The 70,960-nt window shown below is 41.4% G+C and overlaps 5 protein-coding genes and 1 non-coding gene across 14 annotated transcripts; 2 read left to right on the top strand and 4 right to left on the bottom strand.

The window, feature by feature from the left end:
- Nucleotides 1-3,595: 3,595 nt before the first annotated feature.
- On the top strand, nt 3,596-5,156 carry tmsb (thymosin, beta). 2 transcript variants are annotated; one of them, XM_027000146.2, is made up of 3 exons: nt 3,596-3,667; nt 4,158-4,268; nt 4,897-5,156. In XM_027000146.2, exons 2-3 carry the CDS (start codon nt 4,169-4,171, stop codon nt 4,929-4,931), a joined length of 135 nt encoding a protein of 44 aa, XP_026855947.1. In that variant the 5' UTR covers nt 3,596-3,667; nt 4,158-4,168; the 3' UTR covers nt 4,932-5,156. The 2 variants fall into 2 exon arrangements, with proteins under 2 accessions (XP_026855947.1, XP_035383314.1); XM_035527421.1 differs by lacking the exon at nt 3,596-3,667 and having other exon boundaries at nt 4,136-4,268.
- A 2,767-nt stretch (nt 5,157-7,923) lies between these two features.
- Nucleotides 7,924-10,605, bottom strand: eif4ebp3 (eukaryotic translation initiation factor 4E binding protein 3). The gene is made up of 3 exons (XM_027000131.2): nt 10,261-10,605; nt 9,013-9,180; nt 7,924-8,422 (listed from the first exon to the last, which is right to left on the bottom strand). Exons 1-3 carry the CDS (start codon nt 10,391-10,393, stop codon nt 8,391-8,393), a joined length of 333 nt encoding a protein of 110 aa, XP_026855932.1. The 5' UTR covers nt 10,394-10,605; the 3' UTR covers nt 7,924-8,390.
- Nucleotides 10,606-12,624: 2,019 nt separating this feature from the next.
- ankhd1 (ankyrin repeat and KH domain containing 1) lies at nt 12,625-38,859 on the bottom strand. Of its 8 annotated transcripts, none has more exons than XM_035526812.1 (34): nt 38,425-38,859; nt 29,447-29,600; nt 27,049-27,172; nt 26,491-26,638; nt 26,047-26,194; nt 25,727-25,960; nt 25,518-25,612; nt 24,819-25,056; nt 24,212-24,403; nt 23,993-24,102; nt 23,813-23,900; nt 23,117-23,244; nt 22,760-22,903; nt 22,454-22,556; nt 21,414-22,307; nt 21,171-21,304; nt 20,809-20,920; nt 20,582-20,727; nt 20,256-20,398; nt 19,926-20,139; nt 19,495-19,670; nt 19,198-19,360; nt 18,924-19,019; nt 18,710-18,826; nt 18,285-18,450; nt 17,626-18,127; nt 17,132-17,287; nt 16,893-17,042; nt 15,095-16,773; nt 14,660-14,845; nt 14,275-14,529; nt 13,936-14,111; nt 13,441-13,605; nt 12,625-13,228 (listed from the first exon to the last, which is right to left on the bottom strand). In XM_035526812.1, the coding sequence occupies exons 1-34, from the start codon at nt 38,698-38,700 to the stop codon at nt 13,169-13,171; spliced, it is 7,872 nt and encodes a 2,623-aa protein (XP_035382705.1). In that variant the 5' UTR covers nt 38,701-38,859; the 3' UTR covers nt 12,625-13,168. The 8 variants fall into 8 exon arrangements, with proteins under 8 accessions (XP_035382705.1, XP_035382704.1, XP_035382707.1 ...); XM_035526811.1 differs by having other exon boundaries at nt 26,491-26,653; XM_035526814.1 differs by having other exon boundaries at nt 14,672-14,845; nt 27,049-27,205.
- A 3,048-nt stretch (nt 38,860-41,907) lies between these two features.
- zgc:110540 (deoxynucleoside kinase) lies at nt 41,908-44,852 on the bottom strand. Its single transcript, XM_027031120.2, has 7 exons — nt 44,632-44,852; nt 43,886-44,001; nt 43,224-43,417; nt 42,912-43,059; nt 42,561-42,676; nt 42,322-42,421; nt 41,908-42,065 (listed from the first exon to the last, which is right to left on the bottom strand). Exons 1-7 carry the CDS (start codon nt 44,723-44,725, stop codon nt 42,039-42,041), a joined length of 795 nt encoding a protein of 264 aa, XP_026886921.2. The 5' UTR covers nt 44,726-44,852; the 3' UTR covers nt 41,908-42,038.
- A 2,009-nt stretch (nt 44,853-46,861) lies between these two features.
- On the top strand, nt 46,862-46,943 carry trnas-gcu. The gene has a single exon. It is a non-coding gene; the product is annotated as a tRNA-Ser (tRNA).
- A 3,439-nt stretch (nt 46,944-50,382) lies between these two features.
- Nucleotides 50,383-53,377, bottom strand: cd248b (CD248 molecule, endosialin b). The gene has a single exon (XM_027031112.2). It carries the CDS (start codon nt 53,253-53,255, stop codon nt 51,153-51,155), a length of 2,103 nt encoding a protein of 700 aa, XP_026886913.2. The 5' UTR covers nt 53,256-53,377; the 3' UTR covers nt 50,383-51,152.
- Between the last annotated feature and the right edge of the window lie 17,583 nt (nt 53,378-70,960).

The following is a 70,960-nucleotide window of genomic DNA, read 5'->3' on the forward strand; positions in this document are numbered from 1 at the left end:
ATTTTGAATTGGCCCTTTACTCAGTTACAAGAGCACGGCACAATTGAACTGTGGCGCAGATGGACACACGTCGCCTTTGTTCCAAATCAGGAAGAGTGGCGGCATCAATCAGTGTCAACTTGCACCTGCTGGTTTGAGCTGGTCCCCCATTAACATAACTGCAGAAGGCCCCCAACAATATCTGGCAGTGAAGTTCTATGGTCCCCACCTTCACGCTAATGCCAAGTGGACAGCATCTAGTCATGTGCCAAAGTTGGAGTTCCACCCTCAAGACAGAACCAGTCCTGTTCCTGGACACCAGCAGCCAGGTGCTGCTTGAAGCTGAGACACATCTGGATCAACACCCTCAAACACCAGGAGAAAGGCACGACATCGCATGTGGTTATGCACATACAGCTGAACAGTAGTCCACAAACCACGTGTGCAGTCGATGACAAGAACCACAGAAATTAAGTAATTAAGATCCATTTACTACGGGTATCAGAATGTAGTTTTACATATAATCACACAGACTCTTTCTCACACAGAATGCAGTTAATAGAGTTGTTGTTTTTTTTTTTTTTTTTAAAGAAACATGTGTAGGAAGCCACCCCTACTGCCATTTCTTCAGGCCATGACTGTGGGCAGTAATGAAATGACCAGAATCAGAGCGCTGACTGCAAGGGGTTTCATAGGAACTTCATACCAGGAACTCCTAGGTGGTGGCGCCACTGAGCGCCTTCTTTAAGTAAATTATGATGGTTTAATACACGGCCCTTCGGGACCATCGACGATGTCCTCCATTCCTCCCACACCAAGGAATGAGTCGCTCTACGTGGACAGTTAACGTGTGCAAAATTGCCCTGAACGCCTGCATACTTTAGACAATGAAGCCAGGAGAGTTTGACAAATAAAGCATTTTTAAAACAATTATATCTTTTGTTAGCTTAGAGAAAACATTAAGTGAGTTTGTAAGTAAACAGAAGAGCCATAAACCTAAAGTTATAAATGTAAGGATTTGTGCAGAAACAATTTATGGATAGTACAGAATAAAATTGACTTGAGTGTTAATTGACACACCAATTTTTTAAACGTTCCTCGTGTATATATAAATCAAAGTAATCACTAGTAATGAAGCTTTCCGTGCAGATATGCACACCTAAAATATAATATCCCTTAAATATGATGGCGTGTGCTTAATAAGGCAAATAAATACCTAATTACACGTCACATGTTTCCTAAGTTGGCTGAGAATTGAGGTGTGACAGGCCTCTTTTCTCGGGAGACAGAGTAAATCAGAGTCTTGTTTGGGGCATTAAACGCTTGGCCGGCTTTGAAGGGATCCCCGGACGACCCTCTTGACGACAGTGATTAATACCGTGTGGATGAAGTGATAAGCGCGATGTCCAGGGACGGAGGCGGGGGAGTGCGTGTGGAGTGGACTTTGACAAGGGGGAACGGCGCTTTGCTCTGCCGCACACAGCTGCGACGCGTCAAGTGGCTTCTGCTTCAAGGAGCGAGAAAAGAGAGGGACGTGATCGGAGGAGGGGAATTTCTCTGCAGAATGTCAAATGTGACCAGGGGTTTCTTTTTTCCCTTCCCCACCGAGGTCTGAAGGCATTTGTCGTTACTCATAGACCGCGATGTATTTACTGCTTTTCTTTTACTGTCGAGGTAAAATGATGGAAGCTGTTAAGAAATTCAACAGTCAAGTTGATTCGTTTGGTGTCATTTCAGTCCAGTGTTGTGGCGCAAGGTTTAAGATAGATTTGGGTTGATGCTCTAATTTAGGCCTGATAGAGACTGGTAAAATGGTCAATGAGAGCAGTCTGAGTGTGGCTGACTAGTGCATAGTGAGTAATATGAATCACTGTACTATAACAATAACTACAAGTACTCAGTGTAAAGTGTGTTCGAACCTAGTGCAACATGAAAGCTCCAGAGCGCCCTCTAACGGTCAAACATGTTCAGCGTTATCTGATGGACAGACATTTTACACGTTCCCTTGTTTTTGATTACTGTTGTATTCTTGGCTTATAATTGAAATAAGTCTAGCTAACTGAGTGTAAAGAAGTATTTATGCTGGCATGTAGAAGTTTTCCAAGCATCACCATCCTTTTTACAAAACGACATGAGCCACTATCTCTATTATACATTTACCGTGCATACATTTACCATACACTCTTATCTAGAGCAGCCTTTTAAAATTTACACTGAACTAAATTAGAATTTGAGTCATCAAACTCACTAACTGTATGTAAATTTCTGTTTCAGCCCAGTGCGTCTATAATTCCCCAGTGATATGACTGATATGAGAGCAAAGGCTTCACACCCCTTCCAGTGCACCCAGAACCTGCAGGGGCAAAGTACCTCATCAACACGGGCTCCCCAGTTAGATACTCCCTGAACATAGGGCAGAGGTTACGCCTACCGCTGTTACATCTGCCTTCAGAGGAACCCTCCAGAACACATGGTCAAAGAACACAGCATAAAGCAGCAGTAGTGTGTTTGTGTGTAGTTATGAGCAAAGCTTCCTGTATTCCTTGTGCACTGAGTCCATCTGGTGGTTGCATATTGGGAAGGGGAATTTTTTTTTTTTGTGTGTGCAAACTGAAATTGCGCATTATAGAACTGCTAAACAGTGGCCAACATTACACAGGCACATAACAGGCGTCACGCTACGTTTTCTTGGATTATCTGACTTACAAAACTGACATTAGTCTAAAATGTTGAATGAAAGGGGGGGGGGGGGGATGTAACACATTCATTCGAAAATAAAGGATTTAGAATATTTTATATAAACCTCAGCATGCCCTGGTGTGCTTTAAAATATAAATCTGCTACCAGCAGTCCAGGCTAAAAAAAAGGCTAATTTTGTCTCATCTCAACTAGCAGCTTTCAACTCAAGACAGTCGGTGTGATGAGCCATTGCCAAGCACGGGTGAGATCAGACCGCACCCTGAGGCCTGACCTCTGCAGGGTCAGCTGGGTGGAACTGATGCTTGCAGCCACCTCCTCCTTGCATGGGAGGGTGTGCGACGCAGCTGTTCTCAACCAGCATGTGTTAGTCTGTGCGTCTCTGTGCATGGTGAATGCAGCTGGCACAAACCACACCCTTATCCTTCATGTCTCAGAGCCATTGTCCAGACCTGAAAGTGCAACTGTGTACTGGTCATCACACATGCTTTCTCACCAACAAAAATACATTCAGTTGGCATTTATGATTCTATTGTTGGAATCTATCATTAGAAGTGTTTGGATCCCAGAGAAATCAAATTTTTATTTAGAATAATTTGATATTAATAAAAATTTGTTGTTTAGTGATGTTTACACTACTATTTTAAATATAATTAGCTCTGTGATAGTCCTTACACAAGACATTTGCCATTTAACCTTTACTGAAGTTTTTAAATCCCAGCCTTGGATGTTTTGTGTCCTTTGTTTCGTTATCAGGTTCCAAATGTAACCCAATATAGCCTTTCTGTCCTACATAGTTATCAAACTTACATTTTAAAACTTCAAAACCATTTTTCAGTTCCATGAATATTTGATGCAATCAGGGAAGGGTGGCGATACGGACAAGCTCAGGGCTGGACTGATGGAAAACCCCCTCCCCGGCCGTCACACTCACACGCGTCTCAGTAACCGACTGTGGCTCGGCTGTCTTCTCTGGCACACCCGGAATCCGGTAAGACACTGGGTTATGCTATTATGTGCATGCATTTGGGATTTTTCAAATATTGCACTGATTTTAGATCAGTAATAATGGGTAAAGCAGAAGTGGGGAGAGATAATACAATGGAAGCCTGAAGACATAGCTGGGAAAAAGATGTAGAAAAGAAGAACAAAAAAAGTAACGAATGAAGGAAAAGAGTGGCCGAGCCAGCTGTACATAGCCCTACCCGTGACCTACTCAACACATACATCTTGTGTCGTACCAGCTAGTTCCACTTACCATTTCTTCATTTGTTCATTTGTTTAATGGGGCTACATTGTCCAGTCACTGCATAATTAGAAATATGGACTAAGCAATAATCACAGCATATCCTATTTAAGACTTTTTTGGACACACAAAAAAAAAACAATGTTCTTTTAATTAGACAAATTAAGTAGAATAACTTAGAGTGTGACTGTGTTATTGTATGGATAATAGATGTAATAAATATGAAAATGTTGAGAGTCAACAGTTATGGCTGACAAACCCAGCATGATGGAAATCACAAGCTTTGACAAGACGAAACTGAAGAAGACAGAAACCCGGGAGAAGAATCCTTTGCCCACTAAGGAAAGTGAGTGTCAAAATTCATTACAGTCTAATCACATTTCCAGGCTTCTCTCTTCCTTTGGGCTATTTGTGTAAGGTAGCCACATGACACAGCTTGTTTAACTTTGACTTGTTTAACTTTGACATTGAACTAAAAGATCAATGTTAGAATAAAGTGATTTGTTAAAGAGTCATAAGAGTTACTAAAACCATTAACAAAAACTCATTTTAGAGTCATTTAGAAATACCTGGAAGGTAACACCAAAAAGATATAAATATACAAAGCAATTAAACAAGACTGCTGTCTCTTCTGCTCCCCAACGGTGTTACTTAAATCTAATCAGCTCTACAATAACACTCTACAGACTGGAAGGGTAGAGCGGACACATCTGTGGCCCACTTCAGATGCAATCACTATGAAATCGGCTTACTCCAGCCAGCTGCCTACCTCCTTATGCTGTCTCCTGATACTAATGTAACTCAATACGGACACCCATTTGGTGATACCACCCCCCCCCACCCCCCCAGCAAAAAAAAAGACCCCATGTCGCCTTGCCTGCACAGAATCAAATTAATCTGGTTCTGTTCCTTCTAGTGCCAGTGTGTGAGAATGCGACATGGCCTTGTTAAACAGTGCATGTGTGATTTTGCAGCCATCGAGCAGGAGAGGAGACAAACCTCAGCATGAGCATCAGATGAACGGATATTAATGTCTCAAAGAAGACAGAAGAGACAAAGGACAGAGACGGGATGTCCATGAAGACAGAGCCTGAAAAAGCTTTATATTAGTTATGACTGACTTGATTACACCAAATTCACTGGGGGGGCGGGGGATGTTTGGATTTTGTTTTATATGTTTTTTGTTGAATTTGTGATTTGGAATGGAATGTATTAAAAGTGTCAGAAATGTGAAGCAGCCTGGATTAATCATTCAGATTTTGACAATGATAAGGGATCTAGCATAAGTGATATAACCTATAATATAAAAAATAAATCCTACTCTATTTGTTTAAATACATATCAAATTGCAGAGCTAAAACACATGCCTACACTTGTAATGTTGCATTCACAACCCCATCATAACAGAGATGGAACTAGCCCCACTAACTTAACAGGGCTAAATGGAGATGGCAGCTAACCCTTTTGGTCAACTAATTTTGAAGATTTCTTGAAAGCTGAGCTTCATGTGTTGTCTGGCAAGTAAACAACACTGTACACTGTGTAAGTGTTATACCTGCACTTCATAAATTAGAACACATTGGTCAAATATGGGCATGAAGAAAACAATATATAGTAATAAGAGTGAGTAGCTACATGATAATTGAGTTCTGGAAAAAAAAAGTACTAGGCCTCTCCATTGGTAATTCACACTATACTGCAATGTTTTCCTAGACACCCTGAATAACTAGGTAAATTCCACCCTTTTATAAATTGCATAACTGTAATAAATGTTTGTTGGAAAATATAGTGAAGTAAAAAGTGAAATACTTGCAGTGGAGTAAAAGTAAACACTTAATTATGTAATTGTGCATTTGTACCCTTACGTTCTTAAAATCATGATCTATTCATATACAAAATACAAATACTTTCAAAATCTAAAAATAGATAAGCCAAAAAAAAAAGAGTGATTATAACATAATTCAATTCTTTGTGGTTAAAGGAGAGATCTCACTCATTTATACAAGCTAATCACATAACCAGTCATTTAAAAACCAGTGTGAATATATAGGTCAGACTTGTTCTGACAAGGGTCATAGTTTGTACCTTTTTGTGTGTGTGGGAGTGAAATGTGACTGAGATTTGTGTGGGGCTGCTAAATTCCTGCAGGTGACACACTCGCATGCTACTAAAGGGGAACCGTCAAAATTTGCATGTTCCCACACACCAGCCAGAGCTTTGAACACACCCATACTGTATAAGCGAGGCACTGGTAAGTCCACCGCATACTAGAAGTGAATTAAATTCCTGACCAGAATTCCTGAATTTGTTGATATAAAATTAACTTGGCTCTAATGCTGTAATCCTGTGGACGTTTACAAAACCTATCCCCTTGGTAATGAACTTATATAGTGGGCGGCTGAATACAATTGACCCTACTAAAAAAAAAGCACATCTTACAGGATCTTATCTTACTGGGTGTTATAGTTTTTTAGTTTTTGTTTTCCCTCTTTGCAGTTCACATTGATGTCACTAAAGCTGACAACAAAACATCACATGAGCGTGATTCATGGCACAGAAACCTGCTGTGGGATGCAGGACTGAAGTCATGAAACATGCGATAAGATTAACCAAAGCAACAGGTGCTTCTGATCCCAGCTCATATTCCCAAGACACTTATCATAGAAGAAAGACTCTGCAGCTGGCATTGTACTACTTTACAGCACCCTGCAGGAAGAAACATGCTTATACAAGCCTATATTCAGGCAGTTCATTCAAATAACAAAACAAGGCATTTTGAATATCACTGCTGTGAAACATGACAGGGTCAAAGGTGAACTCTTTAAATGGGACACGTGGTAAACAGCACAGATAAGGGAATGTTTAGAACAGAGACTGGAGTAAAGATGAAATACATGTGGAAAGTCATAAAACGCAGACAATTTAACATAGCCAGAAATGAAGAAAGCATAAATAATGTACTAGAAAAAAATGGGGCAAGCTAAAGACCATCTTAAAGGAAAACTCTCCAGCCCAAAAGCTTGCTCAGACCACTGAAGGATACTCACTGCCCTTGTGGTGTTCCTATGTTTCTAAGTAGCTGCAGGCTGTTCCCAGAACAGGACAGGGAGTGTTTTGGTGGACACAGTGCCCTTTCTCCCTCTCTCAGCTGCCTGCTTAGGCTAGGAAAGACCAGTCCAGAACCATGAGTTCTGAGGAAGAAATGTACTGGAGAAGGGAACAAGAACTGATGCATATCTGTTGCTGCACATATTGAGAACACACATTTGTTCATCTCAGTTATTTATCTTCCATTTGAGATAAGGCCATGTTGTTTTAAGCCATGTCGGTTCTACCCTGGCATCCAGGTAGAACTAGGTAAAAAGGGAAAAAAACTGGGTGAAGTCAGAAAACAGCTTCCAAAATAAAACACAAACACACACTCACCCCAGGATCCAACTCCAGGCACTCAAGAAACATCATGTTCCGATATCCTCAGCCAAACACTGTAATTGTACACACTGTACACTCTACCTGCAAATGATACACACTCTTCAACATGGCCTCTGCTTCACAGATCAAGCAATGCAGAGTTCTAATGAGAACGCGGCCATATAATGCTGGTGTGAGTCAGTCATTGTATAGTTGCTGCTGCTTCTCACACTTTTCCTTCAGGCGGCAAAAAAAAAAAAAAAAAAAAAAAAAAAAAAAAAAAAAAAAAAAAAAAAAGGGCTGCTTTGGGAATACATATTGTAGGTCATGGCGAAAACAGTATATTTATTACAAAAAAAAAAAAAAAAAGAAAAAAAACACGCATACCTTGTGAAAACAACCAAGCACTGTTCCAGACATGTTACATTACATCCTTAGGGGATCGCGGGAACCACATAAGCAGTCTAGTCTTCGTTGGAGGGAAAGAACACTTTATGCTTTACAAACAGGTTTGTCATTAATGACAGCATTCAAAAGCCACACCCCTCACTCATTTTAAACAATGAAATAAGAGTAAAATGACAAATTCAGACAGTTAAGTTTTGGTTTTATTTGGTTGTCATCCTGTTCCATGTAACTGAACAAAAAATGTTTAAATTAAAGTTCAGTACAAGGAACTGTCTTAACTGACCTTAATAGGTTACTTCTCACCTTCAAACACTGAAGAACATGTACAAAGAAATGTTACATTGGCACAATTGCAGGTCATTATAAAATGTTGATTTCATATAAATTTGGCAACCTTTCAGATGAGTAAAGTGGAGGGTTCAGCAAGATACCTCCCAATAACTGAGGCTACTCAGTTACTTAAAAACAAATGTTCACCAAACTCAAAATACTACTCCTTGACCCCCTTATGCATTTCATTGTTCAGAAATGCTTTTTTTAATGAAACATGGAGTCTTTAGAAAAGGAGGAATCCTTCGTTTCTTGGATCGGGAGCGCTGGCAGAAAAATCCGCAACAGACGATTTCTCCATAGGAGTTGCATCACAGGTTCAGATGTCCATCACGAACTGGCTGTCATCAGCTATGGCAGAAAGAATGGGGGTGAATGAGTTCAAACACAAAGAGACTGACACACACAAAACAAAGCACCATTAGTCACACTCCACACGTGGTGTAAGGTACACAGCAACAAACCTCCCTCTGGTATGGGGGATTGGCATGCCAAGAGCAGATCAGACACATTTTTGTTTGCTTTCCTTGTTAAACAGTTGCACAGTCTCCTTCAAACATGACCTCGTAAAAAAAGGGAACAACAAACAGCAGCTGGTCGCTGTTGCCTCCAGTAGATTATGATTTTCTAATACCTCTACTTCAAAACTTACTTCAGCTGCAAGTATGGAATTTTTATTTCCATAGGAAGAGCAATTGAAAAGTCGACGCCAACATAGATTTAACATTTGCAGAAGCCCCCTACAGGATTTCACAGGCAAATGCTGTGGTTGTTTCCTCAAAAGTGAAAAAAGCCCGACACTCCAGAACGCATTCCTCAGGTTTTCCTAGAACCCCCTGCGTTTGGAAATGGACCGTGGGCTGTAGTTGCCAATCCATGTGTGAGGAGAATCAGGCGTGTGAAGATGTCAGAGAGGGAGAATGATAGGAGAGGAGCCTCACCAGAGAGCTCCTGGCAGTTCTCCTCCTGCCGCTCCTGCAAGCTGCCCAAAGGGTGCGCAGAGGGCATGGTGACCCCTGGAATGTGGGGGAGACAGCACGGTGGGGTCCGTGCAATTGGGGAGTTCCGGCACTCCAGAAGAAACTTCCTATCGTAGATGATTCTGGTTCCTGGAAGAAAGGTGCTTACATGGTTAGAAAGGCCAACCCACAGCAGGCTCTCCAAAACCGAGCCAAAGACTACTGGCAAGAGATCGCAAGATACTTGGCTTTGATTTACACCCTATCTTACACTGTGCTTCCAGTGCCCGGGCAGTGTGCAGTTTAAGAATACAGAAAAACATGTTACACAACATATGTGGCAAGATTGGGGAGTTAATTTAAAGGGGTGGGGGGGGGGAGAGGGGGAACCTGATTGGTGTGTTACACAGGAGAGAGCTTGAGTGCATTAAGTACAGGAAAGCACACGGTGATCCTGTGAATGTGCTCTGTGTTTTGCTCATGAAACACAACATGAGAGTTTACTGGTACCACTAGGGACCAGAGTGAGGACTACTGATCTAAAATCAGTCTCCACAATCAAAATAACTAATCTTTAGGAGGTAAGAAATCTTTAAGACACACATTTGAACCAATTAATCTTTTTTTATGCTACCCCACCTATGCAATCCTAGCTTAACTCCATCTTATCCACCTTTGTAGTGTTTGGAAACCCACAGTAGGCCTGCATTCATACTCTATACACAACGGTAAGGCTTCAAAACAGTAAACATGCGGCCTTGTTATTTGAAGCTGCACCTCTTTATATACACATAGGAAGGAAGTTCCTGTGCACAGTGCCTTGGAAGGGTCTCAGAATATAAGGACAGTTTACATGAGCAAGGTTACCCTCATCTTGATTTAGAAACAGCAGTTACAGCTTATTATCCTTATTACCATGCCAATGTGTTCAGACCCTGGCCTGACACTTGTACTCTGTGTAACAAGAATACTTTTGAGTGGTAGTGGTTTGTTTATTTATTCAACTGCCTCTGGCATCATTACTGCATACCAGCACTGTCTTGTGATTAGATATTAGATTTCTAGAGAATGTTGTGGGTCTGAGCACTTAGTGCACTAGCGTTTGAGGAGGCTCTCGACACTGTTTTTATTAAGAGATCCTATAGCCTATAGATGGTAGGTTGCAATAAAATGAAACGATTAACCTTGATTCTAAATATGAAGATTCATAAGAGCAAAACGCCGACTTACCTCCAGGGGTGGTTGAGAAGACTGTGCCTCCAGGAGTTTGACTGTAACATTCGGGCAGGGGAGACCAGTTTTTTGCGTCTGAGGCACGGCTAGGAATGGGGTAGCTTGATGACGCTTCGCAGGTAGTCGACATGACTAACCGTCAAGTTCGCGTAAGTAGTTACTTGAAGTTACAAAAAAAACAACACAACAGCTTCGAGCTTTTGATTCTTGAGCTATGTAGCCTACAAACTACTTTATACAATAGGACTTAAAGCTTTATCGTATTGTTGTGCCTTGACGGAAGACAAAGATCTACGAGCTCGTCGTCTTGCCAAAGCTCAGCAAAGCGCTCCACATGCGCACGTGTTATTGAAGCACGTTTAGGGGGAGGAGCCAAACATCGCGTCAAAACAGCGGGGGCTGACGCAATACCTGTAGGTGTCACGTGAAAGCTGCGCCTACATAACGGCCATATCTGCCCATTATACCTTCAGCTGGTTGAAAGTTTAATTTCTTTCAGTTCGTTAACATGAGTAACTATAACGAAACTGGCATTTTAAGTAAGACAGACACTGGTCAACAATGTTTTTGATTCCAAAAGAGTATTATGTATTTGTTTTCCACGCTGAATCCAAATGTGTTTTCATCAATTCTCAAATGTTGTTCCAGTATACTCGTATGTCATTGGCTATAGTATGGAAAAGTAAGGAACGTGGATTCCCTGTGTTGGCAGATGGGTGATCTTGAGGCCAAATAGGCTTATAGGCAAAAATCATTTTAGAAGTGCGTTTGCGCATAGTCCAAGTGTAATAACAGCTATATTTATGAACAAGCAATATATAATTAATGTGAAATTAAATTGCCGTCACCATACGAAACAAGCATTCTTAAAACGGATTTGAATTCAGCGAAGTACTGCAATGTCCACCTGTTCAAGTTTGCAAAGCAAAAAAAGGACGAACGTCTTTAAGAATAAATAACACCAACAGACAGAGTCGGTTCTTTCTGGGTCGTTTTACTTAGGAGGGGAGTACTTTGAACAAAACAGCTTACCTCGGTTAAACAAAGGTTCATCTTATCGAGGATGTTAGCAGTAGGATAGAAAAATAAGCAAATAATCGCAGTACCTGTTCATGTTTTTAAACCGCTTGAATTGTGAAACCAACTGATCACCATGTTAAAAGCTATGACTTCACAAATACATCGTTTAAAAACATTGTTTTCCTCGGAGCTGTAGTCAAAACTACATTTATAATAAAATGTCGTAATTTCCCCAAGGAATCCTTCCATGTTACTAATTTACATTGGCCTGTTCAGATCATTACTTGCAGATGTCCAGCCTAGCAACCCAGACTACAAACACAATGGATAAATTCCATAAATCAGTCTGAAGGGACTTAAATATTGTTACAGCAGTTTTCCTTTTCTGAAAATGCAAGTCTAGCTGAATATTAAGTGGCATGTTTGGGTAGAAAAAAACTACCTCCTAAGAGTAACAGCAGTATTCTATCGTTTTCCATCACAAGCACCTGGATTGCTCAAGTTCAAGTACACATCCATGTCAGACACTTTTATATTCAGGCCAAGAATTTAGTTTTATAATTCAACTTCCCAATGGTTGAAATGTAGTTTTTCCTTCATCTGACCCAAGTATATAACTCAAATATATCTGAAAAGCAAACTGAAAGCAAACAATTGAACATTTCTGAGCACATACATTTACTCAAGGGGATTTTGGTGACCAAAAGAACGGCTTAAACTGTCAACAAATGTCACCAATGCAGTGTTGGTGATTTAAGTCTCCACCCCAGCTTCCCCCTTTCCAGAGACAAACACTACACAAGTGAAATAGTTGCTTTAAACTTCTATTCACCATTCAGTGTTTTCCATTCATTAATATCTCAATCTTTTATCTGTAATGAAAAAAGCCATGCACAAATTACAAAGATATTTGTTCTCAATTTCCCTTTCTACTTTTTCATACCATTCTGTTACTAAGGTATTTTTTGATAATAATGGATGTTTTGTTGCTGCATTTTAACAAAGGTGTTCATTTTTTCAATGAAAGGAAAAATCAGACATTACAGAAATAGCCTCTCAAAACAGTGCAAATATCCAAATTGTCCAAATATGGAGTTTCACCCATTTCCCCCAGTCATTCAATTACCATGTGCTGGCGTTTACATTACACACATGTGACATGGCACCATCATCTGCACTTGAAGTTAGTAATGAATCCTGATTTATATGGAAGTGGCCTGTCTGGAACTTTTAAAAATGGTCCATTTTGACAAACATCAAGGTTTCAGTCAATAAAATGACCAAACCCACAACAATAAACAAATCGTAGTTCCACTTATAAAAGGCATGACACTACCCAGATACATTTCCAACTTTTTATTGAATATTAAGGTAAATATTTCACATTAATACAGGCTACATAAAGTAGAGCCACTATACGACATGAAATTTACTCTCATTTTAACCCTTTTTTCAGTATGTAAACAATTATACATGTATTTACCACTCTAAAAGGTCTGATTTCTCTCTTTGTGTAATCATCTAGTTCTTGGCCGAGTATAAATAGCGCACTGTCCTATCAAGCCCTGCAGACCAAGAACGCTTTATGTGGGCCTTAAATGTCAAAATGGCTATACTACTCAGAATGTATCCTGTTGAACAGGCAATCGGTTTGTTCATAGACAGTGGTAAACACGTTAAAGCCCACACTGGATTCTTTCTTTTTAGTTAGGCACATCAAAGGTGTCCATTTTTCAATTTCATAACTTTTTTTTTATTTTTATTTTTTCTTTTTTACTTAAGGGGACACTCCTAGGTTAACATTTTGGTAATTATGTAATTATCTTGTTCTTTAACGTGTATTTCTTGTTACTGCTCCTATGCCCCTCAATCTCTAGGTCTGTGTTTAGTTGACATGATTCAAATGCACATTTCCCACGTGCGGGGCCCAAGTTCCAGGCCAGACCTGAAATGAAAATGGTGTCCAGTGTCAGAAAAAGCAAGGTCTACAGAATGAACATAGTATTTCCACAAGGACCCTTGGTAAAAGAAGTCAAGTTTAGTTCTCATTATGTCTATATTGACCTTGACCACTCAATGGTGAAAAATAAAAACAATGCAACAAGAGCTCTTGCTTTAATCGAACCCAAGAGAGGACATGGCTGTTTAGAAGTTTACCTGCTGTGGGTCTGTATTCTCAGCCGAGTTGGGTACGACTTTCAGGATAGGGTTCCAGGCAGGGTCAGTGGTGTGGAGCCCATTGTACATGGGGCCTCCAGGACCTTCAGCCATCTGTGGGTGGGGTGGGATCATCGTGCCACCATACATCGACATCGGCAACCCCTAAACCCGACAAATACCACAAATGTTTCTGATGAGATCAATAAATAGATATATAAAAATAACATGGAGAAGTGCAGTTCTAAGTAAATAATTTAAAAAAAAAATCACCCCAACATATACATACATACATACATACATACATACATACATACATACATACATATACACACATTTTATATATATATATATATATATATATATATATATATATATATATATATATATATATATATATATATATATATATATATATATATATATTTAAAAAAAAAAAACAGCTAGATATGCAATTTTGAAAGCATTTCTAAATGCTTGTCATAGCACCCAAACCTTAGGGAAATCCATGAAGTTAGTGGGCATAGGCTGGTGAAAGGTGTTGGAGGGAGCCACAATGCCCGTGTCATCTCGCTCCATAGCCTGGTGCTGGGAGAAGGCCGACTGCTCTGGCAGCTGCTGGTGCATGACGGGGCCTCCCATCAGGGGCTGAGACCAGCCTGACATTGCCTCTGTAGAGAGCAGTAAGGTGAGGGAGGGACACACATGCTCTTTTACCTAATATATAAACCACTAGTCATGTTTATATGAATATATAATAAACTAGATCAAAGTCATTCCTAAATACACCATTTTAACAAGGCTGGAGATGGACACATCCCCCGTTAGCCCTACCAGAGGCACTGCCCACTCCAAAAGACCAGATGCCACCCTGTCCGACCGGCGGTGTGTAGCTGGTGGGCAGCATGGTATGGTTGACGGAGCCTGTCTGCCGGATGCGAGCCAGGCGCTCGGTGCCGATGGGTGGGGGCACTTTGCGGTCCTGGTGGCTGGAGCTGCTGGGCTTGGCCTGGATCAGCGTGGGGGTCACAGTGGACGTGCAGAGGGGGGAGGATGCACCAGATGATACAGAGGGCACTGGAGACTCACCTAGAGAGAATACAAATGAACATGAAGTAAAACTGGATGCATTTGTCACAAAATATATCAAAGAAAATGAAAAATAAAACCTCCAGTTGTGACGTGTGGATCTTGGAAACACAGGATGATGGTTATTTACTTATTTTCGTACAGGATGTGGAGGCGCTCCAGGGGTGAGGGGAGAAGTGCTGGCGGCTGAAGGAGGGTGTGCCCACAGGGGCTGGGCCGGGCAGGAACACAGGGCTGGCCGACATGCTTGTGGCAAAGCTGGTAAGCGCGGTAGAAGAGGAGATGGAATTGCCTGTGGGGTCTATTGGATGCATTCCTAAAGGGACAGACACACCCAAGTAACATGCACAGCTGCTTTGTATTGACAGAAAAGATTAGTTTACACGATAAAAACAGTGTTAGCAGGATTGTCTGGGGAACTGTGCAATACAAGTGCAAGCAAAAAAAAAAAACAAAAAAAACAAAAAACAAAGGGGCACAAGCAAGTTATAGAACTAGATTTAGAACCCACAGTTAGTTCACAAGATATTGATACCAGAATGCATGTGACGTCTGGGGCACTCACCAATGGGGCTCGAGACTATTCTCTGGGAGGCGCAGCGATACCCCGGAGCCTTGGAGCCGTCCGGAGGTGCCATGGTGCTCTCCATCTGTCCCATCCCTCCCATGTAGGCAGGCGGGGCACTGTAGGGCTGTTCCGGCGGAGTGCGTGTGGGAAGGTGGCAGGCCCCCCACACCTGGTTGTTGCCCACCTGGTTGCTGTCGAAGATGCTGCTGAAGTGATTAAAAAGGGCTGCGGGGCCAAAGTTGGCCGGCAGTTGGGCCTTCCCACCATGGAGGTGCATCTGGGATCCATTCATCATGCCCATAGTGGAGGACATCTGCAGGGAGGGGGGCGGCATGCTGGCTGCGGCCAGGCTGGGCTGGGCAGCCTGCTGCTGTTGCTGTTGCTTGAGAGACTCCTGCGTTACACCTGGAGGCACAAACACAGGCTGCTGCTCCTGCAGAGGAGCCCCAGGTGCCATGGGGTAGTAGGGAGCTGGGTGCTGCATTCGAGGCGAGACCCCAGTCGCAGCCGGCGTCGCGTAGTGAGGTAAGGTGCTGCTGGTGTTGGTGAGCGTGCTGCTGCTGCAGGTGGGTGGAGGGGGGCGAGAGGCGGACAGGGCGGCAGTGCCAGGCGCAGCAGTGGTGGAGGCAGAGCTGGGCTCCGCGGTTGACGTGAAAGGCATGGGCAGCTGCTGCCTGCCCTCGGGTTGCACAGGCAGTGCTGCCTGCGCTGAGGGAGACGTGGGGAAGTGCAGGGGGGCCGAGGAACTCGGTCCCTCGCATGGGGCACTAGAGACGGGAACAGAAAGCTCGGCTGCGGGCTTCTCCTTAGCGGGTGTTCCGGCAGCAGCGGGTATAGCGACAGGCTCTGGCTTGGGGGCTGGGGGGTGCTGTGAGGGTGGAGCGATGGGGGCTGGCGGAGGAGGTGGGGTCGTAGGAGTGATGGGAGCACAGCTGACGGGAGGGGGAGGGGCCTGAGTAGCAGGGGAGCTGCTGGCAGTTGTGACAACAGTGGGTGCAGCACCAGACTTGGGCTCGGTGGAGAAGAGCTGCTTCCTGACGGAGGTGGGTGTGGGGGTGCTGGAAGGGGCAGTGCTAGGGGGAGAAGCAGTGGAGCCGGGGGCGATGGTGGCAGACGAGGTGGGGGGCAAATGCTCGGCACTGGTGGGGGCAGAGCTGGGTGGGCGCGGGGCAGCACTGCCACTGTGCTTGGGGGAGCTGTTGGCGCTGCCTGGGCTCACAGGACGCACAGGGAAGGGGCCCCACGTATTGGGTGAGGGCGTGAAGGTGCCCCCGAACTGCGCCATGGGCAGGCGGGGGTGGCGTATCTGATGCATGGTCTGGGCTGCCAGCAGGGCCAGCTGGGGGTGCGTGTAGGCAAGTGGCGGAAGAGAGACAAACGGAGGCCTGACACCGGGCGCCATGTTTTTGCCCATTTTGCCTGCCTGCTGAGCTGTGGCGCTGGAGGAGGGCGGGAAGGACACGCTGGACGAGGGCACCACCGATGGTAAGCCTTTCGAACTGGCTGCTGTGGTGCTGGTGGCCCCTGTGGAGGTGGTGTAGGTGGAGCCAATTTTGGTATTGGTGCCGGGCTGACGAATGTGATTGCGAGGGATCAGGTCTTCCAGCTCTTTGGCAGGGTCCTGGATCAGCGCATTGATCAGCTGGACGGCGTGCCGTGTTGACTCTGTGCCACCTCTGAAAAACAATAGACAGTGTGTGAGAGAGTGTGTATAATCCCCATCCAAACAGACCCACTGAAAGCCAAATGTCTATGATTAAACGAGTGAAGTATAGCTGAAGTGAGTGATGTGCACCTGATGGTGATCATTCTCTCGCCGTTCTTGTCCTTCTGTTTGTCAACATCTATGTGTGCTCCCGTCACATCTTGAATAGCTGTGATATTACAGCCCCCTCTGCCCATGATCCGAGACACTACAGAGGCTGGGACTGAGAGCTTCTTTGACCTGAAGAAAACAACTCATCAAATCTTAATCCCCCTGATGTAGAAAGGAGGGGACAACTTGCTTGTACTAGAGCAGTTACCCCAACTCACCTTCGGACCACTTCTTTCCATCCTTCCTCTCTCTTCTGGCCCCTTTTGGGACTGGTGAGGTTCATCTTACTGTTGGGTGAAGTGACTGGCAGTGAAATGGTCTTGAACGAAGAGGGCAGGGGACTGGGGGTCAAGTCACTAATGGTCTCATGAACTCTGTGTAGGGAAGGAATATGGATTACAAACTTAAAAACTAAAATCAGTACATGTGCCTTGTGTAACCACTGCACGTTAGGCAAGGCAGCCAATTATTTATTTTAGTAATGGACATATTTTATACATTAGGGATAAAACCATTACTGACACGGTAATTTAAGAGATCATGTTTAACAATTTTTGCTTTTTGCTGCAGAATAAGTCCTAGTCTGTTGTAGGACCCCAGTGAAATGCTACTGCAGTGATATATGACTCCTACTGTGCCTTTAGCAAAACATTTTGTCCCAAACTGCACAAGCAGCAGAGAATTCTGCCCACACCAGTAAAACTGATCTTACTTCTGCTGCGGCTTGGAGATGGACACGATGACCTTCTCCTCACGAGAGGTGGGCAGTGATAGGCCCTGCCTCTTCTCAGTCATGGGTAGAGGCTGACTGGACCCTGTAGGGGCTGAGGAAGATGAGGAGGAGGAGGATGAGGAGGGAAGGTCTGCCAGCTCCTGGCTCTTGCTTCCGTTGCTGCTCTCACTGTTGCAGTCAGTGCTGTCCAGGTTGTCTGAATCGCTGGTGCCGCCCGGTGCCCCACCGCCTCGCGGTTCGCCATGGATCTTGTTTTTGTCGGCCTTCTGCTGCGCCAGCGCCACCTGTGGGTCCTGCAGGATGATGGGCTCGCTAGGAGACTCCTTGGTCTTGTTCTTTTTGTTCTTGCGGTTGGTGCTCGGCGTGGTAGCCACGTTGGCGCGTTTCTTGCCAAAAGCGTTGGTGAAGGTGGTGGAGGTGGCAGAGATGCCGATGGTGGTGGTGGTGGTGGCACTCGGGGGCTCGATAGGGACCTCCACCTCTGCAGAGGTTAACGGAGGAATAATGAGAACTGGCAGATAAGACACTATGAAAAAATCCACTATGGGGGGAAAAAAACAAAAAACAAAAAAGCAGTCGCTAAAAAGTTATTTATTTATTTATTTACATACACATTTAGAATAAAGCAAATACCAGACCTTCGGCAGAGTCCTCCTTCTGGTCCTGTGCCTCAGAAAACACGTCCTTCACTTTTGCCTCCTCCTCTTCCAGCTTCTTCTTCTGCTCCTCCTTCTTCTTCTTGCGCTTCTCTTTACGCTTCTCTCTCTTCGCTGCCAGGGCTTGTTTTTTACTTTCTTCACGGGACTGTGGTCAAAATACAGAGGTGCAAAGCGTGAAGTCAGTTGCCATTAAACTAAATGCTCCAATTAGTAAGAGATAAAACAGTGCTACTGCCTGACCAGAACTCATTCTGAGCTAATTGAGAGCATGGTAAACATTTGCATTGAGCCCTATTGTAGATGTGCTATTCAAAAACATCTGCTGCACATCCTAACAAAACCCCTTCTGCAAGGAATCCTTAAAGAATTATAGAGTCAATACAGAGTGTGAAGCAGTAACACACCTTCTCAAGATCCAGCTCCTTGAGCAGAATGCTAGCATTCTTATTAGCTTCTGCAGCCTGCTGATCTTTGGCTTTGACGATGGTCTCCATGCACTGATGACACTTCTTCAGCAACTCCTGCAATCAAAAGGCAGAATGATCGGCCAGTTGTTCCAACTCGTGTTACATGCCAAAAACTGAATCCCTGGTGTTCAAAATGATTTTTTTTCCATACCTTATCTGCAATGGTGGCAATGTATCTCATGCATTCAATGTCAGAGGGGAACTGATTCACCTCCTTCACCAAGTACTGGACCACTTTCACATGTCCCTAAAAACAGGTAATGGGCATGAAAATAAGTGTTAGGCCAGTATCCTCTAAGCATATTAAACATTTAAGTGTCCTAATATACACTACCACCCAACAATTACCCTACTTTATATCCAAAATACCTTATGACTTATTTCAAAGTCTTAAAACACCCCAGAAGTGGCTCTGCTCCACCCACCTTACGGAATGCAGCCATGAGAGGGGTGATCTTGCGGTTGTCTGCTGCATCTACATCAGCTCCTGCCTGCACCAGCAGCTGCACTACATCAAAATGGCCCCCATTTGCAGCCAACCACAAAGGAGTGTTCCCCTTCTTATTGCGCACGTCAATGTGAGCCCCCCTACAGGGAAAGAGCAATGTAATCTCTGCAGTGCCAGCTACTCTGTTCTGCCTACTCAAATGTGGAGTGATGAACACAGCCCAAGTTGCTGAGAGGAAGCTGGTACTGTGCATTCTGCTGAGGCTACTACTCACCTGTTAATGAGAAGCTCACAGAACTTGTAATGGCCCTTGTCGGCAGCGATGGTGAGGGCGGTGTCGCGTGATGAGGGGACAGGAGGAGCATTGACGTCTGCACCTTTATCCAGCAGCACACGGCCCACTTCAGCATAGCCACCAGACGCAGCCTCCATTAGAGGGGTGAGCCCCGTCTGAGACAGACATGGTTACGATTACTCCACACAGCAAATAACATGTTTTTCTACAGTATTTTACATAAAGATTAAGTGAACCAGCAGGTTCAGGATCAAAACATCTTAGCACTCCAAATACAAGCTTTTCCAAAATAAACAAGCTTTCTTCCAGTAAGCGAAAAACTTCTAAGCTTATATGATTTCTCTCATATTGGGGAGGAAAAAGTGTTGCGGGACACTCTCAAAAAAAAAAAAAGCCCAGGCTGGTTTGACCTTGGCACGGTGCTCCACGTTAGCTTTGCGGTCGAGCAGCAGGCTGACCACCTCGGCCCGGCCCTGGAAGCAGGCCAGTGTCAGCGCCGTGTTGCGGTTGGTCTCGATCTGCGCGTTTATGTCGGAGCCCATATCCAGCAGCAGCTTCACTGCAGGCACATGGCCGTTCATGGCTGCCAGCATCAGGGGTGAGATGCCCAGCTTGCTGCCTGTCCTGGAACGGTGAACGAGACGGACAGAGGTATTAAGACAAAAGTGCTGCACTTCCACGCTGCCATGAAGGAGACAAGATTTTGGGGCGAGTGGGGATCGGTATGTTCATTGTCTGACCTGGAGTTGATCTCAGCTCCAGCATTGAGGAGGATTTTGATGATGTTTACATAACCCCCTGAGGCGGCCAGACTAAGTGGGGTGTAGTCAGACACGTTACGGTGCTCTTTGTTGGCACCACGAAGAAGCAAAAGTTCCACCACCTGTAGTGAAGAAGCCAGAAGTCATCTTGAGTAATGAACAAATCTGAGCAATGAATGCAGCAGCCAAGCCCAGAGGTAGAGCATTGTAAAAGGAAACTGCTCCAGCATAGTTTGGCTCAACGTCTCGCCTCTGTAGTTAATGAGTAATCGGGGGAGAAGTGTGACCTGGCTTTGTAAACCAACCTCTTGTCTGCCACCTGAACAAGCCAGGGAGAGAGGGGTGTCTTTGGTCCTCTCAGACTGGGCCTCAATGTCTCCTCCCTTGTCCAGGAGGATCTCTACAACACCAACGTGGCCTGCTGTGGCAGCCAGGATCAGAGGAGTGAACCCTGTGAACAGAGAGACAGGAAGAATCAACGAGATTCTGTATTTTTCCATGTACGGTACAGCTGGAGTGTTCTGAGTGTTACCTTTCTTATCCCGGTGCTCGATGTTGGCCCCGCGTGCAATAAGCACAGACACCAGCTCCTCGTGGCCGCCCGCACAGGCCAAAGTCAGAGCCGTGTCATGATTGCTCTCCGTCTGAGGGGAGAGAGGTAATGCTAAAGTGCTGCAAACACACTGCATTTCCATGCCTGCGTTCATTTTGGCTCTGTGCTTGTCTGTAGTCTACAGACTAACTCTAAATGACTCTAAATAGCATGGAGTCTCGCACCAATTCCCCATTTCAGCTTGGTGAGGACTGTACAACTACTACACTACTCTAATCTTGCATCAGTAAAAAGATTCACACTCCAGCCGAGGTAATGTTTGTTATGAGCTGAGAGCTTACGTGTGCATCGATGTCTACAGATGGGTAGAGCGGGAGCATGGAGGGTGGGGAGACAGTGTTGATGGGCGTCTGTGCTGTGGGCTGAGGTATGGGTGAGGTCGTAGTGTTTAACATAGGCACTCTGCTGCTCACTGCTGCAAATGGAGGAGGAACCCAATCATGAAATGTTACGCTCATTAAAAAAAATGCCACTGGTGATGGTACAAATTTCAAGTTCATGAAAATTGTCCAGTGCCAGCTCACCTGCCATGATGTCATCGAGCGTGTCCGTGAGCGTCTGAGCGGGTGTGGCCACCATGAGGCCGTCGGGCGCCTGCGTGAGGAGCCCGGGACCCAGGCCAGACAGCTGCTGACCCAGCATCACCCTCTGCAGGTCTGGACTGCTGCTGCCTGGGTACTCGGCGCTGCCGAAGTCCGTGGACTGCTGGGCGGTCAGGGGCTGGATAGGGACGAAGCTGGTATGCAGAGGGGGAGGTGGGGCGCCCTGCAGGGGGTGGGGCTGAGGGGGAGGTGGGGGTGGCGGCTGCGATTCGTCTCGGTACAGGATGGTGTCCACTTGCGGCAGCTCGGCGAAGTCCGTGTCTTCCTCATCCTCTTCCTCCTCGTCTTCATCATCCTCCTCCTCCTCATCGTCATCGTCGTCCGCTGGAGCGATCTGGTGGTCGTCCTCGTGGCCGCCCTCGCCATCCGCGCTGGGGCCCAGCTGCGTGGCCTGGAGTGGCAGGGGTGTGCCGGGCGCCTCCACCCCTGCCGCCTGGCCCGGCTCCTCCCTCATGCCCTTGGCCTCCATGTACTCTTTGGTGAACTGCTGCTGCGTCTTAAGCTGCAGCTGCCGCTCCACCTTTTGCAGCTCTTTGAGGATCTTCTTCTTCTTCTGCACCTGCTCCTCACGGCTCTTCTTCAGCTCCTCGATTTTATCTTTGGTGAGCGGCTCGCCCTGGATCAGCTCCAGCGACTGCAGCTGGGCCTTCTCGATAGCACTGATGCGCTGGCCCAGCTCGTTCAGCTTGCCCTCCGTCTCCTCCACGATGCACTCCAGGGGCTGGTACGGGTGAAAGGGCGGCAGCAGGTCGGCGTCCATGCCCGCCGCGCCCACCGCATTACCCTGAAGAGAGCTCATCCTCTGCTTGGACATGCCTGAGGAGCACACCGTACAGCGAGGTCTAAATCTTATTAACCGCTTCTACCCAATATGACCTGAAAGCAACGTGTGATGAGTCAGGTCACACACTCGTGACCCTGTTACTCTGATTCATTTTGGATGGTGTGCAATGAGAAGTGACCTTTGTTTGTGACTGGTGGGGGCGTGGCGATGGTAGAGGGCACTCTGTCTGGCTCCTGAGGGGGTACCACCATGGCCAGGGCTTGGAATGGGACTCGAGGAGCCTGTTGATATGAAACAAAAAGGTGGCATGTGTCAGTACATATGCTCCTCTCCCCCAAACATCATGGTTTCAGTATAGCGGCTTCACACAATTTCTTCACACCACATTTTCACCAATTTGAATGCTTGTGTAACCGAAGCCCTTCGATACACAAGTGGCGATTTGTCAACTCGGCATATCGTATGTCCTACGCCACCTGCTCACCTGAGGTGTGTCGTGGGAGGGCGGCGTGAGCTGGGACAGGTCTGGTGCAGGGACTGACAGAATGTTGTTTGGGTAGTCTAGCAAGTAGGACACCACGTTAGTGTGACCACCCTTAGCAGCTTCAATCAGCATCGTGGAGCCATCCTGAGAGGTACAGAGATCAGAAACCAATTAGGCCCCTTCACCTCTGGGTGACAGCCTGACAAATGAACTTGCCAAAATGGGGAATAAAGGGCATAGTCACAGAACATTAACCAACTATAGCCTGAATATGCAATTATTGCTTTGAAATGATCTTTACTGTCCAGTTTCTCAGACTCCATAAAAATTGGAGGGAGTGGGGGGGATTGAGCTCACCTTCAGTCTGTGTGTGGGATCTGCACCATGGGCCAGTAACAGCTCCACCACAGCCAGGTGGCCCCCAGCACATGCCAAAGACACCACTGTGTGGTCATTATTGGCCGTGGCTCTGTTCACATTAGCACCTACAAACATGGCAGAATTAGTTAGAATCCAATAAGTGTATATATGGTTGTAGTACATATACTCTACAGCAGTTTAATAAATCAATGACTTTGTTCTTTTTTTTGGTTCCTTATGCATAGGAATAAGGATATTCGCTTACCATTACACGGTTTTATTTTTTTGCATTAAAACCACCTTTCAATGCCAACAGTGTACACTGCCAAAGGGGTTTATGATACCTCATTAATTAGATGAATCTCCAACCTCATTATAAAGATAAAACAATTACTACATGTTGCTTTAGATACCCTTGACACTTCAAGGTATTACATTATTTAACCTTGTAGTTTCACAAATATTACAAAACGTCATGCTTAGAGTGCATGTATATACATATTACCAGCACAAATTCCCCCAGGCTTATTCTGTATTTTAGCTTTTAAATAAAAAATACGTAATGTACATCAATTTAAACCTAATCAGTTTGTCTTTTTTAGCTATAAAAACAGAAAAAAATAAAGAAAACTCGATGAGAATTGAACTGCGAGTGATGTGGTAGATTGACAGTGGTTTAGAGCAGACACTAACCTTTACTGATTAAGAACTGTACAGTGCAGAGGTGTCCTGCTCTGGCTGCTTTCATCAGTGGAGTCCTTCCACCTTCCGACTCATGTTCCTAAAAAGCAGGAATGTTAGACAAATCAACATTGCTAAGTCAAGACAATGCAAGAACCGCAATCAAGCAAACATGGTGAAGGGCAAGCACACCAGGTCGGCTCCGGTTTGAAGTAGCACGTCGGCCACGTCCGTGTGTCCGTTCTCGCAGGCGTACGTCAGCGCAGTATCTCCCGTGGCCGTGGTGGCATGGACATTGGCTCCTGAGCGAAGAGGTAAAGTGAAATGCGTCACCCCCAAACTCAATTACAAGAACGGCTTTTCAGAGTGTGTTTACGTCCTTGAAATAGAGAGGCAGCCAAGTGGCCTCACCGGCAGCCAGCAGGTACTTGACCAGCTCTAGGTGGCCCTCCTGTGCAGCCTCCATGAGAGGAGTGGAACAGCCGAGCTCGATGTCAGCGCCTGCTTTGATGAGGAAGTCGGCCACCTCCAGGAAGCCCCCGCAACAGGCCAGAGTCAGGGCCGTCTCCTGCGTCTCCTCTGTCTGCGCATTGATGTTAGCACCTATGCACAGCGCAGAAAACGTGGAACCCTTATTTTAACATTACATGCTTGAAACGGAAAAACTTGAACATGACGAATATTTTTATAAAAAACAAAATAAGAACAAATAGACACCAGGATCTCTCCACAACTTTTGATCTAGTTCCATGCTTCCCAAACTCTCTCCTCAAGAACCACCCCACATTTTTCAAATTTTTGTTCCATCTAAGCCTCTAGTTCAGGCAAACAAAGACTTGGTGTTCTAGAATGTTTGATTTACATGACCTGAGAGCTAGAAAAGAGCAAAACTGTGGACCATCTTAGGGTCCTTAGGGAACAGGTTAGAAAAGAGCTGATCTATACAAAAGATATTTCTGTAAAAATCTTACAGCTGTAATGGTAGTAATGTGCAGCAAATGGTGAGAACCTCATGTACCTTGTGCCAGAAGCAAGGCCACCATCTCCTCATGGCCCTCGCGTGCAGCTTCCATGAGGGGCGTGTAGCCCTCATCGTTCACCTCCTCCAGGTTGGCCCCCCTCTCGATCAGCAGAGCCGCCAGCTCCACATGCCCCCCGCACGCTGCCAACGTCAGCGGAGACTCGAACGAATCGGCCGGCATGTTCACCTGCGCTCCACTGTCCAACAGTAGCCGTGCCACCTCTACGTGCCCATCCTGCGCACAGCAGGGAGGAAGGGCCCACGAGTCTCACACTGGACATGGACTGAACATGAAATGGGCATCCCCATAACACCTTTTGGGAATTCTCACTGACGCACATGGCACCTGGGTGTTGGCTTTTAGGGTGTGCATAGCTACACCACGTGTTCCCCATATTTGTGTACAAAGTTCTCCTTTTCACAGGTCCTCATTTAGCCTTTGTGATAATCGTGCCAAAAATCATATTGGTTATTAAAGTGATGAACTGAACAGCGCTTTTGCGATGCTGCCATGAAGAGAATAAGTGAATGACACCACTCCATACTTAGACCTGAATGCATGCAGCGCAGAGACGATCGTGTGCATATTTTATTCCACTACAGTGTGTCCAACTAATACAGCAGGCAAAAACTAAAGCAAGGAAGCAAGCAGGGCATAACACACGCTTTCCAAGTGTGAACAAATACAGCACTCACCATGCAGGCCTCCATGAGTGCTGTGTGCATCTCGTCCGTCTTGTGTTCCTGGTCAGCCCCTGCCTCCAAGAGAAACCGCACCATATCCAAGTGCCCTGCATCAAAGCCAGAACACTGACTGTGACTCACTGCACTTTTCCATGGCTGTGCTGTACACATAGCTGCACAGAGCATGGTGTGCGAGCTGCAGCAGTTACTCTGGTAGTCACCTTTGTAGCAAGCCAGCGTGAGCGCGCTTTCCTTGAACTCGTTGGAGTGCGTGTTGATTCCAGCGCCGTATTCCAGCAGCACACGCGCCACCTCCACATGACCCGCGCTGGCCGCTTCCATCAGCGGCGTGTGGCCATTCTCGTTGTGATCCTCAATGTTGGCCCCTTCCTTCAGCAGAACTTTCACCACATCCAGAAAGCCGCCGGCACAGGCATACGTGAGCGCCGTGTTACCTGCACAGTGCAGCGGGGCAGGGATATGTAGGCAGGCCCTGATAAAGCCACAGGTGACTGTCATGGGAGAAAGTGGTTAAGCGAACCTGTTGATGACTGTGCGTTGACGTCCGCGCCATGCACCAGGAGCAGTTTGACAATGTCTACATAACCACCGCTAGCAGCTGCCATGAGGGGCGTGATGTCTCCTTTGATGCCGCGGTCCTCTACGTTAGCATGCATGGCAAGCAAAACCTGCAGGGAAACACACAAAGCACAATTTTCCATCAAATAATAATGAAGGCATTTGGGAAAAATATCATTAACAGTAAAACAGATTAGAATATATACAAATGATTAAGATAATGCAAATGAAAAGAGGGTATGGCCAAGTACTCTTCCAAAAGTAACTTTGCCATCCCGTTCCCCCCCAAAAAAACCTGAGGCTTAGCAATGCTGAGGGGTATGAGTAAAGGCAGGGCAGTAGCAGCACAAAACAGCTGTGTGTAGTGTGCATGTGTGAGTCGGAGGGGTGTGCATGTGCATGCTACCTGTGCGAGCTCATAGTATCCAGCTGAGCAGGCCAGACACAGCAGGCTCTCTCCCTCCTCTGTGTGCTCATTGACACTGCGGCCCTCGTCCAGCAGCTTCCGCACGGCGTTCACGTCCCCGTCAGAGCAGGCCTCAGCCAGGCTACGGCTAAAAATAACCAAACTGCTACAATTACTGCAACTGTGCCGGCGAAGCTAAGCTAGCTACACTCCCTAGACTCTGCAAGAATCATACAAACCACTACAGATTACAAAATAGGCAGGATCTAAATCAAGATTTGATTCAGCACTTCTTAATATAAGGCCAATAGCTGACTATGTATATCTTGATAGAGTACAAGAAAGGGAGACAAAAAAAATGCTAAAGAGCAATTTCAGATAAGTGTGTAAGTACAGGTTTTTGTGAGAGAGAGAGAGAGAGAGAGAGAGAGAGAGAGAGAGAGAGAGAGAGAGAGAGAGAGAGAGAGAGAGAGAGAGAGAGAGAGAGAGAGAGAGAGAGAGAGAGAGAGAGAGAGAGAGAGAGAGAGAGAGAGAGAGAGAGAGAGAGAAGATGCCTACTTGTCTGCCTGGCTGGCGTTGAGTGTGTTTTCAGCCCTCATGCGGGTGAGGGCAGCGGCAGCCTCGTCCAGCGCACAGCTCACTGACGACGTCAGGCGGCGCAGCACCTCAGGATCTGCGAAGGCTTTGCCATCGGCAGTGGAGAGTTTACCAATGCCTGCAGTGTCGGGCCACACACCAGCAGCACACAGCATCCAAGGCCAAAAGGCATCCGCAGTTAGTGCAGGCACAAATCACACACAATCGAGAAGAAGACACAAACCATGGTTAGCTGTGTTTCAAACCATGCAGCAAGATGTATTGCATAATTTCATCCAATCTTAAAGAGTTATACTTGAATGCATAATTTTCTTAATTTGGATTATATTACCCCAGATCTCCCCAGGCCAGCCCAAGGTTATTTTATATAGATGAGAACTGCAGTTTACACATCAAGAACATTAAGAACTGCATCTTGCATAAAAGGAACCTGATCCACCTGTACGGGACAGCTGTTCTTAAAACCTAAGATGACATGTGTCACTTTTTGATTGCTGATTAAGTAAGCAACATTACATACTGGCAAGAACACAGAGCAGAAGTGTGACATGAAATACTGAAATGGAGAAGTGAGTCTGAACTGTGCGGAGTCAGCAGGAGCATCAAAGCTATGTGGCAAGGTGCTGTTCCACTTTCACATCAGCACATTGAAAATCGTTCACCTGACTTCATTCCAAACAAATATGCACTGATTATACTTTCCCTGACAGTTTTCAACAAACTGGACAGGAAAGAATGACTGATCAACCAGTCTCGTGATTTGCTTCCAAGCTGGACCCGTTAGCCACTCCTTGGATGCTGTCCTTTAAAGCCTCAAATTGGAACAATCAATTTAAATAAATATGATTTTCCAATTTTGATGTTAGTATAAGTGCAGGTCAAGGGCAGGGGAAATGCATCTGTACATTATTACATTCTTGCCATTTTTTGAGAGAGTGATTACAGGCAACAAATACAGCATCTGTGCATGGCACATGTGAATTTTTTTTTTTTTTTAAATGTCCATTTAACTTGCATAAACAGTAACCTATTAACACTCATTACACAATGAGTTGATTTCCCACTAACAGTAAAAGACACAGAATGAAAACAGGAAAAGCAACATTCATACAGACATGAAATAAGAACATCTAACCAAACACACAACACCACAAAAAACACACACACACACACACACACACACACACACACACACACACACACACACACACACACAATGTGCACAAATACTGCACAAACAGGGACATAGCTACACAGACGTCCATATGCACATCTTCACAGGCATATAGAGCAGTTTTACTAAATGCCACTGCTGAGTCATGATGAGAGCTGGTGCAGCAGTATGGAAATCCAGTGTTCTGGGTAATCTCCCCTATGGATCCCCTGCTAGCTAGCTTTCTGCTCCCGGGGCCAGACCAGCCTGTACCACCAGCACAGCAAAGCAGGCCTTGCATACCCAGCCTCACCAATCCCAATACCATTTACATTTCACGAATTTAGAAGACGCTCTTATCCAGAGCAACGTACAATTTCAAATCATGTTACAGAGGTAGGCGAGTGTAGTGTTAGGAGTCTTGCCCAAGGACTCTTATTGGTATAGCACAGAGCACTTGCCCAGATGGGGAATGAACCCCAGTAGCCCAAAGGGGAGGCAACGTTGTTACCCACTACACTATACTAACCACAGTGTCACCTAAAGGTCCTCAGCAGGTAAATGTTGGTTGAGCCTATAGGCAGGCAAGTGCAGTAAATATACTTGGCTGACTAAGGAGTCTAAGTGACTGCTCTACCCACAGTTTTTCTGTGGGAGGCTGAAGATCATGAAGAGTGGAGCCTCTTTGCCACTCTCACACAGCAACTGTAAAAAGACAACAGAGTGAAACGCATGTACAAATAAGTACCGCACTTCAGGGAACTTGTACGGTTATGCTAAACTATACGAAGCAGCCATCTCTACCTACCCTTTCATGCACTCTGTACAGCGACACGTCGACTTCCAACACCCTCAGAGTAGGACTAACTGGAAATGGAAGCTGAGGCTTTACCGTATATGTACAGTTTAAACAAAGCAGATGATTTAATCGCATGAACTCAATACAGTCCTCTGTTTCTAACATTAGGTGAAAGAGCTAATCATTCCAGGTAATTTGAGATTTTTCCAAAGATAAAACAACTGATGGACATTTTTAAGCACAAGCTCAGCCCACGAACAGACATGTGACAGCAGCACTTTTCCACAAACAAGGTGTTTCTGTGCTGAAAATGTGACCAAGCAAGTGCAGAGGTATTAAGAGTCAGCATGGCACTCCAGAACAGGCGGCTGCAGGTAGGCAGGGTGCAAGATCCAAACAGGATGTACCTGCCGCTTCCAGCAAGGCCTCCAGCCTCGCCTGTGTCTCCGGATCTACCGTCCGGAGATCAGCACCGTCCGCCGCACTCGACAGGAGCAGCTCAGATGCCGTCTTCAGTACAGGGTTGTCCAAGTCCTCCTGGTCCAGGATGAAGGACTCCACCTGTGGGAGAAGTAAAAGGTCAAGGATTCTCATACATTTCCACACACTTGACTAGCAGGAACAAAAAAAGGTAATAAATTGCAATTGCAAGGAATTTCAAGGATTTTATATATATATATATATATATAAATAAAGCTCTTTGCTTGCACAGCTGATGAAGGACCACTGTCCGAAAAATCACTAATGTACTACACTACAGGTTTTTTGTTGTTTTTTTTTAAAACTCACACACACTTTCCTTCCTCACACTTGAGCCATCTACCAGAGGTATGGGAGTTTGAGGGTGGGGTGTAGTGTTTTTCCCTGTTCTGAGAATTGAACACTTGTTTGTTCTGCGTGCAGGAGCATGAGCAGAAGAAAATCTTTTCATTTCAAACTAAAAACATATTTACTTTATTCTCAGTCATACAAAATTAGGAAACCAAGCAAAACATTCTATTGCATTAATGCTCATCAAAACACTAAATTGCCTTGAATAATTTTCAAGTTTACACCCACTTCACTAAGCAGATTTTACTGAAGCTACCACAAATGATCACAATGATTGAACTATAGTAATTTAACGGAATGTGTACTTCTCTTCTTACCTTATTTGTGTACCACATTCAGTTTTCTCAGTTTTTCTAAAGTGTTCACAATTCTTTGGGCATCATACCCAATCACCTAATCGAGCGCACACAGATTTATTGCTAGATTACAATACAATGGCGGTGGGGGATAAGAGACATTGAGCATCACACTGTCTCTGAACAAAGTTCTCTTTTCTAAACTATATTATAGTTTTAAGGATTATAATAATGAAAACAGCACTCTCAGCATCTCCCCTTACCAGGATTCCTTCTCGCAGTTGGTGTCTCTTCTCCAGCAGGGACAGGTAATTAACACAAGGGCACTACTGACAAAGTGCACACTGCCCACATGGTAGGTGCCTTTCAGGCATGTTGCCTGGAGATGGAACGTGCAGTATTTAGGCCCCGAGCCTCGGTGGAATTACAGTAAGCACCAAGATGAGCTGTTGCGCAGGCACCCGTCCCCTAACCTCCCCTGCCCTTGACCTGCACTACACCTGACGCTCCACCCGCAGCCCAGAACGTCTTGCCCCTACTCACTCAGTCAATGATCGGGCATGTGCGCTGAGAGCAGTGGTGGCAGCACCACCTGCATGTTGACAGTCAGCAGTGTGAGAGTGTACATGCCTGCCACCGTGCCAAGGAGGCCCGCTAAGATCAGGGGAGTCATAGCAGAGCTAATCCAAGTAATTACTGAAGGACTCCATTGACCATCAGGCACTGGGGCTGTGCATGGGAGTTAATGGGAGCCTTTAATGAAATTAAGCGTAACGTGACCCAATTTAAAACTCAAGCATTCCCTTTCTGACAGATGCTTTCATTTGTGACAGTGCTCTGTTGATAGGAGGCAACATGTATTTTCAATATTTTGTAATGGACATCAATGCAACAAAAAGGCAACAATGAGCAATTTGCATGCATCTTTCACGTACTGTCGTGTCACTAATCCTATTAGTTAGAAGAGTACAAAAAAGGTGGTAGTCATTACTATGCAAAAGCCTACCAATATTAAGGGTATTTGGTGTCAGGATGTACTCTTATGCAAATACATAACTTTTTGACCATGTGGCAAACTACAGAATACCACCAAGAATGCTGGCATGATAAACACACTGTGCAAACATATATGGTTTCTTTTTTTTCCATTGCCGCATCAGCAGTGTTATCAGAAAATAATCCAAATGATTCTTGGAGTGAAACATCAAGCAAAGAAAACCACACAAAGCACTACATGCCTTGACAAAAGTCTGTCATGTAGTTGCTTTATTATTTGAAAAGTTAAGCCACACACAATGGGTACAAAGATATTTATAAAACTATTCTGCATGTGAGCAACTGCTGCTACAGTAATCTCATATGTAAAAAGATGAGATGAACTGGTACTTAACCACCACTGTTGGCTAAATGATATTAACTTTTATTCAGCTGTATTCCCTACAATGACACCAACAATGAGTGATGTGCATGCAAGACATCAGTTGCATGAGTTACATTTGATGAGTTGTACTTCACTGGAAGCCTGAGGCACACCATCTAACCTCTTTCCACATAGCTCTAACCTGTTAGCATACAACCACACAGTACACAGATATTTGCTCCGAGTTCTCAGTCAGCTTATGGGTATAATTTAGGAGATCTAACATTTAATATTGCCCAATTCCACAAAGTCATGACAACACCAAAGCAAAATATACCATACTGCCACTCTTATTTATACCCAACCAGCGGTTAAGGTTTGTTTTCCACAAAAACAGAGAAGCACTGCTATAGAACAGTTTCAATGGTATGGCTACACACCAAAAAAACAAACTAAGAAACATTACCAAGAGAAGCTGACCCAAAAAGGGGGAGGAGGGACTAAGGCACTGAAAGGGACAGAGGGTGTGGTCAGCAGAGATCTCATCTGCAGTGAGAATAATTAACATCATATAGGAGCATTTAAATGTGCAGAGAATTTGAATGGTTTGTAACTGTGGTCTTCTGGATTCTTGGAAGTCTCCAGTTTCTCATCTAGGATGGGGGATTATGAGAGAAATAGAGTAAGAGAGCATGAGAGAGCGAGCACAATAGAAAGCAGCAAACAGAGTGTATGTGATGGAATATAGGAGAGGGGCCCATGTCCAAACGAGTGACTCTCATTACCTCATCCATGCACTGAAAGGAGCAAGAGGAAAGGGGGACCAGGAGAGGATTTTCCCGCCTGAACACAGCTACAGATGCAAGAACAGGGCAGGATTATTTCAATTATTCAGATACTTGCCTCGTTGACAACGACAATGAACATGTCAGCAAACAGACATGTTGGCAGCAGCTGGGCCAGAGGTAATTTTATGCCTTCAGAGAAACAATAGGGTTACTTGGAGAACTCAAGGACACACCTTAGGTTCCTTATCCCCCCATACACCTTCCAACCACCAGAACAGCTGGGAGAACCTGTGAAAGGGGAAAGAGAGGGGAAAAACAAAACAAAAAAAAAACAAAAAAAAAAACACTTTCCCAGAGCTTTGTCCTGCCAAGAATTGTAGAATGAACAATAAACCTCATTTGCTGATTTAAAAAAATTCACAGGACACATTTTGTATAGTACAGTGCACCAAGGATCAAACATCACTGTCTAGTCAGAGGCCACAAATATATAACCCACCAAAGTGAGTAATGATAGGAGTAACCAAGAGTCAATATTACTACTGCTCCTGTGGCCCACATGTGATTAAACAGCCTATATAATCGCACCATATATAGGCCAAAGACACAGACAGCACACATACACACCTCTTTGGCATCTTGAATGTCATTGCAATAACTGTAAGCAATAAGTACAGCAAAACCAAGATTAGTGACATTCAGAGAATAAAAAGTCATGTGTGAGGAAGCACATGGGATATTCTGGAGGGGAAAAGGTTTTAACACATGACCAGGAATGTATTTACTGCGACATTATTAGATACGTAACATAAACCAATGCATCATTTCACATCAGTCTGATTATGTGTAATCTGCCCATGAAAACCCTGAGTAGCAAAAATGGCAAATTTTGAAATAATGGCAAGGAAACCAAGATCTGTTTGTACATAACGTGTTATGTTAAAAACACACCAAGTCTCGCTTATTCATTTATCGAATACAACCAAATATGCGAATATTCTCAAGCACTTTTTAATCATCATTTAGTCATTTTTTCCTCTCCACAGGATAATTAGATATAGACAAATAAATAAAGATGAAGATGCAGATATAGACTGCAGGTAAGTACTGTCTGCACTAGTGTTTCAACCATACTGCTGTTCAGCTCATTTCTAGCAGAAAACCTTACCTCAGTGAACTGTTTTACTGAAATTTATGCCATCATGCTTATAGTGGGTCGCACTGACCAGCTCAGTTAGTATGTTTATAAACCACAAGCTCTCACTCAGCATGTCAAATCAAAGTCTACCATGTCATGCATCATAATTAGGGCAAATCACTGTTAAATGCAAATAAATTAAAATCACAATATCAGCTAAAATCAAACTTATTTTGGTTGTAATAGTGCAACCTTATGCCTGTGCATTAAATTCATAACGTGCAAGCTTTATTAGCACTTGAGGAAAATAATGTTACATTTCCAGAATATTAAAAATCATTCTTAACCACGCCCCCTTAATATCATGTATAGAAGTCCTACAATTTAAAATGTGCACATTTCATTTTATTATTAGAAATATATCGCAAGCATTAGGGTGAGTCACTAAACTCACAATATTTATCAGAGTAGTTCCTGTCATTTCTTGAGCAGGTTTTCAAGGTTCATGGTTTAGAGGTAAATGTGTTTTATATTTATCAGACTCAACGACTGCCATCTTGAAGGGATCAAACTATGCAACAAGTCTCAGAAATATTTACAAATGCTAACATGGTATTTTTCATATGTAATTCTTGGTTCACGTAGGAATTATATTTAGGCAAATAAATTGGAAACACAAACGTGCATAAATCAATGTTTAATATACAACTTAAATCCTGTTACTGACTTTCACTTTAAAATGTCCATTTCAGTCCTAATGGTGTGAAGATCCATAGACAGGGAGAACTAGTATGACTCCATATAAGGTGCAAGGATGCACATGTCCATCTTCTATGCTAGTTTCATTGCTAACCCTGAACCACACCAAAGTAAGGGATGCTTCATCACCAAAGACTCTTGACAAACACAAGTGCATACACACAAACACCCCATTTGCATGTCCTCCTACCTCATCATAACTACTACCACCCATCATGACGATTTTCTCAGTAGATATTTCTTCTAAGCTAACTTTAAACACATCTGGAGAGGGGAGGAGCTGAACAATAAATTAACCTTTAGAAATATCCTTGTTTCCTCTCATCCTATTCAGCAAATTCCTTCAATAATCTTTAACTCCAACATGCACCAACTATGACCACTAATGGAAAATTAGGCAAGAGCATTTCTTAAGACATTACAAACCACATTTAAGGCAGAGAGTACAATGGGCCATGTTTTATATTAGCAGAAAATGTGACTTCTGTTTTCTAAGGGCAGTTTTCACACTCTTATAATGGCTGGCTGAACTATGCTACTTCTTACTATAAAACCAGAATTTGCTCACAGTGTCTAGAGTACAACATGACAGTACTAAACACATTTTTTAAAAATAGCAGCTCATCACAAATGCCTACTCACCAGGACTAGGTTTGCATACTCACAGCTGCTGACATTAACAATTACTACCCATTTATATTACCAAAATCAATAGGTAGGATTTAAAACTAGACCAAAAGTTTAACAACAACAATCACTTCAATGAATTAGTTTGGATGCATGTGCTGTGTAAAGAGGCACAAAAAAGTTTTCCTTCTAAAGAGATATGGCATTTAAAAAAGTATTAACCTTTCAAAAGGTCAAATACTCAACAAGTGCATTTATTGATCTGTACAAGGATACTAGGAAAATCTCCTAACAAGAATAAGCAGAAAAAAAAAAACAAAAAAAAAACATCTTGTCTACTTCAGTGATCTCACATCAACCATCAACTCCTTGCAAACTCAATTAAAGGAGTCATTGGTAAACAGCAGGCAAGGACCACCTGCAAAACTCCAGCCATGTGAAACAATGAATTCTACTGTATCAGTTTACTTTTTATCCTCCAAGCCAGGTCATGAGTTCTGTGGAAATGGTTCTGAACAAATGCCAGTAAAACTGTTTCACATATTGCTCTTTCCTACATTGGGTGGTAGTGTCACACACTTATCACATACCTATATCAATGCCACAAGTATTTGTGCTGGAGCTAGCTTGTACTGTATATTTTTGAAAAGGATTACATGAAAAGAACAACATTTACAGACGTCTGTCACCCCACTTAATCATCCACCTAGGGGTCACCCTTAGTTATGACTGATATATAGGTTTTTGACATTGCATTTGATTTGTATTGCATTATTGTTAAGAGCGCCTTAAAAAGTAACCACTATTTAATCATTGACATTTTACCATGAGTGCCTCAAAGGACATTCAACTGATGTCCAACTTACTAAATCCTACACTTCTAATGTGCAGACAGAGTTGCTTAAAAGGTTAGTTTAAGATTAACTTCCATAATACAACAGATTAGATTGACAGAGTCTACATAACAGCTCAAATTATGAATGTGAATAAGATATTTAACTAGGTAAGACATTTGTTAAAATGAACAACGCAAAGATATCTCACAGGTAGTGTCTCAAAATTTCAAAGTCACCTGTGACAAGTAATGTCTACAGAAAGTAAACAAAGAAACTTTGCTTCAAGGGATACATTTTCAGTCAGGAGAAGCTAGAAATTATTTAGGTTGGACAACAACTTGGTACCATCTCAGTTCTTCTTATAAGTTTGGATGTCAATGCCATCACTGTGCATGCATTCACACAGACAAATATACAATTTCACACGCTTAAGTGCCAGTTTTAGAGCTTTGATGTACAAGGTAATCACAAAGACCTCAAATCAAGTTCCGCATGCCTCCTTGTTAGAGGTTGTCACTATGATAACATAACCATACACCTTCAGGCCTGCAGAAAACAATATACCATGAATCAATATGTTTGTCATGTAAGATACAGATAACAGTTTTGGGGGTTTTTTAGATTTGCAGCACTTTAGCATTAACAAATTTAGATTTTATGTTTTCACAGTTCAAAGTTTTACACTGTTGCTAATTAAATATGCAAATGTTTTACTTCCTCCATTTGTTTTTTTTCCCCGTCATCATCATCAGTGTATGTGTTCACCAGGAAATTTAGTAATAAGCATATTATGGTCAAATTAGGCCCTTTTTTAATAAAGATACATATTCAACCATGCCTACATATTTATTTTTCAACGCAGTTTGTGTTTCTTTGAAAAGAAGGCAAATGTTGATTAAAATTCATGGCATATAACCTATAACGAGATGGAATGTGTCAAAAATAAATCTGCCCACAATAGCAAAGCACCACTAAAATGATCAGTTATCTCCTTATGCAACTCTCATATGAACCTGACATCAAGGTCAGATGAGGTAAAGTTTCAGCTGATGAACATATAGAAATACTTTGTCTACTTAAAACTTTCAATATTAACAAAGGTTAAAGGGCTACTATAAAAATAGCTCCACTTGGGAACCTAGGCCCTACCTGAGACCGATGTCAGCAATATGCCTTTCCTTCCTTTTCAATACCCCTACCCAGAGTTCCAAACAAAACACTAGCTACACAAGAGATGGGACACTGGCATCCACTACAAGTTATAAAAAGCAACAGACACCCCCTGTCCTCTAGACAGAATGAGGGAAGAATCATGTGTGACTCTGGGAAACAAAAGATGTATGAATGTAAGCATGGGGTGTGCATATGCATCAATCAAGAATCCTGTCCCTCTCAAAGTAATATTTTCTTCAGGGTTCGGTGTTTTGGTTGAGACTATTTTTTGATTGATTGAAACTACTATATAAATGTGCAGGGGATCTATATACTGCAGTACTTACCAATAAAGTCTAAAGATGTTTTCACTTGAAAGTAAAGTGATAGGGAAAGGAGGGTGCCTAAATGATTTGAAAAGGAATTACTAAAATTCAGAAATCATATAAAGGAAACAGACTCTAAATTAGCTACATATCCTAAGAAGAAGTATTTCACAAATGCTCAATTGACCATCGGGCGTACCATAAAAGGACAAGTATGTATATTCTAGACCATTAATATATGAGTAAAAACCAACATAATGAATCGTGCGGAAACACAGTCACACTTCACAGTTACTTTCTAGACCATCGCCCTGACCTGGAGAAAAACGTTGCCTCAGATAGGACTGATGTGTGTTCGACTCATGTCAAAGTGGAGCCTGCCAAGACGTCCAAACCCTCTTGCTAGCTAGTCATACAGTTGACAAACGTTATAGATACCAAGGTGAATGTTACAACATGGAGTGCTTTTCATCCACAACAGTCTGTGTCATATACAGTTAAACCCTGTGTATTCGCCAGAGTTTAATACAATACAGACACGTTAAGTCTGGTATCATGACACGGCCTTGAGTGGAACCGTCGCAGAACTCTTATATCAGGAAAAGAGACGAATGCAACTTCGCTAGCTAGATGGCTAGCCATGAAGCGATAAGCTGATCTAGTCAACCTTCTTCGCTAGCTGTTAAGCTAATATTTAGAGTTACGTAGCTAGCTAGCGGGAACCAGTTAGCTGTAAGCTAACAACGTTATACCAACAAGATGCATCCCCGTGTAACAGGATAGCATTTCAGAAAGTTCTTCGGTGTTAGGAAAAGCGTGATACATTCCAAATGGCAAAATCAAAACTTACAACTGGCTGACAAACTTCCTGATGTACACTACACTGTACAAAAAAATTGAAAGCTAGCTATCAGACGATGGCGTTGTCTGCTGCTGCGTTAGGCCCAAATCGCAGCCTTCGTCACAGAACCATGCTAGGCTAGCTAGCTAGCTATCTTGCCACAATTCGAGCTATTTGGAAACGTAACTGACAACGTGGGTTACGAGAATCACGTTGATTTATTTGATAATGTCCTAATTAAACAAGGCGTTGGTGTGAAAATGTCACTGATATTACGAGATGACAACGTTAAGTTTGATAAGGTTTAATTAAATCGGACGACAGAGGGTTTGATGGGTTAAGAATCTAGTCTGCCCTCACCCTAGTTAGTAGCTAGCTAGCCAGAATTAGAGCGCTAGCAGCATACCTTGCTAGCTAGCTAACTAGCTTACCTCAGATACCTCATCCTCGTCGCTGCCGGATCCGGGGCCCGAGGAAAGCACTGCGGCTGCAGTGAGTTTGAAATCAAGTCTATCTGCTGCAGGCCCACCAGCCTCGCCAAATAACCGGACTTTTTTGCCACCGACACCTATACCGAGGCCTCCGAGTCCGGCTCCTGGTGTAGCTCCAACCCCCATCCCTAGAGCAGGGGAGCGCGGAGTCACCGAGTCAATCTCGTCCTCGAAGCCGTCCGTCAGCATTGCCGTCCCGGCTACTTCATCCTGCATACTTTCCTAAGTAATATGTATATTTGTAAAGGTAACGTTGTCCTTTCACTTTCTTTGGGGTTATATTGTTATAAAATTATCACGTTTTACTTCAGAAAAATCCTCAAACTCTCCTGAAGCGAGAAGAGATTCTCTTTCCCCCAAGCCATTAACTTTCTAACAACCTACCCTGCTTCGTGCTATTTCTGTATTGGCCCGCCTCTGTTCAAAATACTTGAAGGCAATTGGCCTATAATACATCATTCTCGTGTCTAATTGGCAGAGGTACACGTTACTCGAACGAAAGCACGCGACGTTAAGGTTGGTTTACGGGAGTGCTTTAAGATTTAACGCCAGGAAACATATTCTAAAGACCATTGGACACTGGAACGCCTGTCACAAATTCCCGCCCTGTCGATACGCCTATTTTCGTCTTTATGCGAAAAGTAGTGAATAATTTCCCTCAGAGTAACAAGTCTTAGGATTGTAGAAAGTTATGTTAGATGTGGCATATATAGTTTTGTTAGTCAATACATAGGTGTCTCTCTGTCAGTAAATTAGATGAGTGGGCCTGGTATGCTGGATTTCATTTTACTGCAGCAATTTGCCAAGTGTAGGAATTGCAACAGAAAGACTGCATCAAAAACACAACAGAGACCAGGGCGCAACCGAGTCGTGGAAGTGCACGGGAAGTAGGCGAATTTCAATATAAGATGCCCTGGGAACTGTAGTCTGTCATTCCGTGTATTCTTTGTTACGTTGGAAACGGTCTTTAAAATTAATTTATTTAATCCACCATGTTTGTGGCTATAATGATTAATCATCCCTATGCCACTGATAACGCATAGTAACGCTGTGATCAATCGGCAATAACGGAGATTTGAGAAAGTGATCTTTGAATAGTCCAAACCAACAAAGTAGCTGCTGAGCAGAAAAGTTTTCATGCGTCAGTTTGAAAGCTATTAAGCAGTATATAAACTGCTTATAGTAATTCTTATGACATTTACAAAATACCTATAAAGAATATAGTAGGGTACCTGCAAACATTTGGTACTATATCCCAAGAAAATTACGCTTAAAAGTATTTATAACTTAAGCAATCTTTTATATGACCCCAGTCATTACCTAAGAGACAACCAAAGTCTTAAGAGTTGCTGCTTGTTTGCTTTGAAAATTTGTGCTCCAATAATGTGTAACAGGGTTACTCTTTGAGAGCTGCATTTGAAATTGATTTTGGATATTTTGTTAAATCATGGATATTTATACACCAATAAACTACGTAAACTATGAATTTTTTTTCTTTTTTGTCATAATCACACAACACTATACGGGACCTCCCCTAAAAATATTCAATATGGCTATTCATAGTACACTTATTGCACTTGATAATGTAGCAAATAACCTGTTTCACTGCTGCCTTTACCATGGTTTATATGCTATGACTGAAGATATGTGTTTGAATAATCTGACCAACTACAAGTTACAACCCTCTAGGTTCTGTCAGAGGATTGGGGTAAATATAATAAATTTATTTAGTAATTGTAATCCAGTAGAAAAACTTTAAAAAAAACCTTGGATTTCATGAAATTCTAATGTATTTCCATTTTATATGAAATGTAGACAAATTAAAATTATTTAAACTCCTAAAGAGGGAAGGTAATTACAAAACACAGACTTTTGTAATGGAATCACAGCCAATTAGATTTTACTGGCTGTTTATTTGATTAAATTGCTGTTAGATATTGATTGATTAAATGCAATTATAGTACTTTAATCTTTCTAGTGAATTCCACCATTCTTGTACAAATATATATCCACACTTCCAATGATATAAACTGAATGTCGCAAATCAAAGTGCACCCCAAATCACAAAACATCAATCTGTATTGGCTTGTTATGGAACTGATATTTCACTCATTTCCGGTGGTTCACTTCACTGCCCATTTACTTTTTTTTTTTCCTCAGAGCAGCAGCAGGAACTAAAATCATTATCAGATTTTGTTCTAGTTATGTTGGAACCACTATAACATTTTTCTTGCCAGAAATCCTTTAACTAATCACTCATGATCTGAAGTAAGCCCCTAAAAGTCTTTTAAGTGTTAATGTACAGGTTAATTTCTGACTACGTTTTGGCAAACCGTGTATCAGTTCATCGATTTTCTAGCTGTATAAACCACAGAATATGCTCCAATAGGAAACCCTGGTGTTAAGAAGACGATGGCATTTTTACTAGATTTAAATATAAGTCTCAGATAAAAATGGAAACTGTACAGATTTATCTGATTTCATTTGCATATTGGAACTTAGGGAAATGTACTTTATTTCAATGAGCTTCATCCTTAAAGTTGAGTCCTGCAAGCAAAAAATTAATGACCAGTTTCCCAGACCATGATTAAAAATAGACCTAGGCAAAAATGTACTTTAAGTACAGGCTTAATCCATGCATAGGAAACTAATCTGAAATAATGATTAAGAAGAAATGAAAAATAGTTACAAAGTTAAAAAATAACCATCAAATTGTTACTATAATAAAAACTAATTTCTATTACTAAATCCTTGACACTCATTTCAATAATCAGTATTTGTTCAATGTAATGTAGTTTTTACTGGAAATATGCAAAACATACAATAAAAGCACTAAATGTAACAATATAAGTTTTAGGTCTTTCATTTTGAAAAATTCCAACTAATTTCTTTGAACTGGTACCACCAATTTTCTGAGATGACCTCACACCTGCATTATGGTTTGCTATTGACATAAGTCAAAGGTAAGGAAATCACACCTGATTTTTCTGAGTATGGACTATGGTCACAAATACTAAATACTACAAGTATCTTTACAAATGTTTTATCTTGGTGACCATGCACTACCCAAACCGAGCTTTTGGTTTTTGGCAAGTACAAGTATACAGTGATAACATATACTTCACATTAGCTTGTATTCTAGAACCAAAATTGTCTGGAAATATAAATGAGAAATAAAAATCAGACAACTATAACAGATCAAATTAATTTTATTGCAACAAAAATAAAAACATATTTACATTTTGAAACAACCCAACTAAAAATAATGCATATACTCACTTGCAGTTGTTAAAAAAAATTATATTTATAGAGACACACACACACACACACACTCAGGAGCTTAGCAGTTGGCACTGTGGTTGTATTTTGCAATGGATGCAACAAACTGATTTTATAGTTCATATATATATATATATATATATATATATATATAAATAAAACTTATGCATTTCCTTTGATTGGAGTTTGAGGTACATTTCAGGTAAAATGTTTAAAAAGGTTAACCTAATAGCAAACTTGTGTCCAATGAAGAGTGAGAAGCACGAGGCCTCAGGTCAGCACATACTCAGGAACTCCATCACCTGTAATTAAACAGGCTATTTCAGACTTTTTCAAAGTTTTTAAAGCAATGTTTTCTAATGGAACACAAAAAAAAATTATATTTTTCACACCTACTGGACCTTAGAGAGAAATGTGGGGACACAGATCATAAAATGTATAAATTGCGACTGTAGAACAAATATAATTTTATCACCAAACACTGATTCACAAATATTTATTTTGCTCATATGAAACCTCCTATATAGCCTTTTCCTTCACAGCCAGTTGACCCTTTACCTTGTCAATCAGTTCCTGCTGCTTAATTCTGTCATTTTTGAAGTCTTCGCTAACATCCAGTACAAGAATAGGAAGATCCTTCAGGTACTCAAAATCAAGCCTGTAGATAGCAACAGTGTTACTAAACCAGACACACTGGAAAACACCAAAGTTATCTTAATATGGATCAATGAGGACATAACATAGTCTGCTAAATAAACCATAATTAAAATAAGTATGCCTATTGAAGCAGTACTGACTTTGTAGTTCTGTTATAGAGCCAGCATTCATGCTTATAATGCAGTTTCTCCAAGTATTCCAGAGGGATGTCCTGTTCCTCCTCACGTCCTCTGTGCTTAAGGCGCAGCATACATTTCTGCAACACAACAAATTACTACTGAAGGAAGTGCTGAAGCACACTAACTGTATGTTCAATAAGGTGATCAATGTTCTTCCAAAGAATTACAACCAAAGGGCAGCTGAGAAAGAGCTTTCCCTTGCAGAACATCATCTTTAAACTACCTTCATACAATTGTAGGCAATGAGAATCATTGTTCCAAGGTTTCAATAATTGTTCTAGCTGCTGTGCACATCTCTTCTATACACAATACCTCAGGATCTGTCCGCAGATAGATCATTGCATCAAGCTCAATCTCAGTCTCAAACTGAGAGAGGAGCCAGCCATGCCAGTCCTGGTAGATCGCCCACTCTGTCTCATTCAGATCTCCAGATTCAAAGAGGTTTGAAGCAAAAACATATCTGCAACATAACACAGTGGTTCAGTCACATGGAACATTTTAAAGTTATTACAGTATTAAAAGATACAATCTCCAATCCCATCATAAGTTTCTGAGTTTTTTTTTCTCTAAAATTGCATGCAAGTCTTTTTTTTAATTATTGTTTCTAAACTATACAGCTGCTACCTGTCACTGTAGACAGAGCGTTCATAGAACTGGACTGGATTCTCTGCTTGTTGCAGCTTGGCAGAGGGGGCCTGAAGCTGGGAACGAACTCGACTCAAACAGGTGTAGCTCTGGAAGGTGTAAGACCAGCGGCTGGGTTTGTCATACATCATCTTCAGCAGGTTGCCTCCACTCTTCTGGGATGTACTGAGTTCCTAAAAAGATCAGGCAAGATTTTAGCCAGACGCAAAATGTGCAGGGGACCATATCAAAGCTGGGGATGAATTCTGGTGCCATTTAAATTAGGATTTCCCAGATTATTAGTGTTTGAGAGAAATGCATTTAATAGCACAAGGATCATCTTGTTAAGTAGTCTCCAGGAAAAAAATAATCCTGATAAATGTTGTTCCCATTTACTCCTATTTGAGCCTGTGTTGTGATTTTATTTGTAGCAGAAAGACCTCTGTAAAACACTGGCTACTTTATAGGCTTGGTATTGAGTGCAACCATTTTTAAAAGGTAATGAGTCAAACATTTAGTTATTTATATGATGTAGTTTGGATGGTCCACACAGAGGTCTCATTCTGCATTGTATATTTCATTCCATAAAACCTCAGTACTGAACAACTGAATATGTAGTTGAAGCCCACTCTAAAAACGTGTGGGTAAGTTTAAGTTTATACCTCAAACTCATTTTCTGTCGTCTGAACACTGCACCACTTCCCAATGGGCTCCGGTATGACTTCCCACTCCTCCGATGCTCTTGCCAACAACCGCACAAAGGTCGATTTTCCCGCAGCTATTTAAGAATTAGACATTAGCATATTTAGTACTATTATTATTTAGGCTAGAATCTTTGTAAGCCTGGCGAGAATCGTTACTAACGACATTCATTCCTCGTGACCTTACTAAAGCGGGAGTAGTCGAAGGTTTCGAGCGGGGATCTTCAGCAGTTCCAAATAAGTCTTAACTAGGTAACCTATTTTACCTAAGTTAGCAAACTAGATTACAGGATTCTCAAAATGTTGGTTTCATTGGAAATTCAGTCTTGGACTTAAGTCCTGTTTTTATAAATGCATTTTTACTGCTATGATTTCTTTACAAAATCAGTAGACCGCAACACGTAAATAAATGAATGTTTATGCTAGGCAGATAGGCAACAGTTGAGGAATACGGAGTAGGAAACATTAGCTAGCCAATGTTAGGTAGTTAGTTAACCCTACCTGCGTTTTTGAGATGTAACGTTAGTATTTGGCGCCAAACAAACGGTACTGTAACACAACTGGGTTCCTAGTCGGCCTAAAGCAATATATTAATATTACTCATTATTAATTTTACAGTACTTATATCAACGATGACATCGTCAGAGGCATTTTTAGATGACTAGCTGTTTAGCTAGATAGTTAACGCTAGTATTGGCCAAACTCACCAATGTTTCCTTCAATAGATATCTTCTTGACTGTCTTTTCAAAACTGCTGTTGAAAATGGGACTTGAACATATCCTCTTAGGTGGTGTAGCCATACTAAAAGCACTCACGTACTGTTTCTTGCAAAAATCAACAAGTACTTTGGTACGCTCTACTCATAATCTATTTCGACAGGGAATCCAGTTTGAGACACGCGGCAAGAAGTGCAAAGACAATCTGAGATCACGTGTTGTGATCGCTGACTTCGTCAGTTGCCCACATCACGCAACCCACACCCCTGTGGAACCGGTGAAGTTTCCTGTAATTTGATGTTGGGGTTTGATTTATTTATGTATTTTTTGGTTTGGTTTATTTATTTATTTATTTATTTATTTAGTCTATTAGGCTATATAGTACAATGACCGGAAAACAAAGGGGTATATGTGTAATGAACAGATGTGAACTATGCAAAAAAACAGCTGTAGGTTGTTCATCTCTGACAGAAATCATTTACGAATCTCACACACACACACACACACACACACACACACACACACACACACATTACACATCCAGGTGAGTAACTGCAATGTGTACTGTACTTTAATAAGAGATGTAGAGATTTTCAAAACCGTAGTAAAGTACACAAGATTTCCAGAGAAATAGGATGTTTTGGACACTTCGCTTGCATGGCTGATGAGGGACCTCTGTCCGAAATGTCCTGTTTTTCTGGAAACCTTGTGTATGTCACTCTCTATCTCTAACTATCAGTACATTTTAATACATCTATATATTAATCCCTATAACTAGGAAAACTTAGTTTGCGTTCAATCATTTGCTCTTTTTGTTCTCTGAAACCAGAATCTCTGGCTTCGTGCAATCTGTGTGACTACACTGAGCTAGCCCATTCTCCTAACAACAATAGAAACTACATCCATCCAAAAATGTTCTCTTGTGTTAAATGCAAAATTTTACTCTACCATGTATGTACCAAAATGTAAGCAGAAGCCCAACGCGTTAATGACCAGTTAACAGGGGTTGCCAATAGAAAAAGAAAAGGCACCAACGATTCTTACATGGATTTAGTTAACACGATGGTTTGGTTAAGTGGCAGACTGTAATTCCTCCTAAGGTCCTTATTACCATAGTCTTGTACAGCAATCATAAATGATTGAGGTTATATTATTTTTAATCTGGAAAATCTAACATTATCATCATCCTCTGATGAATAGTAATGTCAGGTTTAGCTGACAGTGTTTCGTACAGTGTATGTACCAAATGTATGTATGTATGTATGTATGTATGTATATGTACCGATTCTAAATACAACTAGCATTCAGTCATCTCCATGAAATTGTCACATGCCAGTATAGATAGATAGATAGATAGATAGATAGATAGATAGATAGATAGATAGATAGATAGATAGATAGATAGATAGATAGATAGATAATGTTGCTGGCATAACAATGCATATATAACAATGCATATTTAAAAATCTTTCTATTGATCCGAATATTGATCGCTTTCTTGGTTGCTAATGTGGCTTCGTTGCTGATGTTATTCATTAACCATAGAATACTCATATCCAATTAAGAAGGCTCCTGCCCAGTTTCATTATAGCGTGGAAAATATCAATTTCCAATTGGGGTCCAGGCTATTGTATTAACGATATGGCTAGTTACTTGAAAATATATTTTAAAATATATTTGGCCCTCCGGAAGTAATTGCTGAAACTGAACACAGAAGGAATATACACAGTTGAGCAGATTTGTTTGTTTCACGTCTTAGCAAAAATATCTTTGGAAGAAGAACACAGAAGTATAAAAACAGCGGTATGGGTAGCTGTGTAGCTAACGCTAACTAACTAGCTATATGACCAGTAGAAGGCAGCGTTCCTCCGGTATAAACATTCAAATATAGAAGTATAAGAGGAGTCACACTTTACTTCAGCTGTTTGCCAATTAGTTAGCGTCAGCTAGCTAAACATTGCCTATACCTTCAAGTACTTTGTGCACTAAAAATGAATCATTAGTAATGAATAATTTCTTAAATGAAAAAAAAAAACTTGTTCTAAATCTACCTTACATAACCTATCGTAACGCTAGCTGTTAACCTAGCTAAGACAAATTCGACTGGCTAGCGAAATAACTCGAAAATGCTTACATGGTCAATAAGTCTTACCTATTGCATTGTTTATTGTAAAAACATACGTCTTCCATAACAACTGTTCATAGACTTTTAGGCGCCGTGACGAGGTGGCCGAGTGGTTAAGGCGATGGACTGCTAATCCATTGTGCTCTGCACGCGTGGGTTCGAATCCCATCCTCGTCGAATTTGTTTTTCAAAATGTCAAAAAATGATCACAAACTCAGATCACAACTTAGTCTCACAGCTTGTTACACACGTTACCCACTCCCTTTAAGGCAGAAAGATCTAATCTGAAGTAAAATCTTTAAACTGTTACAAAGCATATTTGAAAGCAGAGAGAGGGAATAGTTTATTCAGTCAATACAAAATTATGAAAACATATACAAATGAAATATGTGACAATCCACACATCTTAAAATTATTTTTTCTATGACACCAAATACTCCTATCCCACCTTCTGAGCCTCCCCTTCACTGTCTCTTCGGCACTACAGCTCTGCCTGCTTCTGCCTCTTCTTAATTCACAATATTCATTCATTTGCTTTGTCTGGATCACTTTTTTTGGAAAAGGGATTCCACAGAACTGGAGATCTAAATAACAGAAAATAAAAAAAAACCACTCAAAATGAAGCATGCGCAAATTGTTTCAGACAGGCTCTGGACCATGCTATGCCACTTCCAACAATGCAGATGGGCTACATTCAGTAATGATACATACATTGTTCAAACATCCTTAAGAAAAGCAAGGAGTTTCCAGAGAAAAATAACATTTCGGACAGAGGTCCTTCATCAGCTGTGCAAGCAAAGCGCTTCTCTAAAATTACAATAATAAAATAAACAAAATATTTTTAAATGTCCACTGACAATTTTCAGAACTTTTGTCCCTCACCCAACAAATGCTCAGCATATGTAGAATTTCAAGACATTTTCAGTGGTTGCCTCATGAAGCTGGCTAAGAGATAACGAAAAGCATGCAAAGCTGTCCTCAAAGTAAAGGGTGGTTACTTTGAAGAATCTAACATCAAAACCTTTGTTTAAACATAGCATAAATCAAATCAGTGTTATTTCAAATATTAAAAAATTAAGTAAATCGAGTAGGTGTGCCCAAGCCTTTGACCAGTATCCTACACAGTGGAATATAATACATAATAAATACAGAATATGCGCTAAAGGCTACACCTTGCGCATGCTCTGTTGCTTATATTACCTGCTCTTTGTCATTCTGCAGAGCTGGGAGGACCTCACTGACACTCCATTCTCTGTGACACTCCGTGAGGAGTCAACTTCTCTTAGTGTATCAAATCACAATAGAAGATGTAAAAAAGAAGACACCATGTCTAAATTTGGAATACAAGGCATTCTTTTTTTGTTTGGTCTGCCACCACCTCCACACCCCTTCAGTGAACTATTTAGACTTTATAATACATAGTTAACAAACAGGCTATCCATGATAGAGGGAGGACATACAGCATATAACTCAACAGAGGTGACAGAACAAAACACAAAACAAGACAAAAGTAATGTCAACAATGGTAGGTCTATAGTACGTAAAGTCATCAGAATGTGCATGTACATATATATTCATATATAGTAAAACCAAAATAAAAGTATTAATACTACTACTAACAACAACAATAATAATAATAATAATAATAATAATAATAATAATAATAATAATAATAATAATAATAATATGTGATGATTGTTAATCTGATGAAGCTTTTAATTCATAACATTAACCATACCATGGTATGGTTCTTTGGATTGAAACTAATTGTACTTGGTTATTATAAATACTGTTAAGTGTATATGGTTAATGAGTGGTGTCCAGGTTAAGTCAAACTGGGAAGTTTTGTTTTTGAGGGATGTAGGTAGTGTTTCCATCGATATGTGCTGTAGTGTTACATTTTTCCAATGTGTAATTTCCAGTTCATGATGATAGTTTTCTTGGCCATGATTAGAACTACATAGAATGCTCTAATAGTTCCATTAGCTAAATTGATAACTGATGCATCTCCAAACTGACAGAGTGATGGAGGTAGGCGGATATGTATGTTTATCCTGGATGATGGGAGGTTGATAATTTCTTGCCAAATGTAATGCAATGTTTTTATATATATTTATTTATAAAGCATCTTAAGTAAGACCATTAACCTTTCTGTAGTGAATACGTGTGTGTGTGTGTGTGTGTGTGTGTGTGTGTGTGTGTGTGTGTGTGTGTGTGTGTGTGTGTGTGTGTGTGTGTGTGAAACGAGAAATCAGCAATGGGAGTGATTAACAGGTCTTTCTCCCATTGTTTTGTTGGTAGCTAAGATTATAATTTCAATATCACTCTATATATTTCAGATAAAGGTTTCTTTATACAGGAAACATTGATAAAGGCTAGTCTGAGCTAAGTCTATGCCAAATCTAGTCCACATATAGCACAAGCACACCTTAGCTCTGTTTTATATACAAACAAATTACTATGTTGAAATTCTTATGGAAAACCCATGGCAAAACTATATTAGCTTGGTCCCTGATCATCACATGCACTTGAGATAACAGCTGAGATAATCACTTATTTCCAACGCTAACGTCTGTTTTCATAGCCATACAGCCGCAGCCGCTGGAAACCAGCAACCCACCTAGAACAAATAAACAAGTAACAAATAAAAACAACAACATACGATAATAAATAAGAACAAATAAATAAGTAATGTCATGAATGAAATGCGCTGTTTCAGAGTGAACATTGGCTTATATTTCCAAAATGTACACTTTCAATAGGTAACTGACAGAAGCGTTTAGTTCTTTTAGACAAGACCCATTTTACGATCCAGGAACAAACAGTACTAACCTATCTTAGGTTAAACAAATTTACATGGGTTTTTTTTTTCGGGAAATTACTACAGCAAAAGACTGTGTTGAATGCATAGAAATTCTAGACAACCTCTATAGGATACCCGAGTATAAAATATTTTTGATAGGTAGACTTCTAGAATGACTGTGCACCTACGCAAAAGGCTTTCAATGCCTTTTTCATCTAACGTTCTTTAACACGTAAGGGTAAGCTATCTCAAATGTGCAGGGCTAGCTAGCTAGAGAAGCGAGAAAGATCCACAGGCTAACAAAACAGTTCTGTTTAGTTAACTGAAAGGATAATGGTTTAGTATTGTATCAGTAGAGACGGATATAAGTTACACATGGTGTGTTAGCAGGGAGACTTTTACCTGTTCGGCTGGTTTACTACTTGCCTCTTTCTATCACTGGTTGACGTCTGTTATTTGGTCCGGGGATAGTTTCTTACTTGGAAAATGTCCATTTACCAGGTTAAATTCTTAAGTAAAGGTTAATATATACGATAAGGTACTCTTTTACAAAAGTGTCATTGCATTTTGCTAAATGTTCCAGAAACCTGCAGTAGCATCAGTTTATAATATGAAACTATATTTGCTGTTTTGCTGTGCAGTTATTACATTTTGTGTTTAGTGACAGATCACTGCACTAGCTAGTAGTTCCCCATGTCGTGTTGTCCAGATTCACCGTGATATATTTTAAATAGCCCAGCCCACTACTGGGGGGCGCTATAACATAATGTAAACAGACCAGAATACACGATCGCAGTCCACTGCTGCTGGATGTCTCAAAACGACGAACCTCATTCTGTTTTTATTATAAATTTTAAGCTAATATTGTACCGCAATACATTACAAATTGACAGCAATTTCAAGTTCTTTGTGAAATATTCACATTAGTAAATTGTACAGTAGGCCATGTTTTGCATAACATTGCTTTACAAAATTGCTTCAACACGTTTCAAAGGCTTTGTCAGGAATAGACACAAGTTGAGAATTAAGTCAAGATTTTCATACATCTTGTTTAAGATTGCCTTTAGCACATTTTTAGTATCAAACTACATGGGACTGGGCAATATTCAACAAAATACGTTGGAAAATCTAAATCAATGATGGTATGAATAGTAGCCATTCTTACAGCCAGTCTAAACAACAACAAAAACATCAGCTACATATCTGTCCATTTTAGTATGAGAAAGATAAAAACTATTAAACCGCACAATCTCAAAAGAATCAATGCTGATAAAGTTCTGGTTGTAGCTTTATGTGAAATTATGAACACCACAGCACTGTTTAATTAGCAAATATAGACACACAGCAAAAATACTGATATAAAACATGACTGCATTAAAATGTACCACATCCCTCATTACTTCCAACTGGAAACATACTGCTTTGGTTAAATTGCTCAAAAATTATCCAACATCAGAGTGATCAAATTATGGATTTTTCCACCCTTAAGATGATGCATAATACCAGAATAGCATCAGTGTGATTGAGAAACATCCAGAGGTCACCTCTGTTTTGTAATAGTCAGAATGTCCTGTTCAAAGTCCTCAGGCCTGTGGTTTTGCAGTGCTTGATTTTGCAGGTCTGGAGTTGGAAGTCCAACTGTAACAATCTGTCACACTTTTATTACGTGGCTCCACAGCAAAGCTTGTGCAGTACACAATACCTAGAGCTAGCATGACCACAATAAAGACACAGAGAGGCACTAACAGCGCCACAAGCAACCAGCTTCTATCATGCTTCTTCTTGCCATGATGCTCTGGACTGAAGGATGGTGACAATCGTCCCTCAAGCATTTGAGATGTTGATGGAGTTGCCCTGTCGGAATATCCCATTCCCTTTGGTGGAAGGGATGACGCAGTCAATGGTATGCCATAATTTCCACCTTCACCTTGTGCTAGCTCATTAATTGCTGCTGATATCCTGCTATCATCCAGCCACTGGTCTGGTTCAACCTCACTGTGTGTGTCAGCAGGTATATTTGAGGTTGTAGCATCCATTAGCCAATCTTGGATTGGAGAACTAGAGGTCCGCTCTGCCCCATCGGGTTCTTGAGAGGTAAAGTAGTTCTCCTGTGGAATGTCTGGAAACCAGACCAAATCTGTGGGGAGCCATTCCACATGTGGGGGATCGGTAAGCCACTCTAGAAGACTGGCCTCTGTCACCACATCAGTCATATAGCTAGGTGTGTCCCATGGGAGAGTCGTTGGAGCAGCTGGCTCAACAGTTGTGTAATGTTCAGTTTCCTCTTCAGTGGGTAGACATGAATACTGGTCCTGCTGCAACTCATAGCCTGTATGACAGTGACACTCAAATCCACCAATGTAATTTTCACATATCTGCTCACAAGTGCCAGGAATTTGGCATTCATCAGTATCTTCACAACGAGCTAAATCCTCCATTACAGGTGAGAATCCATCATGACACAGGCATGTGTAGGACCCAGGGGAGTTCTCACAAGAGTGCTCACAGCTGTCTTCTTTGCATTCATCCACATCCAAACACTCTCCAAACTCAGACAGCTGATAGCCCTCATTGCAGCGACACTCAAATGTTCCTGGTGCATTGATGCAGATCTGGGGACATGGATTTTGGGAGCACTCGTCAATGTCAAGGCAGTTTTTACCATCTTGTGAGAGGAGAAATCCCTCAGGGCACTTGCAGCGGTATCCGCCAGGACTGGGCTCACAATCAAACTCACAGTCAGCACTGTGGCAAGGATCCAGGGGCTGGCAGCTCTGCCCGTCCTCACCTAGCTTGAAATCCTCTGAGCACTCACAATGGTAGTCAGAGCCTGTGTTCGTACAGTAGTGCTCGCAGCCCCCGTTGTCTTTCTCGCACCAGTCCGTGGAAGCGTACGAGCAGAGAGGCGCCTCCCTGGACCAGCCATGTATCATGCAGAGCACAGACTGGTCCCCCTTAGCACCGTCTGGGCAAGGCAGGGTGGCCACGGAGCCAAAGGGAACATGGGTGAGCAGGGTGCTGAGCAGGTTAAACGGGGTGGTGTAGAGGGCGGGGCCCCTACCTTCACTCTGCAGGGCAAGACACATGCTTTGGTATGTGTAGCGGCACAAGAAGCCATCTACGGCCAGCATGCATGAGCCATCCAGCCACTTGAAGTTGTTCTGGTCACTGCTGCTTTTGTCCATAGTGTTATAGGTGATGACCACACAGCGAGGGGCCAAACAGGCTCCTGGCAAGTCGACTCGCTGCCAGTTTGTGTATTCTGTGTCCTGGTCCCCCGTGATCCAGGTAAAGCCCCTCAGAGGGCGTGTGGCCGAGCATTGGCGAGGCTGTCGCTGGAGGCCGATCCACAGCCTGAGTTTGGGCCGGGGGCCACGCCGCTCACCAGCCGACAGCAGCTCATGGATCAGCGCGGCCTCCTCTGGCTGTTTCACTGTAGCCAGGTTTCCCCCTTTCTCCCTGCAGCTCCTCCAGGACTCCCGGAAGGTCTTGCGCTGGAGGTGGATAGAGTAGCATCCTTCAGCGTTGCACACACCGTCCTGCTCTTGCAAATTCTGTCCCATAGTCCCCTGAGGGCAGTAAAAAAATAGCACTGCAAGGAAAAGACAAGGGTATGCGACGCAGCACATCTTTCTCAGAGTCCAGTCTTCAATTGCCTCTCTGTCCCTCCTTTGTTTGGCTGGCATAATTTTCTCTATTACTGTCCCTTGTGTTACTCACATCCAGCTTTCCCTTCAAAGTAGCTCTTGCAGTTGTTCATAAACACTCCTGAAACTATGGTCTCTCTGCTTAGAAAGACTTTGGTCTACAGCCCATCTGCAGCAGAGAGACGGTGAGGGAGGGCGCAGACGTATGTTTTTGGAAGAGGGGGCGGGTAATAAGGGAGTGTGGAAGAGGGGGGTGCTTTGGACTGTGGTTTTCACCAGTGCCGTATGCTTTTCATAAGTCTGTTTAAGGAAGTAGTCTGTACCCCGGCCAGCAAACTGCCACTACTCCAGCCCTTGCTCATCTGCCAGCAGTATCACAACTACTGCCACTGCATTGCTGTTGTTTTTTTTCTTTTCATTTTTGCCCTGCATTTGGATTTTCACAGAATCTGATATTTCTTGAACTGATATCTCTCTTGAGTAGTATAAATTAACACCAGTTTACTTTGATGGATAAAATACATTTTTCACTGATTTTATGCAGTAATGTATCATACTGTATCATTCTATTAAATCCTTGTTTTATTTTAAGTCCTTTGAAGATTTCAGGAACGGTGAATAAAAATTAAAGTCGAAATAAGTATTTTGTCAAAACAATGCTTTTTCAGATCATTTTAAAGGACCCAATACATAATATATTATCATTCCTATTAAATAGGGATTTAGAGCATTTCTTACTGAAGTTTGCACAATTTCACACCATCAATTCTATAGAAGTACAATTCACTATTGAGCAAAAAGATGAGAGCAGTGGTTATCAGATTCAGTCTGAAGAGAGGACTGCAATAATGCAGGACCATGCTAAGCAAAAGAAATGTGATCCTTTTGTCCTGGGCTGCTTGGATACGAATCAAGCCAAAGCTGAAAGCCTGAATTTCAGTGTGAGTCAGCAGATGCTCCTATTTTGCATAACTGGGAAAGTCTGTGTCTGTTCTTTCATCAACAATACAGACCACGATTCTCCTCCATAATTCCAATCAGAAGTAGATTGTTCACTTCAAATGACTCACACCCCACTTCACTGGATAACAAAATTCCAACAAATGTTTCCATGCCTCAGGGGGAGGAAATTACATTGGATCTTGGGTCTAGGGTATATAAAAGAGGGATAAGATTAGTTTCCCTAGCTTGCAGGATTAAATATATGGATCACATTTATTCAATTGTTGGATTCAGATCTTAAACAACAAACCTACTGTATTTTCATTAGATGAGCTAATGAGAAAAAAAAAGACCTCTCTCTGTGAGATTTCACTGCAGATGAAGAATGAGAAGCCACTGAGTTGATGAATATCAGGTATTGTAGCAGTGCCAGTGGCCCGCACCATAGAACTGCCCCGCAGTCAGACAACTGCTTTTGTTCTCTGATTCAAATTTTTTACAGTCTGTAAATCACATCAGCTTTCAGTTATTGTTCCTCTCAGGCCTGAGTTCAAGTCTCTCTGCAGTTAACATTTCTTTCCTTGAGCCAAAATGTACCTTTCTCAAATCCATCCCAAAACTGCACTGTCCTCTTCCAATTCAAACAGCTCAGTGCTGACTGTGGTCTTGCTTTAACTTCACTGGACTCATATGCCCTCATCCAAGGTGGGTTTACACAAAGCCTGAAAGTAAAAAATCTCCCTTATGAATATTTGTTAAATGTATACAGAAAAGACAAATGTAGAATGTTATGAATATTGCAAGCTTCTAAAGCATGACCTTGGTGCTGAAAATAAGTAGATGACATAACTTTTCTCTTTAGTATTTAATTCTCCAGAGACACTAATCTTCCAACTCCCCAGATGTTGAAACGCACTTACTGTAGACACATCTGGCCTATGTTCCACACTGACTGTTTAGACTTGCATCTTGCCCTGAAATGTATGAAGGTTTCCAAGCTGAGATCAGAAAGTTATAGAACTGAAGCTATCACTGTGCTTGCATTATGGAACATTTTTATGACATTCTGTCTGTATACATAGAAATGGTAGAATTGGTCAGCTGAACAATATTTTCCACCAATGTTTAAAACCCCTCTCAATAAAAAGATCCAGCACGTTCCAAATTCTCAAAAGTACTGCTGACAAAACTTGTGGCTAAAATAAAACATTTCTGATTACGTTGAATACTGCCTCAAAATGCAGCTTTATCGATCTGCACTATACCCAGTTAACTACTCAGACAAAGCAAGGTCAGGTATGTTACAGCATGTCCTGCCAGCTCTGTAAAAACCATCCCCAAGAAATGATCTGTAAGGTTATGGATGGGTTTATTATGCCCAGATGTCTATGGCATCAAATTTTGTCCAGCTACAGCGCCTGCAGTTCTGTGTGTATGTAGTCTTTAATGTCCGTGAATAGTTTGGTTGAATAGCTAGTCTTCAGAGGAAATGGTAGTATCAAATTGGTCTTAGTCTTTGATTGTGATTTCAACACAAATAAATGATGGTCATGCTCACTGCAGAGTCACTTCCTGACCCAAGGCTGGAGACCGTGGAGATCCTATCATGCAGGTACTCCCTTGTAACAAGGCATTATTTCCCAAAGTCCCACGTTTAGCTCCTTTTGAGGGGTTTCCCACATTACCTTTATTTTACATTTTATACCTTTATAATATATTTATAAATCACTTTCAGTTATAACCAACCATACCCAAGCAATGCATGTCACTGTAATTCATCTTGTTTTTCAAAAAAAGTCCTAGTCATTTCAGCCCTCATTTTATGTTCATTAAAGCTTAGATATTTTATGGGGGTTTTTTTTCTTCAATTTATGCAAGTGAGCTTTTCACTGTTCACTGTTCACTGTGCATGGTCAAAGGTTATAAATTAAATTAATTGAGTATGAAACCAAAAGCACAGTTATGATGCTTACATTAGTTTATTTGTAGCTCTTTTGGTTTTATTACAAAATTTCGTGTGATTACTGAGTCAAGCAAATCGCATACCTTCACATTCTTTAGATTACTTAATTTCATTTTATTTTTAAAAGAGTTCTGTATTCTTACGGAGCAGGATGTACCATTCTCTGTAACATAGACCTAGAGTGGTATGCGACTGGGAATTTCCTGATGAGGAATGTTGGGGAAACTGTTACTTATTTTGAGTGGGTGGGACGGGGTGTAGGGCAATATCAACATCCTGTTTCTCCCTTTCTTGACAGCCCTTCTCTTGGAGATCTGAATGCCCTCTACAGATGTCTGCAATCACTTAGGATTAGCTGGGGCACAGGCTAACCCTGAGACCTCCACATGCTCAACTCCCCTTTATTTGCTTTTTCCACACTGCCTGGTTTCAGCAAACCAAAATGTCTTCACTTAACTCTGACTATTCTTTCTGCTGTGGTAAAATAGAATCCAGGATACCTGCTTTATCTGCTGAATGTTTATCAGAAGACATAAAAGTCAAGAACATTAATTAATCACAGATTTATACAGTAATTAATAGAATAAATGTATGTTTTGTAAAGTGGGGGAAGCCAATCAGTTGAACAACTCTGTGCTAATTTAGTCCCCATCTGTGTGTACTATTTGACTCGGTCAGCATCTGCTTATACACCCTGCCATTTCGGATATTGCCGCCAACGTTTACTATGTGCAGATAACAACTCCATTAATGCAAAGTGATTTTCCATCGTTATTCCTCTGATGCAACACCTTTTTCAGTTCTATTAAATAGCTGTTATCAAGCATAATTTGGCATTATACATTGCAACCTGAAACAGCTGAAAATCAAAGAGTCTAGAATACAATTGAATAAAACGACACTATAATGCTTGAAGCATGTGGCCATTAATATTGTGCCTTTCAGTGGTATAACTTTAGATCATATATGGTATCCAATCCTGTACCAATGGTTTCATCCCTTCTATTGCGCTCATTTATAATGCTCTAATGACCAATCCCTCTACATTCTCACAAAATTCACCAAAGTTTTTGGGCCATTTTTTTTTTCAGACACCAGACAAAGGCTTGCATCTCTCTCCTGGCCTGGTCTGCTCCATCTCTTCCTCTTTGTTTTTTCAGTTAGTTTAGTTCAGTTAATTCTTTAATATTTCAGCCTTTTCCTTCTGGTGATGTGAGGAGCATGTGGCGCTTCCATTACTGCTGATCTATATAGCATGTGCACTTTTCTTCTCTATGGACTCACTTGCTTGGAAGTGGAAACCTTCATACATACCTTGAGCCTCTTTTCATGCTGCAGGGGTTTATTTGGATGAATATTTGGAGTGTTGGCCAGAGATGACTGAAGAGTAACTGCACCCAAATAGCTGAGCTGTGGTAGCTATGGGGTATGTACCAAGGCATATACAGGGTCCCTCACTCTCCAGTGTCTAAAAAGTCCTGCATTAGCAATGAGGGCAAAATATTCAAACTACCACTGAAGAGATATCAGAGCATTGTGAGGATGATGCTATGAAAACTGTATCAAGGTCTTAATGGTTTCGGCAAGTAGACAGGTCTAGACTTATTTACATGGTCTGTACTACTAGTTTCATGAGGAGAGAGTGACAGGGCAAATGTCTTTTTCTACAGACAGTATGAGTAAACAAGTTTACTGATATTTCTACACTTTGTTCAGTTAGTGAGAACAGTGGTTGTGGGAAGGCTTTTCTCTCTTACCTGTTATGCAATAGCACGAACAGTATGAAGACACCTCCTTAGAAACCAAGATTCCCAGAACACCCTGTGCATATTGCATTGTGATATTTATTTTTCTATAAGCAGACAGCCGTGATATGCATAAGACTGCACAAATTAACTTGGCCTCTGTCTTTCTGCCTCCTTTCCCTATCACAACAACATCGTTGCACTTACTGTGCCCCATTCACCAGTGATTATGGGCCCTTCAAAAACAAGTTATCAAGTTGAGGTCCCAGTCACTATATGAGTGCAGATTTAATGGGTCCCAAAGTTTGTTTATTGACACTGAGTACCAAGGCATGTCTTCCCATATGGAGGGCTCTCAGCATGGAGGCACTGGCCACTCAGGATTCATTAGACATACTGAAGCTATTAGCCAGAGCCATGTAGCCCACTGACTCACCAGAGCAAATTCTCCAAATTTTTTCATCTTCTGGAAAGTGTTCTCTATTACTCGGTTCCTATTATTTTAGGTCTTGAGCTCCGTTAGTTAAGATGAAGCTAGCTTCCTGCAAGAGGTGGACGGTTGAACTAAGGAGCTTTTTCATCACAATCACCTGAATAACAGTAGGGATGCATGTCTGCAGGAGACATGCAGAATGAACTTTTGATTTATTTGACTGTTGTGGAGTGGAGAGCTTTGGGAAAACGACATATCTTGAAAGAGACATAAGAAAGTCCAGTGTAGTAAGTGCAGTAAAAGCTCAAAAGAATGCATGGTTTCAAGCATTTGATATAGTTTGTGTCAAAACCTAGTATGGAATTTGGTGGTTTGATGGAATCCCAAATTCGGACACATAACAAGAGAGTAAGGGAAATATGCTATGGTCGGTGTTATTTTTGTGATGTGAAATGTTTTCACATCTACAGTGGAACATCTGTGGAGCTTTTCTTCAATTTGCTTTGGCTCATTGAAACAGCAGTAGAAACAAAAATATGAATATTAGAAATATGTTCGCTATAAATAAATCTCTTTATACACAACGACATTTGATCAGAAACAGGAAATCATAGCCATGCAGTCAATAAACTAGAAAACCCCCCTTGTTTTTGCAAAGACATCAAATATGGTATAAAATGAAAACTAGAGATTATGGTTTTCAAATCTCAGTCTCATAACACCATGGGTAAACTTGACCATTAAAGTCTACAAAGATTTACACAGCAACTTCATTCAACCTTCTGTCTGTTCAAGTAATTTCAGTGAAGTAAGGTTTGTAAAAGGACAGTTAAAGGAAATAATTGAAATGTGTTACCTCAGCGAGAGAAAGAGAGAGAGAGACAGAGAGAGAGAGAGAGAGAGTCATCAGTTATGAATTTCTAAATGGAGGTTCCACCTCTAGCTATATCTTCCATAAGTAATCATACAGTAATAAATTAAAACCCTGTAACAATGGATGGTGGAGAAAATGGAGGTATTAGAAGGGGAGAGGATGAAGATTAAAATGGAATATAAAGTAAAAGATGATCAGCTGTTCTAGAAATCACAGGGTAAATGGTGAAGTTGGGACTGATCGAAAGAAGGCTTTCTGGAAATGATGCTTTAGAGAGAGCCATGACATAAAAATTTTGATGGAATGACGTTCCACGTGCTTCATTATTTCCATGATCCATGCTTACTTCTAGCAGTGTGCTAATCGGTGACAGCTTGCTCCCCGTAACCGGCTACTGACCCCCTCTGGAACCCTGACAAATCTTTCTAAAAAGGAAATTATGTTCTCCCAATGGAATATGTTATTTCATATGGCTACTGTAGCTCAAAGTCCTTCCTACAGTGCCTGGGACCCTGCATGAGTGGCTGGTGTGAGTTACAAGGTCAGTAGATGAATATCACTTCAGACAAACAGCACAGCAGACAATCAGGACATTCTACTCCCACCAGACAGTGGATATTTAAAAAAAAAAAACCTGTTTATAATGATTACAAAAACAGAATTTCTACAGCACAGAGCAACAAATAAATCAATGTTGTAAATAAAACAGCTTCAACTCAGAGCAGCTACCATTATATTTCACCCATCCTGACAACTCTGTCATTTACAGAGCCAATGGAAAACTATATATCCACAAGAGCATTATAAAACCCATATGTGCATATGACAAAAGGGTAATGAACAATGCACAATGTTCTGTGAAAACCTTCTTTGAGGTTTTAAAAGTTGAGGTTGCAAAGTCTAAAGGCTGATGATAATTACAGAACATTTTGGAATGATAGAGTCAGAGAAGTCACTGGTTAAAATATTTGGAGACAATGCTTCTTGATACTGCACTTCATTGGCTGAATATATGTGTTTTATTAGCAAGAATGAACACTTAATTATGAGTTTTTTTTCCCCCTCACCTTAGGGGACAAATTTATAGTAGAATTTTTACTTCATAATTTTTCCAGTTCCATAGTATTCTCTACTCTTTTTCCATCAGTATGGCTTTTGTCTGTTCTGTTCTGCTGTTCTAGACACCTTGTGTGAGGGTCAGTGTGGATCAAGAAGGGGGCAGCAGCTTTGTTTGGAGTGCTGCTTTAACCCACCAACAGACCCTGCGTGTCCTGCCGTGCCTCTCTGGTTACAGCTCGCTGATACGCTGCGTTTGGGTTTCTAGAGAGAGCCTTGTGAGGACGCTGGAATTAAAGTTTCCAGGAGCAGGAGCCTAGTGCAGCAGCTTCTCTCAGAAGAGACCTCAAACTCAAATCTCCAAACGCACGGCAAGAGAAAAGCTCAACTTAAGGGCTCAACTTACTGAGGCGCATCACTGACACGTGTGCAATGATTCGTCTGACAGACGAGCAATGTTTGTTTTCCTTGGCCTGAACTACAACACTATATTTGATGAGAATTGTCCAGTTTGTCACACTGATTGACAACTATTGATGGAATGTTAACATCTAAAATGCTATCCCCATCCCCACCCAACAAACACAAACACAACAAACACAAACACAGACACAATAAATTGTGCACAAGTAACAATTAGTCTTTTTGTGCTTTGAAATTCAGTTTCTGGCATAAAAACAGGAAACATTTACTTTGCTTGTGCTTCCTTTGATCTGACCTGGATAGCTGTAGAAAGCTACTGATCAGTTTAACAACTGAAGATCCAAACAAATAATGATTTCTACCACTTACAATCAAATTAGGACCACAAATAAAATTATTTAATAACTACAAACTTTTAAAGTTTTATTTATGGTTTATTACACTCCTGGATGTGACCTGGATGTTTCAGAGATCCTGTACTGAATCTATTTTAAACATGGCTGCCTCCATGTGGGGGACCTTAAACTGGTTCATTTGAGAACTACAAAGCAATTTCATTTGTCATCTCAGGTGAGCCGCACTTTATAGAAAAAAAAATGTAAAAATAATCACTCTCATAAATATTATTTGATACTTTTTGTGGTAAAAATTACTTTAATTTTAAATTGAATTGAATAGAAAATAGTTCCTTAAAATTTTTATACATGACTCTTGGGTATAGGATGAGATATTTATTTTTCCTCCAGAGGTTTCTTCTTTATTCTCTGCTCTCAAGTTTTTTTCTCTCTTTTTTTTTTTAGCTCGTTTTATCTTGGTCTTGCTCCATCTGAGGCCTTGAAAAACCCTCTCTAAGGATGATCTGCGTACAACACAAATCAATCTTAATGTGACGTTCAAATATGCACTGTATTTAGGCTCAGAAACAGACCGGGCAAGACTTTGGGATTAAACGATGGATGGGATCATTTCAAACAGCAGGGGGTTGGTGAAAGGGGACGAGAGGAGGAGCAGAGAAAGGGTACAAGTCTGGGCTCACAGGAGAACAGCAGCAGCAGCCTCCGATGGAGCTGCCGGACTGAGCCCGGTGTAAGAAAGCCCCTACGGTTGCAGACAGAGGGAGACAGTACCAACCCACACACATTTCCATTACTGCAGATATTGACCTGTTCTGGTGGAAATTAAGGCAGTGTAGACACTGGGGTAAGCTATAGCTAACCCGGAAGACTGAAAGGCAGAGTTTTGCAGACTTTTGGGACTGTCCCAAATACTACAGAAGGCAGACGCATTGATATTTATACTGTCGTTTAGCCTACCTGCACAAAGTAAGAGGTTGAGCACACAATGACATGGTGAAAATAGGCTGCATAAAAGGAAATAGAGAAATGAAGAATAGTGAGGCACATGTGCCAGCGATAAATACAGATCATGGAAAATATGCAAACCAAAAAAAAGATTATCTCCATACCATATTACAAGAATCTGCAGAAACCAACTCAATCCTCAACATTTCAAATGCCTACTAGCACCTATCAGCAGAAGACTCAGCATGGAAAAAAATATTCCTGGATTAGGTTCTGTATCTGTAAACACACCAAAAAAATAAATAAAAATGTGGAGCGATGAAGACTGTGGCAGAAAAGCATGTACATGGCACCAGTGCGGGCAGCACAAAAGCTCAAAACATCAGCTCATCTGTTAGAGATCACAGCACATGGTTTTTAGACACTGTAAGTGCCTTGTACAAACAGTAAAACTATTTGGACCTGGAGGATATTGCACAGTTCATAAGTCAAATTTAAATTTGAAGCACAGTGAGTGAGATTCGGTGAAGTTTTTATTTTCTTTTTCTCCTTTGATTTTGGCTGAAAAAGGCCTCCAACCCCCCCTCACGTGGTACGGCCCGCCGCGTGCAGGGGGACTCACACGTGTATTTTTCCTAACCACGCCCCCTTGGGATAGCGCACAACCTGCACGGGATTTAGTGTTAAGTGCTTGTCTGTATTTAAACCCCTGGCATTGTGTGCTCCCTTGTTGGTCATTTTCGTTACGTGTGTGTTAATGTAGATCGTTGTAGCCGTAACGTTGGTTTTGTAGTCCCGTATGTGTTCTTCGTTTAATGTTAAGTGTAGAGTTATGTTTACCGTTTGTCGTATATGTTTAATGTCAATAAACGTCCTTCACAGTCGACGGAGTCTGTGCCCTGCGGTTACACTCTTTATAGAGTTCTGTTTGGAGATGCTACGTATAGGTGAAACATGGAGCCCCTGACAATTGGTATTGTCAGATACAATTTGATGTTTCTTCCTACCAACTAAGGGATTTACAAAAGAAAAGACATCCTGCCTGAATGAGGATTTAAAAGGGAAAAATGGTGAATCTAACAGTCCCACATTTTGTTTTGGTTTTGTTGATGAGGGAGATACACTCTACTCACCACAGTATAAATAATGTTATGGTATAGATCCTAATTTTGCATACAATAAACTGAGCAGTTATTTGTGCCAAATTTTATGACAATATATGTTAACATGTGCCTAACCATGATTGTGCCAATGTCAGTCAGAGGTCCACAATTATGTATAGAAATCAGGTGCGAGTTTAATGGACAAAAAGAATAAGGGTCATAACCAGAATAGAAAATACAACAAGCTCAGCATGTGGAGTTGGAGCGGGTGCTGTCACATCCTTTCCCACCTCAGAAGTAGCAGAGGCAGGCTTTAATAAAGAGACAAAAGATGAAAGATGGAAGGAATGTGATAGGAAGCTCAGAGTTCTAACCTACATGAGACTGGGGTGACTTGTCTGAGTACCTTGAATGGACCAATGAATGTAGGATTAGGTTTCCTGGATGGTAGCTTTAATCTCATATCTCTGGTAGGCATCCACACCATTTGACCCAAGCAGAATGGAGTAACATTATGGAGGTGCCTGTTGGCCTGTAGTTCTTGCCTTCATATGGCCCTTTGCACCTTACATGTGCCTCCTCCCAGGTTTGTCCACTCCTGCTCATCCATTCTTCTATTCTATGGGACTGTGGAAGGTTCTCCCACCCACGGAAATAAAGGGACTTGAAAACAAAACACACTGAAACTGGTCAAGGCAGATAACATGACCAATCATTTGTGACCTACTACAATAACAACAACAACAGTAGGATCTCAAAAATCTCCTGGTGAAGCCATTCTACTTGTCCATTGGACTAGGGGTGACACTGAAATGAGGCTAACATTTATGGTCTGCTATGATGTTCAGCCTATGATGTCTCCATCGCAGTAGGCAACATTGTCGCAGAAATTAATCTACAGGTTTTAGAAGAATCAATCTTTTATCGGTAATACAGTTGTGTGTCCCTGAGTGATAGAATCTGTAGGTTTAATGAGACCATGGATGATTTGGAATGAGTAATGGATTTAACAGCTCTGGCGGAAGTTTCCTGGGGTATTTAGATTGTGCACAGGCTTCATTAGACTGTACAAACTCACAAACATCCTGCTCTAAGTTTTTCCACCTGAATCCATTAACCAGTCTAGAAGTATGTTCAATATCTGGATGCCCTGAACTAGGGGTAGCATATATAATCTCCCTCTTAAAAAAGATAGAACATTCTCTTTCTTGGGGAATATTTAGGAAGAAATTATTTGTTTTGTTGTTCTAGTTGTATTACATTCATGATTTCCCAACTGATAGAGGCCACTATATGATCACAATTTACTACTGAAATGTCAAATTGTTCACTCTGAGCTTCCTTTTCCCACATGCATGACAACACATCTGTTTTAGTTTTTTTTTCATTCTGGTTGATATGTAAGTAATAATGAAACTGAAATGTGTGAAAAAGAACATCCACAGTGCTTGCTGGAAATTCAAGTATTTTGCAGACCTAATGTACTAAAGATTACAATGATCCATGAGTACAACAGAAGGGTGTTGTGCACCTTCCAGCCAGTCTCAACATTAATCAAAAATATTGCTAGCAATTCCTGAGTCCTGTGTCCAAGTCATCCACTTCTACAATAAAAGGCACAGCAGGATCAGGAATCCTCAGATCAGGAGCAGATAATAATCAACTCATCAGTCTCAAAGGCTGTAATTGCCTTTTCAGCCCCCTGTAATACTTCACTTTTGCCAAGCAGCAATGAAGTGAGGAGATCTGTAAGCAAACTGAAATTTTAAATCAGAGATAAAAGTAAGCAAAACCTAAAACTTATTGCAAGTTTGACTGTTCATGTATGTTGATGTTGTATTACATCAGTTACATTATGAAATGAAATCTGATCCTTCTGAAACTCACATTTCTCTCCCTTTACATACAACCTTTGCAGGACCTGTCTGGCATGCTGTACATTATTATCCATGATCATCCATGTACACAATGACTCAGAAATCTAGCATATCCTGTAACACTATTTCTGAATGTTTGGAACACTGAGGGAGCCCTAGTGATACCTAGTCCATAAGGCATCGTTGAATATTCATAGTGCACCCTCTTGGCCACGAGAGCTATTTTCCATTCATCCCCCTTTCTCTATAGGTGCACCTTCAATCTAATGTAATGAACACTATGGTGCCTTATAATTGTCCTAATGTGGCTTGAACCAAAGGGACCAGAAAGGGTTATTTGATTTAAACCCCTATTATTTATAAAAGGGCATAGATCGCCATCTTTTTTTATAAAAAAAATAAAGAGAGATTTTTTAATAAAGAAAAAGCTAGCTGCTGCAGGAGAAGATGAGGGTTGAATGTAACCTGCCTTCAATGTCTTGTTTATGTAGAACTCTAGACACTTTTTTGAGAGACAGACAGAATATATCCTACTCCTGGGGGAGCAGCCCATGGCAAGAGAGTGATTGCACAAAGTCATAGTTTGTTGAGTGGCAGCTGTCTGGCTTTATTCTTTAAGAAACACTTCCACAAGATTGGCATAGCAAGCAAGAATGTTAACAGGCAGGGGACTATGAAGGCTCTCTACAGACTAGGGTTGGGCAATTTCTAGCTAACTAGCATCTGATGATGTCTATAGAAAAACGTCACAATGGATGATGACATCCATCATATATTTTTACATATTTTCATACATAGATTTTTTTTCAATTACTATTCAATTAATTACAATTAATTCATTAATTACTATTCATTAATTGAGCCAGTGCAACAAAAAAAACCTATATGTCATTTTTGTAAAAATACAATGAACTTGGCATGACATTGTTTGATGACTAATGTTTGAAATAAAGTGGTTACTTAAGGTTTTTTTTTCCTATTTATTAAGCAATAAATGTACATTTAAATGTATGCTCACATGGAAAAGCCATTTATCTACATTGCCATAAATTTGTTTTTGGTACCAGAGATAAAATAAAAATAAAAACAATCACATCAAACATTATTGTTTAGTGTTATTTTTAAATGCCTGCATGAATAAAGTAAGGTAAGTGTAAACAAAGCATTTTTAAGCATTTTAATGTAAAGGTTGTACAAAATCAAAATGAAACTAAAATAACTGATTATGCAAAAAGGGGAAAATGGCTGATATATGTTTTTTATTTGAAGGATTCAACACTCCTTATGTATATTCATCATTTCTATGGCTCAATTTAATCTCAGTGTTAGTGTTAAGTAAAAAATTTAGTTTTCTACAGCAGAGACATAAATTATAGCAGGCAGGGCGCACCTCAGTGTTGGAAGGGTTATGGGTGGGGTGGCTCAATATCATGATTGGCATCATCTATTGGCCCTATCCTACTACAGGCGTGCTCTAATCATCACATTGAAAACAGTGAAAGTTTTTAAAAGTCAGATTCCCATTTCTTTTTGTTGTTGGTGTAGTGTGTAAAGGCCATATTGAGCCAGTGGTGCTGAGCACACATGAACGTTGTCCATGGAGCTGGTTACAGCCTTAGTTCCCAGAGGCCAGTGGGTTTTATATTTAAATAGGTGTATGCCATTGGTTTAAAAGTGAGCTTGGAGGTGGGTGAGGCTGAGATGCCAAGCCTCAATATTCTGGAGGTGTCGTGGGCTTAATTCAGTGAAACACAGACAAAGGGAGATGTCTACCTGATGACCCCAATTATATCAGCAAGCGTACTCCAACACAACAGATCAGTCCTGTCCTCCCCATTGACTAAAGCCGGCACCAATAATGTCTGTTCCATGCCAACCGTTCCATCTGGATCTACCACTTTACACAATGACACAACAACCTCAGCCACTCCGCCTTTATGGTGCATTACACCAACCAATCTGAGATCTCTTTATCCACAACTTAGCCCTTTCAGTTACTTCTGATAACTCCTTCACAGCTACTCTTATTTTATGGCCTCTAGTGCTGAACTGCACAAGCAATGATGTGACAGATGAGGTCTTAACATGCTATCATTACTTCCAAACCCACTGATTCCATGTTAAGTGCTATGTCATACTGAGGTCCCCAGCTATGTTTAGGATACTGTAATTCACATATGGGGTTGGTAACAGGTAGCCAGAAATAATACTAACAGTCCAAAATCACTTTGTGTATTCTTGTAACCAAGAATAATGTGTAGAGGGTCAGAACCAGAATACAAAATATAACAATAATAACAATGAATTAAATGAAACAATGCACAGATAAACAGAACTCAAAATGGAAGACACAGTGGGGTATTATTTATCTCTTTGATAACAGTGAATATAAAAATAAAAACAAGTTTTTTCTGAAAATTAATTTATTGGAAGACCCTCCATCCAAGCAAGGCCCCAGGTAGTCAGGTCTACCATTACCCACAATCCAGTGCCCTTGCTTATATAGCGAAATCATCAGCGTTCATGATGTACAGGTATACACACGTAAAATCTCTGGTAAGAGTGACCTCTGCTGGCAAGGGGAAGAAATGGCATCTTCGAACTCATAATGATATATTTTAGCATGTTCTGACTACAGTAAAGCACATAATCACTACAGTATTTTAGCATGTGCCCAATACTCCAAAAAGCAAGCCCAGGACTGTGGCAAGAAAACCTCCAGACTTTGCTTACTGAATTGTACTCATAGAGAAACCTTGAGAGAAATCAGGCTTGATTAGGAAAGCTTACTCCCTTCAGTTGTTGCTTCAAAATTCAGTACCACCATTATACCTTTAGTGAGTGATTTGTGTAATCTTTGTTATGACCCCCGTCTAGGCAGTGTGGCTGTAGCAGCAACACTGAGTAATATGAATAACTGTGCCAGATGGAATATGGAACAAAAGGACCCAAAACAAAACTGGTGAATCATTGCTGGGCCAAAACAATAAACAAAACCCACGCTAGAAAATAAACACCAGACCTATCAGGCCTCAACAAAACTATACAATTCTACACTGACTCCATAACCCAAAAAGCAGACATAAACCCCAATCCCAAACAAACTGGCAATAGTCCCTAAAACCAGAAACTATTCAAATGTATTTATAGCCACCAAGATCTTCTCACACAGGGCTCATACAAACAAATAGCAAAACAGGATACACAGGGAAACTAGGGGGGCACAAACACCAGGGTAACAAAACACATATGGGATAACAAAAGAATTTAACAGCATAAGGGCCACTAAAATAACAAGGTGATAAGGGTAACAAAGACAAGTCCAAAGAAGCTAAGCAAACTAAGAACAAATACATAGCCAAGTCAGAGATAAAAAAAAAGCCAAATCATAAGAAACCATCTTTGGTTTTCCAGCTGGCTCCATATATAAACCATCTTGATTGGTAGGGAGGAGCCAATAACAAGATAGCAGCAGAATCCAAATGCAGAGCTCAGCCATCAGGAAGGAAGCGCAGCAGCCTTAGCAGTCAGGAGCATAACATCTTTCTAATTTTCTTCAATCTACAATACACACAGTGACAATGCAACAACCCTACATACACTAAGTACTACTATAACCTACTACTAGTATACTGACTACTGACTATTATAATCCAGACCTGCTAAATTTGGACCAAGATTCCTTTAATATTTAACAAAACCTTTTTTTCTATTGTCATAAATGGTGATTTCCGAGGCTAATCTGAGTATAAAATCCAGCTATGGGGTGATTTAACGGATGCTTCAGCAGTGAGATGAGGATTAAACAGTGTAGATCCAATGCTAAAAGAAGTATAAGCAGTGTTTTTACATAAATGGGTGTTAGGGTTGTAGACGTCTTATGTTCATCTTATAATTATTATTCAAGTTTGATTTTTATTGAAGCCTGCTTGAGAAACAAACTACCTGCATGTTTTTTTTACATCCACGATTTAATTGAGGAGTTCCACATGCAGAATTTTAAATTCCTCTTTCGCATGTTGACGAAGTCACTTGTGTAGATGTTAATTTGTCTGGCCAGCATTGTTAGCTTGGTGAATGTTTTAAAGCTTAATGAAGATGAACAGAAATCCACTAGTCAAGTACCTTATCCACTGAGCTACCACTGCCAATACAAAAGCTTACTTCTAGTTTTTAAATCTCTTAATGGTTTTTCACCTTTCTCTTCTGAGTGCCTGATGTATTAAAAAACAAACAAACAAACAAACAAACATATAGTTTGTTTAGATTGGAGATTGTGTTTCAGAAGCCAGATAACAAGTAATTTGGTTGCTTAGTAATCCTCCTCTTGCCACTGCCATGACACCCACTGATAATAAAATGCCTACCCAGTCATGGTTGTTAAAATGAGTGGCTATAGGTGTGGCATTTTCTGAAGACTCAGTGACTACTCACACAATCAGAACTCTAACAGGTGTTGTCAAATGCACTGAAATGATCCTCATCCAATGCAGTTAAAAGAGTCCAACTCGGTGAAGTTGCATAGCTACTGGTATTGGATTGTCTAAGGGTTGTTTTTCCCTTTCTAGAGAATTAGAATTCCAGATGCACTCAGTAAAAGGATCTCTAGTAATCTAAGAAGTAGGGGAAAATTACTCTGCTGAGCCCAACTCCAGGATATCTTTAAGCATGTCAGATGAATCCAAGGCCCAGTGCCTCAGTGATGATGAGAAATATTTAGGGAAGTCCAGCATGTAGTGAATGTCTTCTTCTGGTGTCTTCATCACCAGCACTTCATCACGATGTCCAAAGGTTTCTCTCCTGTGGGTTCACTTCTAGGTCTTAATTTGGATCTGGGACCTGTGAGATAAAGTTGATACAAAAGAATAAAGTAGTTAAGCAACTTAGCACCCATCAGGTATAGCTTTCGCCCCACCAGGCAAAAGTTGTCTGACCAATGTCCATAGACAGACAATGGGCATGGTGGGTCTTCATTTTTATACCGAAGGTCAGTCCTTCAAGTCAAGTATTTTGGCTTGGGGTTCTGTCTCAGGAACCTGACTGGCAGCTTTCTTTGTCCATTCATCTGCTTTTATTTCAATAACCGCTACTGATTTTACATGTATAGGCATTTCCACAATTTGTGCTGGGGCTTTTACGCTAGACAGGAAGTCTTCGTTTGCCCACACATTTAGATAGTCATGTTCAACTCCAAAAGAATATCACGACTCAGTGCAAATATTCAAGTCACAGTTTGCCATGGCTTTACACATTTCTAATAATGCACATAGCTCAACTACTTGTGCTGTCTGATTGACTAGCTGGCCACACCCATCTATCTTATGATCTATCATCTATCTTATTATCCATCACCAAACCTATGAATTAGTTCCCATTCACATAGAAATTAAAGGTTACATGCGCCATCTTTCATTCTTTGCAAAGTCTTCACACATCAGTGATCCACTCCCCCATACCATGTGGGTTGGAGAAGTGGTAGTACTTAATGCTGTTGTGCAATCTCAACTGCATTAATACATTTATCTGACTAGGCTGTTGATTTTGACCCTGATAGAACAGCAACAACACGGCATTCCTTCATTAGCTTTACTATGTTAAATTAGTTATGTATGCAGGACATGACAAAGGGTGGTCATAGGCTTTTTTGTCTTAGATTATTCTAGCACTTTCCTAATACAAATGCAAACTACCATTTAACATTGTCATAATGGCAAATCAGTGGGCATGCAGACAGAAACATATACTGACCAACAGTTACTAGGGGAATAGGAAAACTCAATGGTTCTTGGAAAAGACATTTATCAATAGTCATGTATATATTTTTTTAGATCCTCAGTTTGGCTTAATTTATGTTGTTGGAGTACTATAGAACTACAGTAAACTCAGGCCATTACTAACTACAGGAAAACATCACCTTCCTGTGACAGTGATGCCACCCTTCCAGATGAACTGAATAACTTCTATGCATGATTTGAAGCACAGAACAACGTTGCACCGGAAAAGTCTATCCCTCCGCAAAATGACCAG

The sequence above is a fragment of the Electrophorus electricus genome, chromosome 6 (genome assembly GCF_013358815.1).
Source record: "Electrophorus electricus isolate fEleEle1 chromosome 6, fEleEle1.pri, whole genome shotgun sequence".
In the NCBI taxonomy this organism is placed as follows: Eukaryota; Metazoa; Chordata; class Actinopteri; order Gymnotiformes; family Gymnotidae; genus Electrophorus; species Electrophorus electricus.

Excerpts from the sequence above, each read along its gene's own strand:
- tmsb (XM_027000146.2), top strand. The coding sequence starts at position 4,169 with ATGGCTGACAAACCCAGCATGATGGAAATCACAAGCTTTGACAAGACG. Across the intron at positions 4,269-4,896 it reads TCCTTTGCCCACTAAGGAAA|CCATCGAGCAGGAGAGGAGA; the intron begins GTGAGTGTCAAA and ends GTGATTTTGCAG.
- eif4ebp3 (XM_027000131.2), bottom strand. The coding sequence starts at position 10,393 with ATGTCGACTACCTGCGAAGCGTCATCAAGCTACCCCATTCCTAGCCGT. Across the intron at positions 9,181-10,260 it reads CTTCTCAACCACCCCTGGAG|GAACCAGAATCATCTACGAT; the intron begins GTAAGTCGGCGT and ends CCTTTCTTCCAG. Across the intron at positions 8,423-9,012 it reads GAACTGCCAGGAGCTCTCTG|CTGATGACAGCCAGTTCGTG; the intron begins GTGAGGCTCCTC and ends TTTCTGCCATAG.
- ankhd1 (XM_035526807.1), bottom strand. The coding sequence starts at position 38,700 with ATGCAGGATGAAGTAGCCGGGACGGCAATGCTGACGGACGGCTTCGAG. Across the intron at positions 18,827-18,923 it reads TTGCCACCATTGCAGATAAG|GAGTTGCTGAAGAAGTGTCA; the intron begins GTATGGAAAAAA and ends TTTTGATTGCAG. Across the intron at positions 16,774-16,892 it reads GAGAGAATGATCACCATCAG|AGGTGGCACAGAGTCAACAC; the intron begins GTGCACATCACT and ends ATTGTTTTTCAG.
- zgc:110540 (XM_027031120.2), bottom strand. The coding sequence starts at position 44,725 with ATGGCTACACCACCTAAGAGGATATGTTCAAGTCCCATTTTCAACAGC. Across the intron at positions 43,060-43,223 it reads CGCTCTGTCTACAGTGACAG|ATATGTTTTTGCTTCAAACC; the intron begins GTAGCAGCTGTA and ends GTTATGTTGCAG. Across the intron at positions 42,422-42,560 it reads CTCTATAACAGAACTACAAA|GCTTGATTTTGAGTACCTGA; the intron begins GTCAGTACTGCT and ends TGCTATCTACAG.
- cd248b (XM_027031112.2), bottom strand. The coding sequence starts at position 53,255 with ATGCCAGCCAAACAAAGGAGGGACAGAGAGGCAATTGAAGACTGGACT.